Source organism: Sorghum bicolor, chromosome 7, assembly GCF_000003195.3.
Source record: "Sorghum bicolor cultivar BTx623 chromosome 7, Sorghum_bicolor_NCBIv3, whole genome shotgun sequence".
NCBI classification, from domain to species: Eukaryota; Viridiplantae; Streptophyta; class Magnoliopsida; order Poales; family Poaceae; genus Sorghum; species Sorghum bicolor.
The window spans coordinates 58,709,279-58,779,631 of NC_012876.2; the positions used below are offsets into that span (position 1 = coordinate 58,709,279).

The 70,353-nt window shown below is 46.1% G+C and overlaps 6 protein-coding genes and 2 long non-coding RNA genes across 12 annotated transcripts; 6 read left to right on the forward strand and 2 right to left on the reverse strand.

Annotated features, from left to right (window-relative positions):
- Positions 2,709–4,705, forward strand: LOC8083524 (aspartic proteinase nepenthesin-1). The gene has a single exon (XM_002444447.2). It carries the CDS (start codon positions 3,202–3,204, stop codon positions 4,525–4,527), a length of 1,326 nt encoding a protein of 441 aa, XP_002444492.1. The 5' UTR covers positions 2,709–3,201; the 3' UTR covers positions 4,528–4,705.
- Positions 8,348–9,334, forward strand: LOC110436741. The gene is made up of 3 exons (XR_002454563.1): positions 8,348–8,776; positions 8,873–8,952; positions 9,054–9,334. It is a non-coding gene; the product is annotated as an uncharacterized LOC110436741 (long non-coding RNA).
- On the forward strand, positions 18,946–20,536 carry LOC8083525 (aspartic proteinase nepenthesin-1). Its single transcript, XM_002444448.2, has one exon. It carries the CDS (start codon positions 19,010–19,012, stop codon positions 20,357–20,359), a length of 1,350 nt encoding a protein of 449 aa, XP_002444493.1. The 5' UTR covers positions 18,946–19,009; the 3' UTR covers positions 20,360–20,536.
- Positions 22,643–24,231, forward strand: LOC8083526 (aspartic proteinase nepenthesin-1). The gene has a single exon (XM_002444449.2). The coding sequence runs from the start codon at positions 22,727–22,729 to the stop codon at positions 24,062–24,064; it is 1,338 nt and encodes a 445-aa protein (XP_002444494.1). The 5' UTR covers positions 22,643–22,726; the 3' UTR covers positions 24,065–24,231.
- On the reverse strand, positions 28,149–32,159 carry LOC8083527. 5 transcript variants are annotated; one of them, XR_002454732.1, is made up of 4 exons: positions 31,107–32,158; positions 28,719–30,993; positions 28,349–28,479; positions 28,149–28,262 (listed from the first exon to the last, which is right to left on the reverse strand). It is a non-coding gene; the product is annotated as an uncharacterized LOC8083527 (long non-coding RNA). The 5 variants fall into 5 exon arrangements; XR_002454735.1 differs by having other exon boundaries at positions 28,157–28,479; positions 28,719–28,817; positions 29,155–30,993; positions 31,107–32,159; XR_002454734.1 differs by having other exon boundaries at positions 28,157–28,479; positions 28,719–29,275; positions 29,627–30,993.
- Positions 37,156–38,769, forward strand: LOC8080661 (transmembrane emp24 domain-containing protein p24delta3). The gene is made up of 4 exons (XM_002444450.2): positions 37,156–37,377; positions 37,622–37,831; positions 38,066–38,142; positions 38,221–38,769. The coding sequence occupies exons 1-4, from the start codon at positions 37,177–37,179 to the stop codon at positions 38,363–38,365; spliced, it is 633 nt and encodes a 210-aa protein (XP_002444495.1). The 5' UTR covers positions 37,156–37,176; the 3' UTR covers positions 38,366–38,769.
- LOC8083528 (F-box protein At1g10780) lies at positions 38,958–40,730 on the reverse strand. The gene is made up of 3 exons (XM_002445575.2): positions 39,865–40,730; positions 39,488–39,768; positions 38,958–39,382 (listed from the first exon to the last, which is right to left on the reverse strand). Exons 1-3 carry the CDS (start codon positions 40,610–40,612, stop codon positions 39,146–39,148), a joined length of 1,266 nt encoding a protein of 421 aa, XP_002445620.1. The 5' UTR covers positions 40,613–40,730; the 3' UTR covers positions 38,958–39,145.
- On the forward strand, positions 65,337–67,607 carry LOC110436749 (junctophilin-4-like). The gene is made up of 3 exons (XM_021464193.1): positions 65,337–66,436; positions 66,561–66,789; positions 66,886–67,607. The coding sequence occupies exons 1-3, from the start codon at positions 65,577–65,579 to the stop codon at positions 67,048–67,050; spliced, it is 1,254 nt and encodes a 417-aa protein (XP_021319868.1). The 5' UTR covers positions 65,337–65,576; the 3' UTR covers positions 67,051–67,607.

A 70,353-nucleotide genomic window follows, 5' to 3' on the forward strand; every position in this document is an offset into this window, starting at 1 on the left:
TCAGTGGTTTTAATTTGCTTGTTCCTCCAACCATGAGGTTTGGGGTTCTAATGATATAATCCCCTCCACTACACTTATAGCACTCTTTTTTAATGTTTTCTCCTCCCTCCCACCCACCCAAGACCACGTGTTCCCTCTCTCTCAACCGCTTCTGGTGCTAAGTCCGGTTTCTCAAGCGGTTTGATTTCTGGTTTTTAGTGGTTTTCCCGGTTCCTAGTTGAAAACTGGTTTCCGGTTCGATTGCACAACCGATCTTTTAACTGAACCAGACTGGCGGAGGCTCCGGTTCTGATTTTTTTTTGTTGGAATGCCGGTCCATCCGGTCCTAATAACTATGCTACAGACTCGTTAAGAAACTTTCTGAGTAAACAATATATGCTATTTATCGTCCAATGTTAGAACCATCCTACGAGCACACTCAGGCCAACGGAGGGTGTTTAGTTCCCCTACTATTCTAAAAAATTTTGGGTTTTGGTTTATCATTTTGTATAATAAAACTAAACATCATGTAATTTTTTTTAAAAAAGGTGGTTATTCTTTTTTTTAGATTTTGGCCTCAAGAGACAAAAAAAAACCAAAAGAGCCTTAAGAGGCCCTCATAAGGGCAATAAATTCTGCATTTTGAATGAAACTAAACATAACCTTAAAAATTTTGGTATTTTACATTTCATCATTCTAAAATAGTTGGCATTTTATATTTTTTTTAAACTAAACACCCCGTATAGTAGTAGTGTTTGTTTCTCCCGATGACAGTAACTTTTGTCTTTACACTTTGGATCCATTCAAACCTGCATGCTTTGGTACCTTGATATGCAAACAGCGTTCCTTGCATATCACTCAAGAGGTTCTCCTCCCAACGGGGTATTATTATAAGCAAATGGTACGGCAGTTCTACGCAACGAACAGAAGCTATAAACTGGTGTATAACTGTATAATTTCCCTATTATTATATATTATACTATAAGCATATGGTAATCAGGTGCGAAAATCTTCTGTACCACTTGAACTAAATGTTCGGAAGGCCTGAACTGCAAATTGGTTAAGTGGTACTAACTCCAAACTAAATAAAAAGGATATAATTCTGGGCTACCTAATCAAACTATTTTAAGTTAAAAATTGATGTATGCAATGATATTTAACCTTTTCACTTGGATTGAAGTTTTTGACTTGATGTGGGTACTCTAACAGTTTTGTAGCCTTAGTGGTAAGCGACCTATTCCTTGACAGTGAAGTGCCTATGATAAATTCATCAATTTCAAGAACTACAAACGCAAGAGCCCGCTCGACCAGTTGGTCCGACGTTGAGCCTTGCACCCTGTTGGTCACGGTTCAAATCCCCTCTGGGGCGAATTTGGTGGCCGGAGGTGGCATAGTTTATTTCCACATTGAAAAAAATCTCCTTGTCTGTTCCACGCCAAAGCACAGGTCTAAGGTCAACCCAGTCTCACGTCAGCTGCGGTTCTGTGTATGGGTTAAGGTCTTCTTCTTCTTAAGCACAATGCTTGGGGGCTGTCTCCCCCCGCCGGTTGAGTTTTTTTTTCAAGAACTACAAACTCAATCTTTAAGAGGTACTCACATAAATAGAGTGATACATACATGTGTTGGATAAGTGTATTTGTATGAGTGTGTGCCTGTATGGCGATTCAAAAAAAAAACATATATATATATATATATATATATATATATATATATATATATATACATACACATGATTCTAATAATACTTATTATAATATTGAAATAATTTTATATTAATTTAATTAAACTTTAAATCATTTTATTTATAACACATATATGTTGAAAAGACCGGCAATACCAATGAGACTCCTTTGGGAAAAAAAAATCTGTGAACAGTAAAGAGTGTGGTTATATATATATATATATATATATATATATATATATATATATATATATATATATACATGATTCTAATAATACTTATTATAATATTGAAATAATTTTATATTAATTTAATTAAACTTTAAATCATTTTATTTATAACACATATATGTTGAAAAGACCGGCAATACCAATGAGACTCCTTTGGGAAAAAAAAATCTGTGAACAGTAAAGAGTGTGGTTTTCTCTCTCAACACTGTTATGTTGATTTTGGCCGTAGGGCGCTGCAAATTTGTGGTTTTGTCTACACAGGACACTGTGCTTACCACATGTTTTCTCCATGCACAGATTACAAGTCTTCTTTTTTTTTCCCAAATGAAGCGTCTTAAAACCAGAGCCGGCGGTTTTTATTTCTCCCTCCGAAGTTTGCAAAATGAAGGTCGGGGCGGGCATAATGGTCCTACAACCAAAATAGAATAAAACGGCACGTTTCATGCATAGGGCTAATTGTTAGCTAGTGAATTTTTAGTTCTAGTTTATCCAAATACATTGTGTACTATTTTTAAATCGAGCCGTTGTTAGCCAATTAGCTGGTTAATCCTGATCATTTAGGCTAATTTTTAAACCTGACTAAAAACTACCCTCTTAATGAAGTACGGGCAAGATGCATCATTCACGAAAAAAACTGACTAAAAACTAATCCTAGCTGATCCATACCCAAAGCCACATTTGCTTGATCATTATATTTCTTCCTCTTATTTTTTTTGACAGGCAATGAATTCTGTAAAGCGTTTCTTCTATCCCACAAGAAACTTGTGCTATCAGTATGCTGCATACACGGACCAAGTTTGGGTCCCAACTCCCCTCTCCATTTGTTATTAGGGTATCGAATGTCTCGAATCACAGATCTCTAAACTTGACTTGACGAGCTTGCGTTGATCCGCCGGAGCTCCAAAACAAAATTTATCCTTACAATTTCTCAAAAAAAAAAAAAAAAACCTGAACACCCTGTCCTCCCTGCATCTGCGCAAGTTTCCACCTTGGCTCCGTGTCCAAAATTCACTTGTCTATGCTCGAGTAGTTTACGGCATTGTCCGCCATTACTTCCTTATTACACCTTATCCGAGACATCTACATGTACTAGTACATTCCAATTCCAATCTTCCTGCAGTACAGAGCTTAGTTATTCGAGCAGGATTTCTTTAGCACACTCTGCAAAACCCTGTAGATGCTGAGTCTCTGATGCCATGCTTCACACTGCACCTAGCATAGTATACATGCATGGAATCACCTTGCTCACAAGTCACACCTCCGCGAATCATGACTAGTTAGAGTGTGGCACTCGCTACTGCATGCTCCAAAATGGCAAGCCTTGTGCTCTTGCTCATCTTACTCGTGCCTACCATATCGTTGCCAGTTGCTCGTTGCAATGACAACGTCGGATTCCAGCTGAAACTGACCCACGTCGACGCGGGCACGTCCTACACCAAGCCGCAGCTCCTCAGCCGCGCCATTGCGCGGAGCAAGGCCCGCGTGGCCGCGCTGCAGTCCGCCGCCGTGTCGCCGGCGCCCGTGGCGGACCCGATCACGGCGGCGCGCGTCCTCGTGACGGCCAGCAGCGGCGAGTACCTGGTGGACCTGGCCATCGGCACGCCGCCGCTGTACTACACGGCCATCATGGACACCGGGAGCGACCTCATCTGGACGCAGTGCGCGCCCTGCCTGCTCTGCGCCGCCCAGCCCACGCCCTACTTCGACGTGAAGAGGTCCGCCACGTACCGCGCCCTCCCGTGCCGGTCGTCGCGGTGCGCCGCGCTCTCCAGCCCTTCCTGCTTCAAGAAGATGTGCGTGTACCAGTATTACTACGGCGACACCGCGTCCACCGCCGGCGTCCTCGCCAACGAGACGTTCACGTTCGGCGCGGCCAGCTCGACCAAGGTCAGGGCAGCGAACATCTCGTTCGGGTGTGGCAGTCTCAACGCCGGCGAACTCGCCAACAGCTCCGGCATGGTCGGCTTCGGCCGTGGCCCGCTGTCGCTGGTGAGCCAGCTCGGGCCGTCCAGGTTCTCCTACTGCCTGACGTCGTACCTCTCGCCGACGCCGAGCAGGCTCTACTTCGGCGTGTTCGCGAACCTCAACAGCACCAACACCAGCTCCGGGTCGCCGGTGCAGTCCACGCCGTTCGTCATCAACCCGGCGCTGCCCAACATGTACTTCCTGTCGGTCAAGGGCATCAGCCTGGGGACCAAGCGCCTGCCCATCGACCCACTGGTGTTCGCCATCAACGACGACGGCACGGGCGGCGTCATCATCGACTCAGGCACGTCCATCACGTGGCTGCAGCAGGACGCCTACGAGGCCGTGCGGCGCGGGCTGGCGTCGACCATCCCGCTGCCGGCGATGAACGACACGGACATAGGCCTGGACACGTGTTTCCAGTGGCCGCCGCCGCCGAACGTGACCGTGACGGTGCCCGACTTCGTGTTCCACTTCGACGGCGCCAACATGACGCTGCCGCCGGAGAACTACATGCTAATCGCGAGCACCACGGGGTACCTGTGCCTGGCGATGGCGCCGACCAGTGTCGGCACCATCATCGGGAATTACCAGCAGCAGAACCTGCACCTGCTCTACGACATCGCCAATAGCTTCCTGTCGTTCGTTCCAGCTCCGTGCGACATTATATAGCTTTCCTTGTCAGGTCTTGCTTCTTTAGCCTTCAATAAGTTCGCTGCTAGTTTGTTGTTGTAGCTGCATTAGCTTCACACGTAGAGTAGCCATTGCAATGCACTGAGATTGCAGTGTTATGTTATCCCCAATTCTGTAGCAGAACATTTAGTGTGCCACACGATAATCATCATGTTGGTAATAATCTCGATCTAGTAGTCACATATTCTCTGCATCTATCCTTTTCTTTTTGAAAAAAATAATAATAATTGCAACTTCTTATAAGTTATAGCAACTTTTATAAGTTTTCATATTTTCACTATCAAATTAAGTTATGCATTAACCGCTAAAAATGGCTTTTATAGATTCAAAACATTTTGTTTTGCCGAGGGGATATACAAAACCACAGAGGAAGGATGTTGGGGCACATATACCATGTGGTGAGGAGCTGGCTCTATAGCATCCGTTTTGTAAACGCCCTCGCCAATGAATAGAGAAAGAGCAAAGTTTTCACCTCGGGAGCTGATAGCGAGAGCTAGGCCATTCACATAGATCTATTTGTCCTTGTCCCACATGTGAGATGGCTCTTGCGTGCCAAAATCCAACCCCACCACCATATATGTCATTCAATTTTTCTTTGGCACACTTCCTTCCCCACATGCACCACAAATATTGAGCACGACGGTGCCGACAGAGCCCAACGGTGCCGACAGAGCCCAACGGTGCAGCACCAGCTAGGAAGAGCAAGGTTGCGGCTTCAGCTAGGGAGAGCCAAGGCATGGTGGCAATTAAGGATGAAACAAAAACGAAAATCCCCGACCGAATTGCTTCGTTTTCTATATTTTACCCGATCGTTTTCAGTTTTCTCGGAATAATTCGAATCCGGTACGAAATTCGAAAAATAATTCGAAAACGGAGCGGAATTCGGAATGAGCTTATTTCGACCGATTTCTACATTTCTACATTCTATTCGAAATACTCCGTATTCAAAATTCGGTAGTATCCGAATTTAGCCCAATAACCCCTAGTCCCACTCCAGACTTCTTTGTTTGCAGCTAAGGCCCAGCCCAATAACACAACCCTAACCTAACTCCCTCCACTCCCCACCCCAACCTCGCAGACCGCACTCCCGCACCCGACCTGAGCCTGGCGGCGGCGCGGCGCCCCTGGCTGCTATCCCTTTCGTGTTTCGTGACTTCGTCCACCACGGTTCGCTTCCGCCGAGGAAGCCGCTGGAGCCTGAGGAAGCCTGCAACTCGCAAGAAGCGACCGGAGCCTGAGGAAGCCTGCAAGGCTGCAACTCGCAAGAAGCTGCAAGCCTGCAACTCGCAAGAAGCTGCAACTCGCCTAAAAGAAGCCTGCCGGTCTGCCGCCTGCCGGTCTTCGCGACTCGCAAGCGCTGCAGCCTGCCGGTCTGCTGCGGCGAGTGCCAGGAAGGAGACGGCCGCCGAGGCCCTTGTACACGTCAGATCTCAGGTTCGTCATCACCCATTCACCCTACTGTCTTCTCTCCTGATTGTGTGGTCTGTGAATTTGGTCTCCTAATTAGTTCAGTGCGATTGGCTGTTGACCATTAAGCTGATGGAGTAGTGTCTAAAATGTGATTTTGACATGCCACTGCAACCGTACCAATCCATTTCTGTAAAGTATTAACTAAAAAGCATCCTGTTAAGTTGGCCTAATCTGATGTTTCTTTCATGGCTAAAACTTGGCATCATGATCTGATTTTAATTTGAAGCACAGATTAGCAAGTTCAGTTGACATGCTATTGCAATTGCAACCAATCTACTGCTAACTGAATTCATTATGCTAAGTTTGTTTGATCAGTTTTCTATACATGTTGTTTTCTCCTTTCGTATTCTATTGAATTTGTGCAGTATATGTCTTGCTGCACAATTGACAACAATATGCCCTTGGCATTGCAGATGGCGCCCACTAGAGAGCGTGCTTCCGCTCCTGGAACGAAGGGCAAGGGGAGCAAGCCCAAGACGAAGAGCGTGCGTGACCTTCTGGAGCCGCCGCCCGTACCAGCATCGACAACAAAGCCGTCTCAAACAGCAGGTTCACCTTCCATTCTTCCTATGCTATTTGGGATCTTTTTGCTTGATTAAGGATATGCTTGATTACTTGGCTATTTGAGAGTTTTTTCTGATTTAGCAATGTTTCACTTGGCTGTTGGTAGGATCAGAGAGTAGAAAGCCTTCATCTCAAAGTGTTGCATCCAGTGGAACTTGTGAAAGTCCAGCTACAGCAGCATCAGTGCTAGGATCAGTGGCAGCATCAGTGGCACCAACACCATCAGTTGATAGTGGTGCACCAGCAACGATATCTCCACCTACTCAAGTACCAATTGTTGAAGAGGATGATGATCCAGATCAGGCTCGCCTTTCTGGCAAGAGGTTTAAGAAATGCACATCATGGGTCTGGCAATATTACACCAAGAAAAAAGAGTATGTAGAGGTGGAAGGAAACCTAGTTGAGGAGATGTGGGGGCATTGCAATTTTGCTAGGTGTGACCAGAAATATAGAGCTGAGGGCAGCAATGGGACGACTTCATTCAAGCACCATTTGCTAACAAGACACAATATTGTGAAGGGACAACAACAGCTTAATGTTGGTAAGCACCCTGGTTCTGAAATTGCTCATGTTCAGCCTTACAAATATGACCAAGAAGCTAGCTTGAAGAAATTAAACTTGGCAATAACCATGCATGAATATCCCTTCAATATAGTTGAGCATGAGTATCTAGTTGATTTCATCAAATCTCTTCGTCCTAGTTTTCCAATAAAATCACGTGTCACTGTTAGGAAAGAAATAATGGGCACATATCTTGCTGAAAAGGAAACTTTGTATGCACACTTGAAAACTTTGAAGTGCCGCTTTAGTGCAACAATGGATATGTGGACCTCATGCCAGAACAAAGAATACATGTGTGTTACTATTCATTGGATAGATGATAATTGGCACATACAAAAAAGAATTATTGGTTTTTTCAATGTAAAAGGTAGGCATAGTGGTGCAAAGTTGTCTCAAACATTCACTGAAGTTATGGTTAAGTGGTACATTGAGAATAGACTGTTTGCTTTGACTTTGGATAATGCTAGTTCAAATGAAGTGGCTGTCAACGATATAATTTCAGATTTGAAGAACAATGGTAATGGTTCCCTAGTTTGTGATGGGATTTTTTTTCATGTTAGATGTGCCTGCCATATTCTGAATTTAGTTGCTAGAGATGGGTTGAAAGTCATTTCAGGAACACTCAACAAGATCAAATCACTTGTACTAGCTGTGAAAGGGTCTCCATTGCAGTGGGAAGAGCTTATGAAGTGTGCCACTGAAGCTGGGTTGGATACAAAGAGGGGTATTCAAATGGATGTTTCAACAAGGTGGAACTCTACCTATCTAATGCTGCGAGATGCCTTGTACTACAAGGATGCATTTATTAGGCTGAAGTCTTCAAATCGCCGTAAGTATGACAAGTTTTCTCCATCTGGTGATGAATGGGACAATGCATTGACACTTTATGGTTGCTTGAAGAAATTTTATGATCTCACTGAAATTCTCTCTGGCACTTCATACCCTACTGCAAATTTGTTTTATAGAGGTTTCTGTGAGATAAAGGTCTTGCTTGATGAGTGGTGCTATGATGAAAATGTTACAACTAGAGAAATGGCAATTTCTATGAATGCAAAATTTGAGAAATATTGGGAGCAGTCAAACATTGCACTAGCTGTAGCATATTTTCTTGACCCTAGGTATAAGAAAAGGGGCATTGAGTACTACATGAAGAAGTTCCATGGTGTCTATTATCAAGTTGAACTTGATGAGTTTATTAGTGTGGTAAAGAAATTATACAACTTTTATGCTACATCATCAAAGCAAACTAGTCAAGGGGCTGCACCTGCACCTAGATATAGTAACATAGATGTACTAATGGGAAATGTAGACCATGGCTTAGAAGAATTCTTATATCAAGCAAGTGAACCTGGAATGGTTGAGGCAAATGAGTTGGACATGTATATGGTAGAACCACTAGTGAAACTTTATGGTGAGTTTGACATTTTAGCATGGTGGAAAAACAAGAGAGAACAGTATCCTATTCTTTCACAAATTGTTCGGGATGTAATGGCCATGCAAGTGTCAACAGTTGCATCCGAGTCTGCTTTTAGTGCTGCTGGCCGTGTTGTTGATCCCTATCGTAGTCGTCTTGATTCTGAGATGGTACAGGCTTTAATTTGAACAAAGGATTCGGTTGCTGCAGCAAGTAAAGGTGCTGATTCTACTTGTTATTTTTACTTAGATACTTGTAGTTGAGACTTGCACTTGCAGCCAAATAATGCATTCAATTTTATCCTTATTTTTTCAGATTCTAAAAAGCTTGGATCAATTGTGAGTGATCTTGAGGTTGATGCTTTGACTAATGTTGTGGCTAAGCTGAAAATTGAGGTATGTTTATTGACTGCTTTCTATGAAATATACTAGCTGCACGCTTCTTATGAAATGTACTAGCTGCTACATCTCATTTAATTGACTTTGCATACCTGTAGGAAAATAACAAGGAGGGAGATAAGGACAATGAGGTGGACAATGAGGAAGCAAATGACATGGAAAGTGATCCCATGGATGATGCCGATGATCACTAGATGTTCATGTCCTATGATCCTATGTTTATTAATTAACTGCTTATTCTAAACTTATATGAGCGTGTCGGCGACTATATGTTTCTGAACTGTTCTGATACTTAAGACCCTAGGCCATGCACTTGTTATTTGTTAACTATCATGTGATCATGCACTTCTTAGTTTGGTCATGCACATTTTTTAAGTTATGGACCGTGGGTCGGTATTTCGTATTGAATTTTCGTATGCCGACCGTGTTCGACATAATTTCGATCGAATTGGTTCGTTTTCGAAACACTGAAAGTTCGTTTTCGATTTCGTTTCCGGCTATATCGTTTCCGTTTTCGTGTTCGTATTCAAATATAAATGTAGAAAACAATAGAGGAGTTTTTCGACCGTTTTCATCCTTAGTGGCGATAACGGCTTGGCAACAACATACATCCCCCATTGGTCACAACAATGACGCGATAGTGGTGGTTTCCTCCAAGGCTAGATCTCGCATGGAGACATGAGACCAGATGGTTGCTATGGTGTGGTTGTGAATCAATAGAGCAGGGTGGTTCCACCAGCTGCAACTGTGTCCTTCCCAAGGTGTTAGCATGTGTTGTTCCCCTATACCCTCACCTGCATCCAGGACCGACGATAGTCATCCCCTTCCCCTATGCCTCTTCCTCAATAGATAGGGAACATGCAAGTACCCCATCTTAGCTTACCTAAATCTAGATTGAGTTGGGATATGAATGGCCAAATTTATAAGCTCAGGCTCATAGTAGTAGTTCAACAAAGCTCATGACATGAGGCAAAGAGAATGCTCTAGTTTCTAGATGCGACAGAGAAGGGATCAGTGAATAATTTGCATGCGATGGCTAGAGTAGAGAGGGTGAAGTTTGCAAGTAATGCCAAGAGTAAAGAGGATAGAAGCTTCACAACTTCTAAAGGGATGTTAGTGTAATGTAGCATTTATACTATAGGGTACCTTGGTTTATGGCAATGCCCTATGGATGTGCGGTAGCCAGCACATGGTGACAACCGTGTTAGCCTACCTATAGTCCACCACATTCAGGACACTTCCTAAACTATTGGGCTCTTTGTGGCTTAACCCAAAGATGCTTCTCATGCCTTTCTACTAAAGGTCAACTACGCAATACCTTGATCCTGGTTGTATCCTCTAAGTTCTATGCTAGTATTGGTCCTTAGTAGTAGATAAGATCTTAAGAATCTTAGTACTCAGTCCTTGTCCTCCTAGATTTAATATGTTATCTTCTACCAGGTGCTCCTAATTGGTATGGCTGCTACGACCATAACCAGTAAGTACAAGTATACAAAGGCCTTGTTTAGTTCACCCTGAAAACCAAAAAGTTTTCAAGATTCTCCGTCACATCGAATCTTGTGGCACATGCATGAAACATTAAATATAGACGAAAACAAAAACTAATTACACAGTTTAGCTGTAAATCACGAGACGAATCTTTTGATCCTAGTTAGTCCATGATTGGATAATATTTGTCACAAACAAACGAAAGTGCTACAGTACTGAAAACTTTTCACTTTTCGGAACTAAACAAGGCCAAAGCCTCTGATTGGCGATTCTAAAAAGTAGCAACCAGAGAAGATGGTAGGCTAGACCCAATAAACTAAATCAGTATGTCTATTACGACCCCTAAGGCCATTCTCAATGGGAGTTTCAAGTGAGTTTCATTTGCATTAAATAGGTTGCCACATAGGCTTTTTTGATGACATGGCAGTGTATTTAAGAAGAGAGAGAAGAAATGAGTTTCACTTGGCACGATTACCAACTCTCTATGAGTCTTGGAATTAAATGCCTATGAAACTATGAAATGAAACTCTCCATTGAGAGTGGGTGTTTCATCCAAGTTTCATTTCATTTCACATGACATGGCAGTCTTGGAAACAACGCCATGAAACTCTCCACTGAGACTGGCCTAATCAATATGCATGTTGCTGCACTTTTTAATTGATATGAGTGCTACGACCACTAATCACTATGGATGGTGCAACCCCCAATTAATAACCCCTAATCACTATGGACGGTGTGACCCCAATTGGCATGCACGAATATACAAACCCATATTAGAGAATTGTAAGAGCATCTTCAACAAGCTACCTAAACAAACCCCCTATTCTTTATTTAAGTAGTGGAGCAAAAAACTACTGCCAATAGGCTAATTACTTGCCCCCAAGATTTATTGGCTCCCTAAATCCTCCACTGCTACCTATTCCCACAATTCAAGTAGGGGCCTCTAGTTTTCCGTTATGTCAGATTCCTACCTAACACACCTAATTTCGCGCCTCCACCCAATTGTTTGCACACTCGATTCCTCCTCACTAGATGCAACCTCGTCACTACCTGGTATTTCACCATGCCTGACACCACCTGCAAACCCGATATCACCTCCTCCCCTCTTGGTTCGTACTCAGCCAATGCCTCTCTCACATTGTGCCTGGTCGTCAGCTGAATCGGCTATCCCTCGTCACATGTGCGGTGCACTCTGTTTCTAGGAGAAAAAGAAATTTGGAGAAAGAAAAAGGAAGAAGAGATTCCATGTGAGGAAGTAGAAGAGGGAGACAAAGTTTTGGAACGGTTTAAGTGATTTATAAATAGTTTGGGTTGGGGTGAAAAATGATAGGAGCCCTTTTTAGGTAATTCTACTAGAGATAACAATAGAAAGAAGGCTACCTAAATAGGCAAGTAGGGTCCTACTTTTGGTACTACTACTAGAGATACTCTAAAATGGAGCAACCTAAGTAGATGGTAGAGCAAACTCCATAACCCCAATTACATTCCCTATTGACCCCTACCCTAAGCTATATATAGACCATGTCATAACTTATGGTATGATGACAACTTCTTGGAACATGTAACGAATTATGTGGATACTGTAGAATACATATAACAACATCCAGCAAAAATTGATTTTGTAGCAACTTACATATATTTTGTTGGAAGGTTTATTATGTATATGTTGCTATACACTTGATACATAATATAGCTAGTACACTTTCTAGGAATTTTTAAACAAATTAATGATGCTAGCAAAAAGAAACACAGGTGTTCATCTTCTTTCCTTTCTCGAACGATATCTCTTTAGTTTGGCAGTTATCGTCTTGTGTGCACTAGTGATAACTTCCATATTAGGAGGTAGAGTCCTAAGTTTTTGTCAAGGGTTTTTCTATAGGACACATTTTAAACCCTAGAAAGTGAAGGGAGTATTTTGAAATATATGGATCATAGGTCTTGTTTCATAGATTTTATTTATCGTAATGGACTTAGTATTGTAGGCATAACTGAAAACATGTGCAATAGTTGTCATATTTTAAATAAGAGAAGTAAATTAGTGTTTTTTTGGTATATAAGATAACAAAAACTTTATGGGCTAAGTTCACACATGTTTTTCCACATCAAACAGAAAATGACAAAGACATTAATAGCCGAATGGGCCACACCTAGACACCTATGCATCATGTTAGTCAGATAGCCCACCAACACGCTGATGGGCCAGAGGGCCGTGTCCTAGATTATGTATTTCTTTTAGGAAATAATTTACTTTTCCTCCCCCTAATTTTCACAATAGTTTGTTTTTTCTTTCCCAACTCTAAAATCGGGTAAACCACATCCCTCAAAGTGCATTTTACCTCCCTAGAACAGTTTTGAAGGCAGGTTTGCTACAGTGAATGGTGGTTTTGCTACCGTGATAGTTGTTTTGTCTTTTAATTTTTTTATTTATTTCGACTAAATATTTGAAAAATCATAGTAAATTACAGAAAAATAATAAATTATGGTATGCTTTAGTACAAAGTTTTTGCTATGAAGGTTTTGTCTTTGTAATTTTTATTTATTTTGGCTAAATCTTTGACAAATCATAGTAAATTACAGAAAAACAATAAAATGGAAAATCCTATTTTGTTAGACTCCAAATGAGCATATATACACAGTGAACATATAATATGATATGCTTTAGTACAAATTTTTTGTTGTAGCTTTAGATCTATGCTTTTCTGTAATTAATTGAAATATTTTAAAGTTGTACCTTCTATAATTATTTTTTTGACTAAAGCATATATATTATACATTCACTGTGTATTTCTACTCATTTGGAGTCTAACAAAATTGGATTTTTTATTTTATAATTTTTCAGAAATTCAGCCAAATAAATAAAAAAGAAAAAGGCAAAACCTACATAGCAAACATTTTGTACTAAAGTATACCATATGAAATGTTGACCGTGTATATCTAGTCATGTTGAGTCCAATAAAATTTCATTTTTTTATTTTATGATTTTTTTATGATTTACTATGATTTTTTTTTTAAAATCAGCCACAATAATTATAAAAAGAAAAACATTGTCGCTGTAGCTCTACAGAGGTAAAATGCACGGTTTGAAAAGTTGAGGGAAGTAGTTTACATGTTTTGAAGTTGGGGGAGAAAAAGCGGATTTTATGAAAGTTGAGGGAGAAAAGTAGACTTTTTTCTTTCTTTTAAGATAGGAAGACTCTGAATCCATGGCGAGGACCATCATAGGCCTGTGGGATGGGCGGATAGCTAGGAGATAAATGGACTTTGTTGGCAAAACCCTAACTGTAAAAGAGCACAAACATTTCCTTAATTAGCATCGAAAGAAATAGGCCAAATGCTGCACAAGGGCAAATCGTCTTACGGCTCACACTTCCTCCTTGGCTCACCTTACGGCTCACTTCCTCCTTGGCTCACCGTGAATTGAAGCGCTAACCAAACAACAAAATGCGATGACCGAAGCGAATGGCCATGTGGTCTAAATTGGTAGGGCGGTCTGGTGGAATCTTACCCACCACGGTTCAAACTCTGATGTCGTATAAAGCGGTGATGATGGATAGTATTTTTGATATCCGTAAAGGTTCAAAACCCTCTATCCATAGTCCCTGTCTAAATCCATATGAATACTCAAAATCAAATTTCTTATATCTAAATGGATAGAGAAAATAAGAGACAAAATACAGAATATGAGATAAAATACAATATTACTGAATATTCGTTTATATCCAATCTAGTTTGGTCCCTATCTCTGGTGGCTATTTTGGCCTTGTGAGGAAAGGGAGGCCATATATAGCTCTCTACCCATACCCAGCATGGTAGAATACGTTCTAGTTTGTCTAGGTTAAAGTTTCCTTGTGATGAAGTCGAGTCGGCGGTAATAACATCACAGTGAAATAATTCTTCTCAGGTATTTTCGGACTATTCCTTGATTTTCGGTAGGAGGAAAGAGGTGGTTTATCTTTTTCTCATTTTTTATTTTTTTATTTTGTTGGTGAAATAAAATGAGTTGATCTATCATTATCTTAGAGCACCTTCAACAGCTTGGTTATTCTTGTTATGAAGGCTATTTTAGAACTTGTATAGTTGAAAAATAGGTTTCAACAGATGTGCTATTTGGTTTTGTAAAATACAAAATTGGCTATCGCTTGATTTTTTGTGGCCATATATAGCCAATCATTGGCACTAGCTATCTGATTTTATAAGATAACAAAGCTATTTGGACCCCTTCTTTTTTTTAGAAATTATCTATTTTACAAAATAGCTAAACAATGGAATTTGGCTACTAATTTTAGTCAAGCTCTTGGAGCTGCTCTTATTCCTCACAAATTAATACTAATTAGTATATGCATAATGAATAGGTTGATTCATCAGAATTTATAGGACGAACTCATGATGCATCACCTTATAAAAAATGGAGGAGACTCTATATAAACTAATCACACCATTAATCTCCCACATCATGCGAAGGTTCGGAACTTGGTCAAGGGACGTTGGCGAGATGATGTTGTCTAAATTCTTCAGATCGATCACGTCGTCGTCTTTTTGTTGTCATGCTGTTAGTAGGTTTGTTTTTCTTCTTCCTAGTCGAGTCATTAAAAGGTGTGTTGATGTTGCTTCAGGTCAAGGACCAGCTAGCACGCCTGATGCTGCACATAGCCTAGCATGTAGCAAGAACATCCAAAGACAGTGGACCATCAGGACGACCACGTAGATTTATTGCTCGTTCTTCGCCTGAAAAGCTCACGAACCCCTATGGAAATGAAACATCAAGATAGGTATAACGAGAGAAACACCTAAAACACTAGTAAACCTCATCCAGAGATGTCTTGACTCTTGAATAATGGTGGTTGAAAGAGCTAAAGTTGGGATAAAGGAGCAGTAGGTTGGTCTTTTATCGATTATGTGTGGTTAACCGTAATTGATCTTTGATCCTCTCTGGCCTTGTTTAGATCCAAAAACCTTTTGGATTTTGACATTGTAGCACTTTCGTTTTTATTTGAGAAACATTATCCAATCATGGAGCAACTAGGCTTAAAAGATTCGTCTCGTGATTTACAGATAAACTGTGTAATTAGTTATTTTTTTATCTATATTTAATGTTCCATGCATGCGCCGCAAGATTCGATGTGATGGGAAATCTTGTAAAGTTTTGGGTTTTTGGGTGTATCTAAACAAGGCTAGAGTGAAGGACCAGAAACGGCGACTAGAGGGGAGGGTGAATGGGGCCCTCAAATTTCTTTCAAAATTATTAGTACTTGGCTCACAAACAACCCAAAACAAACACTCACTAAGGACGTAAGATATGCGTGCTAACTCGTAGCAAGATACCACACGTGAAGTCTTAGGCACACCCAAAAGTACTCAAGCACTGATGGAAACAAACTCTCAAAGAACCAGATCGAAACGCACAAAACTGGAGGTGGTAGACTGTCACTACAGTACCAGACTGTCCGCTACAGTACCTCGGACTGTCCAGTGCAGTACTGCGCAGTGTGGTACAGTGTCGCGTACTGTCAGCTATAGTACTGTGCAGTGTGGTATAGTACCACGGACTGTCCGCAGTTCAAAAATTAGAAACCCAAACTTGCTGGACCAGCTTTGAGTCTTGGTGAAAAAATGAATGGCGGACAGTTCGCAAATAATTTCCAGACTGTCCGCAGTTCAAACGCCCAGAAACACCCGAAACTACGCAGAACTGTCCCCAACACCTAAACTGTCCGCGAATCACAAATCAGCAAGAACAGAGAGCTCCGAAAATCACCTCCAACCAAAAATCCGACTATTGGGCTGTCAAATCAAAAACCAATTGCCACAAAATTTTAACGACATGGTCACAAGACAATAGGTGAGCTACTTCTAGGAGATCATCGTCCAATTTAAAGCCAATCAATGAGAAATCAAAAGGGAAGGGACAAATTGGTTTCTTGAAACCTAGCCATGAAATCGACCCGATCTATGAGCTCATGAGGAATTAGTTGATTTTCTTCGATGGAAAGGTTCAACTCAAGTCATAGCTCAAGCCAACGCAAAAAAGAACGAATGAAATCAGTCTCCAAACAGTGAATCGAGGCTAGAACGAGAAGGGGGAAAACAAGAACGTGAAGAACACGAACGCGATTCACAAAAGCATCTCACAAATCGAATCCCAGAGGACACGAGGAGGTTAAAACCTCCATTCTCGCAGCAAATCTCAGTACATACACAAATTCATGGATTTGTGGACCTCTCTCTCACATAGAAGACTAAGGAGATGGAGAAAACCTAGAAAGGATGACAGAAAATGAAAATGGAGGAGGTGAGGTGGGTTGGGGGCAGCCACCTCTTATTTATAAGCCTATTACACATTTTCCAAATGCCCCTAGATATTTTTGAGCGAACTAGCTAGTCACAGTGGCATTCTAGTCCAACTCGACATAACCTAGATCCGACAGCCACCGTGCCCTTCATGAGGTAGCTTAGCCTCGACGCTAACTCCTCGATGCCGCCACGTGTCGTCCGTTTCTTGGAATCTCCGCCCGGGTTTTGAGGCCCAAACCCGCGAAACCCGCCGCGAGTAGCGTACTCCATACGCTTCTCCACCACTCGACATGTCTCACCGCCGTCCTCGACCGGCCGGCCCGCCAAGTCCTCCTGAGCCTCGCTCGACTCGCACGTCCGTCATCTTGATTTGGTCAACACGATCACTCCCATGTACACTTGCACTTGTCGATGTCCTAGATATCAGTCACTGTGGCTGGTCACCCGGCCTCCTGGTCCGTCAGTCCTAGCCTCACGTCCGCCCTTCACTGCTCCAGGTCCATCGGCACGGCACGTCTCTACTTGACCTTCTCCTCACCGTCGACCACCACCTCTGAGCTCCACACCTGCACATCACAAGCCAAGAGACACGTCGCACGACCCAACTCACGCTAATAGTTAGTCACCAACTCAACCTAGGTCGTGGATTACGTTGACAATCACTCATCACAAATCAAACCACAAGGGCACATTTCAACCTTGTGTTCGTACAAAGACGGATGATCTTATCCTCATAAAAAACCTTCAAAGATGCAGCCTATAGATTGCTACAGGATTGGAGTTTGGATCAGATTTGAAAAGTTTTAGACTAAAGAGGTCAAATCGGTTGAGCCGGTTTTTATAGCATGTGGCACTAGGGCGAAGAAACAGACCTACGGCGACTTTCCCTTTTGCCAACCCATGAACCGTGCAGAAAACGGTCTGGGCATTTTCCATGGAGTTTGCAAACTTGGTCTAGATTTAATCAAATTTGATTATTTTTATTCTAATTACCTTCCAAGTCTAAATATAACCTCATCTGACCTTTCTTTGCTATCAACAATTAATGGATAATTTATAATCCTAAAACATTGAGTTTGTAGGGAATGAGGTTTGACAAACCAGCACCTCCTGGGGTAAAATTATAGTTGCGTATTGTGCAATAACCCAGTTGAAGAATCAATCATTCACCTTTTGCTGGAGTGTCCCTTTGCAACCCAATGCTGGAATTTGGTAAATATCCAGATTGATCAAGACATGAATCCTTTCTAGCTTCTCCACAGCTCTAGGGGGCAGCTAGCAGTCCATTTTTTCATGGAAATCATCATATTGGTATCATGACAATTTGGAAATCAAAGAATGACTTCATCTTCAGGGGAGTTAATATAACCCCACACTACAGGCAGCAAATTTAAACTTCAAAGAAGAATGGAGGCTCCTCCTGCTGAGGGCCAAGAAAAGCTACTCCCCCATTATTGATCAATGGTCCACAAACCTTGCTTAATTGGCCTTTGGGCAGTTGCCCTTTCTTCTCTTTTTTGTTTCCTAATTTTCCTCTGTCCCCCCCCCTTTTTAGTGTAAATCCTTTGTACTAAAACTTGTTTCGTAATAAATCAGATTTCATCAAAAAAAAGATCGGCGGTGTCCCATTGTGAGCTTTCAGACGTTCGTTGTAAGCGCAAGTCTACCATGGGTCCATGAGAGCAAGTATTATGGTAGGCTGTAAGCTAGCTAAATGCTGATGTGGAGGAGAGAAGGGAAGAGAGAGAGGAGAAGCAGGTTGTAAGCTTACAGCCAGCTTAGACACAAGAACCAAAAAACTTTGTGAGAGATAAGTGGGCCATGTATTAATAGTGAATAGCTAACTATTGTATGGGTGGGTTGAGAGAAGGCTGTAAGAAACCTTACAGTTAGCAAGTGGGCTGTATTATTAAACTTGCTCTGAGGGCGAACAACACTAATCCCTTGCTTGGCCATAGGAGTCTAGGACTAGCTAGTATACTTAGCTAGTGTGCCAAGATGCTGCTACGACCGGCTGCATTGTGCGGCTCTTCAGCCACCACTAATACAAAGCAGTACGTCGCTTTCCACGGCGAAAGCCGATCGAAAGGCACACCGTGCACCTACACTCAATGCAACGAATCGACAAAAATTTTTTTGCACCATCATGTTCATGCCAAGACGATGCCGACGACCCAACCACCGTGAGAATTATATAACCCCTCACTAAACCCAAAAGCTAAACCACTTACTCAAGTGCATATGCCCTGCGCCCGTCCTAGCTAGTTTCCAAGGCATGGCGCTGCATATCGTCCTCCCCGTTCTGTGCCTCACCGTCGCCGTCGCCCACGGCTTATCGATTGACTTCCGAGCTGACCTTAACCACCCCTACGCTGGCCGCAGCTCGCTCTCTACGGGCGACGTCATTATCCACGCCGCCCGCGCCAGCAAGGCCCGTGCGGCGCGGATCAATGCCAGGCTCGCACGCGTCCTCGGCAACCTCTCGGCAGCCGACGTGCCCGTCGCCCCGCTCAGCGACCAGGGCCACTCGCTGACCGTCGGCATCGGCACGCCGCCGCAGCCGCGCACTCTCATCGTCGACACCGGCAGCGACCTCATCTGGACGCAGTGCAGCATGCTGTCCCGCCGCACGCGCACGGCGGCGTCGGCGAGCCGGCAGCGCGAGCCGCTCTACGAGCCCCGCAGGTCCTCCTCCTTCGCCTACCTCCCCTGCAGCGACAGGCTGTGCCAGGAAGGCCAGTTCAGCTACAAGAACTGCGCCAGGAACAACAGGTGCATGTACGACGAGCTCTACGGCAGCGCCGAGGCCGGCGGCGTCCTCGCGTCCGAGACCTTCACCTTCGGCGTGAACGCCAAGGTCTCCCTCCCGCTCGGCTTCGGCTGCGGCGCGCTCTCAGCGGGGGACCTCGTCGGCGCCTCCGGCCTCATGGGCCTGAGTCCGGGGATCATGTCCCTCGTTTCGCAGCTGTCGGTGCCAAGGTTCTCCTACTGCCTCACTCCTTTCGCCGAGCGCAAGACCAGCCCGCTGCTGTTCGGTGCCATGGCGGACCTGCGCAGGTACAGGACGACGGGGACGGTCCAGACCACCTCCATATTGAGGAACCCGGCAATGGAGACGGCCTACTACTACGTGCCACTGGTGGGGCTGTCGCTTGGGACGAAGCGGCTGGACGTGCCGGCGACCAGCCTCGGGATGATAAAGCCGGACGGCAGCGGCGGCACGATCGTCGACTCCGGCAGCACGATGTCGTACCTCGAGGAGACGGCGTTCAGAGCCGTGAAGAAGGCGGTGGTGGAGGCAGTGAGGCTCCCGGTGGCGAACGGGACCGATGAGGACTATGATGACTATGAGCTGTGCTTCGCGTTGCCGACCGGCGTGGCGATGGAGGCGGTGAAGACGCCGCCGCTCGTGCTGCACTTCGACGGCGGCGCAGCGATGACGCTGCCGCGGGATAACTACTTCCAGGAGCCGAGAGCCGGGTTGATGTGCCTGGCTGTGGGCACGTCGCCGGATGGCTTCGGCGTGTCCATCATCGGCAACGTCCAGCAGCAGAACATGCACGTGCTGTTTGATGTGCGCAACCAGAAGTTCTCCTTCGCGCCAACAAAATGTGACGACATCTGAGCCATGCAAATGCAAGTGCAAGTGCAGTTGCAGCATGTTTAGCCATCTAATAATTCCTTTTCAAATCCTGAGTGGAGGAAAAAATGTGCAACAATCATTTTTTTTCAAAGTACAAATAGGTGTTTCGTGGCATCACAAAAAAGATAATGTATTAATAGATGGTTCCCGTGCGCCTTACACTTTCGTGGCATCTAAAATGTAGAAGAAATTTGTATAGTAGCACAAAAGAAATGATAACGTCCGCCAAGAGAAAAAGTGAACAAATGAAAGCTAAGAGAATATAGATACATACTTTTATATAAAATGTGCTTATAATATATTGTTACTTAGTAGCAGGCACCAAGCATCTTCTGAAGGGCTACCTAAACAGGCCACCGCGAGTCATATTTCGGTGGTGGAGCCAAAAAAACAAAAAAAACCTCCAGCAACCAACCTGCTTGTTTGGTTTGAGATATCACTCCATTCTAGATGAGATGATGCATCATTCTTTAAATTTGGTAGAGTGACTCCATTTATTATACCAGTATTAATTATCAATTTGTGAGAAATGAGGTGACAATAGACTATTTTTTTGTGACAGAGATGTGATAATAGACTAACTCACTCCTCAAACCAAACACCGTATCGGCTACTCAAAAGTAAAGGCCCCGAATCCCTCTTACTACCTTCTCCCATAGGTCAAGTAGGGGGCAACTCCACTAAGGCCAGTCTCAATGCAATTTCATCAGAGTTTCATGGGCACTAGATATGTTAATGTGGCACCGTACTAATGAAATGAGAGATGATGAAAGTTTTATGGGAGCAGAGAAAGTTTCATCCCTATGAAACTCTTCTACACTGTTTCCAAAATAAGATGTGTTGAAAATTGAGACATTAAACTTCTTATTGAGTCTGGCCAAATTTGGTCGTAGCAATGCTCGCCATTTCAGCCCCTCCTTCCTAGCCACTTAGTGCCACTGTCACACACTTTGTTTGTGATTTAGCCATCTCCTCACTAACACCCACACCCCCTCCCTCCTCTCCTCTCTCTCTCTCTCTCTCTGTGGTAGGCCCCCTCCTCACTGGCCGGCCCAAGCAATATATTGAATCGATTTTTAGAATGACATATAATATATATGAAATTGATTTTATAATTTCATAATATGAAAAAAAATCTAGTTTTTCCTTTGCGGATGATGATGTTGAAAATGCCATTGAACTAGACCTGAGCATTCTTCGTCTGCCTAGCCCGCAACAATTAGTGGATAGGGTCTATATAGTGAGTTGCAAGCCCAAAATAAACTTCTCTACCTGAGCTCGACCTCGACCTGATTTATTTAGTTGAATTATTTTCATACTAAAAACAGTGAGTAGCTCGCTATGTAACTCCCTAGTGTTAAGCAAGTGCATTTCATATGCATCTTATGCTCATAAGAATCCCTCACTCTTATTTGTGCATTTCATGATGTTTTGATCAAAGTGCCCACATGAAGTGATATTGATGAAGTTTTCACAAGTTTTGTCCATAAATTAGCAATCAAACTGATTAATGGTTTTGACCCTGGTTCATGCTCAATCTGATAACTTGGCAAAGCAGTTTTTGGAGATCATTATCCCCGAAGCCTTTGATCAATTCACTAATGCACCAATAAAAAATTGTACTCCTTCCGTCCACGAAAAAATCAATTCCTAGAATATATGCCAGTCAAACTTTTTAAAATTTTACTAACTTTATAAAAAAAGAAAAAAACATCTATGACAAAAATATGCATCATATGAAAATATATTTTATGATGAATCTAATGATACTAATTTGATATCATAAATCTTAGTATTTTTTCTAGAAATTTGATCAAAGTTTAAAAAGTTTGACTTAGGATAACTCTAGAAATTGATTCTTTCGTGGACGAAGGGAGTAGATCAAACCTCTATCTTAGTTTTGATGGATTTGCATTTGTTTTCAGAATGTTGATCATCATCTTTGCAAATACAGGTAAATATTTTATTATTTTTGGATTAAGTTGTGCCTAAATTTGTCTAAATATCTAACAATATGCAGCTACACAAGCCCCCGGCCGGTTTGCTAATATGATGCATATAGAACACTGCAGTGGTGACCACGGCAGGTCATTTCAGTCTCTGCTGGTTATCCACTAACAAACCAACACTGACACTAATGGAGTAGGGTTGATGGCCTAGTGAAGTAGTAGCACATCTATAAAGTAAAGCAATATGTGAGGCTTCAGCACCAGCGACGCCTATAAAATGCCACGCACTCCACCACTACGAGCACCACTCAAGCGGTCAAGCCAACACAATGCTTTTGTGCGCACAGGCATATATAGAAGCACAGCAATCCACACGATTTACAACTATATAATCCAAGACATGGCGCCGTCGTCTACTTTCATCTTGCTCCTCGCAACCTTCCTGGTCTCTTTGGCGGCTCCATCGGATGCCTCCACATTTGATCTCCGCGCCAAGCTCAACCATCCCTACGCTGGCAGCTTGCTCTCGAACCACGACATGCTCCGTGACGCCGCCAGGGCGAGCAAGGCCCGGCGTGCGTGGAACGCGGCGAGTAGGGTGGCTAGAGCGAGCAACTACGGCACCATTGTGCCGATGCCGATCAGGCCGTTCGGCAGGTTGCACCATACACTGACCGTCAGCATCGGCACTCCACCACAGCCACGCACACTCATCCTCGACACAGGCAGCGACCTCATCTGGACACAGTGCAAGCTCTTCGATACTAGACAACACCGCGAAAAACCTCTCTATGACCCTGCCAAGTCCTCCTCCTTTGCCGCCGCCCCTTGCGACGGCAGGCTGTGTGAGACGGGCAGCTTCAACACCAAGAACTGCTCGAGAAACAAGTGCATCTACACCTACAACTACGGCAGCGCCACGACCAAAGGCGAGCTGGCGTCCGAGACCTTCACCTTCGGCGAGCACCGCAGGGTCTCGGTCTCCCTCGACTTCGGGTGCGGAAAGCTCACCTCCGGTAGCCTCCCCGGAGCCTCCGGCATCCTAGGGATCAGCCCGGACAGGTTGTCTTTGGTCTCGCAGCTGCAGATACCGAGGTTCTCCTACTGCCTCACTCCTTTCCTCGATCGCAATACGACTAGCCATATTTTCTTCGGGGCAATGGCCGACCTGTCCAAGTACAGGACCACAGGGCCAATCCAGACGACCTCACTTGTGACCAACCCAGATGGCAGCAACTACTACTACTACGTGCCCTTGATCGGCATCTCTGTTGGGACGAAGAGGCTCAACGTGCCCGTGTCGAGCTTCGCCATTGGACGCGATGGCAGTGGTGGCACCTTCGTCGATTCAGGAGACACGACAGGCATGCTCCCGTCAGTGGTGATGGAGGCCCTTAAGGAGGCTATGGTGGAGGCCGTGAAGCTACCGGTTGTGAACGCCACGGACCATGGCTACGAGTACGAGCTTTGCTTCCAGCTGCCGAGGAACGGCGGCGGAGCTGTGGAGACGGCGGTGCAAGTGCCGCCGCTGGTGTACCACTTCGACGGTGGTGCCGCGATGTTGCTTCGGCGAGACAGCTACATGGTCGAGGTGAGTGCAGGAAGAATGTGCCTAGTGATCAGCTCGGGTGCCCGAGGGGCTATCATCGGCAACTATCAGCAACAGAATATGCACGTGCTCTTCGACGTGGAGAACCACGAGTTCTCCTTCGCGCCCACACAGTGCAATCAGATTTGAGGTGTGAAATGAGCCTCCACTTTGGAGTGGAGTAGCCGCCTAGTGCAGAAGTAATGATAGTTTCCAAGGAAATTGTCCATCATGCTTTAATTTCCTACTAGTGGATGCTGTCAGAATAATAAGTGGCATCTTTTGCAAATCACGTAAGTATATACTTGTCAGCTTTCAACTTTAGTGATGCAAGTGATCAAGAAACTATCAGATTATTATTTATTAAACGACAATGTTTTCTGAAAAAAATATTAAATTTTCAAAAGCATTACATCGAATTTATACAAATTCTTGAAAATAATACTTACGATATCTGCCTTGAAAGAAACACAAGCCCCTTCAAGCGGAAGCTGTCAGTCCCTTTCTACATGGAGCAAAGCTTCTGTTGATGCTGACATTTAGGCTTTTACTGATGTTGATGCTGATACTGATTTGTTGTGAGAGAAAAATATTGTCTAGAACTGAAAAGTAGTGTTGATTAATTCAAACGAACTGCAAATATGCAACCATTTATTACTAAATGTAATAGGTTTTTTTAGTCAAGCAGTTGTGCATTGGTACATGGAGCAAAAAGAGCATTATCTCTCTCTTTTCGAACAATGACTAGTAGGGCTTCTTATAATAACCTCTGGTTGTACTCTCTTTTCTTAATATTTTTTAATTTAGTAGAGGCAGCCCTTCATATTCCATAAAAAATAAGAGACATATAGCCACCAAAAGAAAAAACCACATACACTTTACTGACTAACAATTCGAAAACTAAAATATGTCATGTATCTAAAAAAATAAGATAACATTTTCCACCTGTGCCAAGTATGTGAAGGCCTGAAGCCATAGAAACCAAATCATATATATCCAACTTTTGAAGAATAGCCCAAATTATGAGCTTGTCAATAACCAAGAAGTTAACCTACAAAGAATAAAATTATTTCTCTCGTGCACTTGCTATCATATGAGGAGCGCATAAAGAAGTGCTCAAAATTTCTTATATGCATGTGTCTGTGACTTTAGGTCGCTTTTATCTTCATATGAGCACAAGTACAAATAGCTTCAAGCCATTTAGGGTGATTTGGCATGTGAGCACAATGGTACAAATAGTTTCAAGCCATTTAGAGTGGTTTGTTTGGTGGGATGGGCCAGAATGGGATGGAGCGGCTCCGTCTTAAGTGTTGTTTTGGTTGAGGAGCTGGAGCCTGGAGGGATGGAATGACTTCTAAACAATAATATTCCTTTAAATTCTAGGATGAGCTTGCTCTAAAAAATATCAACAAAACGCACTTAGCACTCACGTTATCTTCCTCTGTGTGTGCTGCCTAAGCGAGCGAGGGCTAGGACTAGTAGCCGCGAATGGCTGGGCGTAGGCAGCGGCGACAGTGGAGCAAGCCGAGGTCCACGACGGCGGTGCAGGCTAGGGGTGCAGGGGTATGCCGGGGGCACGAGGAGGACTATGGCCGACAACATGGATGCGTCAAGGTCAACGGCTGACGGCTCTAGGAGAAGAACGAAGAGAGAAAAGAGAAGAAGTTATGTTTCTATGACAGGTAGACCCCATAGTTTTTTTGAAAAAATTGGAGGGGTTTTTAAACCCCTGCAGTAAATTATTTATTGAAAAGGATAAAAAATAAGAACCAGTTCAGGTACAAAAACAACAGAGATAAAAAAAAGAGAGAAAAACGGTAGACCCCATAGTTGATAGGGTTAACGGATCTGTTACCTTATTCATCTCATCCCTCCAACAAAGCACTAAAAAAACATAACAGCAACATCCTTCCAACCAAACACTAGAATAACCATTCTATCCCTAAAATAGGAATGGAACAGTTCCATTCTACCTCAGCTCTTCAACCGGGCCTTGTTTAGTTTCTAAAAAAAATTACAAATTTTTTTCAAATTTTCCGTTGCATCGAATCTTTAGACGTATGTATGGAGTATTAAATATAGACAAAAATAAAAACTAATTGCACAGTTTGGTCGGAATTGACGAGACGAATCTTTTGAGACTAGTTAGTCCATGATTAGACAATATTTGTCAAATATAAACGAAAATGCTACAGTGTCGATTTCCCAAATTTTGTTGGAACTAAACAAGGCCCAAATGCACCCTTAGAGCTTATTTGGTATGGCTCTCGAAAGGACTCCGCTCTGAACTAGGCCTTGTTTAGTCACATCGAATCTTGCGGCACATACATAGAGCATTAAATATATATATGAAAACAAAAACTAATTGTACAGTTTACCTGTAAATTGTGAGACGAATCTTTTAAGTCTATTTACTCCATAATTAGACAATATTTGTCAAATAAAAATAAAAGTGCTACAATTTTTTTAGAACTAAACAAGGCCTAAGTGATATTGAACATCACTGTCAAAAATGGCTTCACCGAAGGAGAACTTGGGGAGCTAGAGGCACTTTTGCAAAACAAAAGGCCAAAAGCTGCTTGGACTATGGTTTGTAAGTCAAAGAAAGAAGGTGGATTGGGGGTGCTGGACCTTAAAACACAAAATGAAGCCTTGCTTCTCAAACACTTGATGAAATTTTTCAATAGAGAAGATATACCATGGGTCGCTCTTGTCTGGGAAAGCTACTATGAGGCTGGAAGTTTACCATCTTCGTCATCTAAGAAAGGCTCATTTTGGTGGAGGGACATTCTGAAATTAACAGACAAATTCAAGGGTTTGGCTGCGGTTAATATTAATAATGCAAGATCTTGCTATCTTTGGACAGACTTATGGAACAGCAAAGTTCCAATGCAGGCATATCTAGAGCTTTTCTCTTTTGTCAAATCAAGTTCAACAATACTAGCTGAGGCAATTTCAAGGGAAAACATTCTGGATTTCTTTAACCTGCCACTGTCACAGCAGGCTTTTCTCCAACTAAATCAGCTGCAACAGGATTTCCATCAGTTGGCTCTAAACGAACAATCTGATTCCTGGACTTGTATTTGGAATTCTGGAAAGTTTTCAGTGGCAAGAGCATACAAACAATTAAGTGGTCATAGGACAATTCACAAAAGCTTCAAATGGGTTTGGAACAGTTCATGTCAAAATAAACACAAAGTTTTTGCCTGGCTGTTTCTTAAGGACAGATTAAGCACCAGAGAGCTCTTAAAGAGGAAAAATATGGAACTGCAAGATTACAGTTGTGTACTCTGTAGTTCCTTGACTGAGGAATCTCTACTTCATTTAATGGTTCAATGCCCCTTTGCCTCAACCTGCTGGAATTAGATTGGTTTGCAAGTTTCTGACCAGCAAGACCTATTTCAGAATCTGGAGAGTTTCAGAAGACAGCTGCAAGTTCCCTTCTACATGGAAATCATTATACTCATGTGTTGGGCCATCTGGCATGTAAGGAATGGCCTCATCTTCAATAACAGATTGCCTACGATCAATGAAGCCAAAAGACTCTTCAAGTCTGAAATGGTGCTACTTTTGGTGCGTGCAAGAAGAAGTTACTTTCCCTGGATTGAATTATGGATAAACAATCTAGTGTAATTTTCTTAGTTTGGTTGATTTTCTTCATTTATTTTTTTGTTTCCTGATTTGTCTCCCCCCTCCCCTCCTCTTAGCTCTGTAAAAACGCTTCTTTTTTTGTCTTTTTAATTCACCAGTAGAGGTGCGCCCCTCCTGTTCATTCAAAAAAAAGGAGAAACCAAATTGTGGCTTCTTACGGATTCGCCTGAGATGTTGTATCCCTCCTCTGCGTGCTCCTTGCTCGGCTACGAGGCGACGGCGGCGCGGTGCTTCACCATCAGAGCAAGGCATGCGAACGGCAGCGCAAGCACCTGTGCTATGCGGGTGACTGGCGTCGTGGGCAGGCGTGCGGCAGCGTAGGAGAAGGCAAGCGCGGCGCAGGCGAGGGCGATGGCGAGCTGCGCCATGTGCAAGCAGAGGAGCGGTGGCGTGAGGTGTTCTTGGAAGGGAGTAGAGGGAGGGTGTCAGGCCATATGGGCCTTGGGTTCTTGGCCCAAAATGGTGTCTGGTTTAGCCTTATTTTTATCTTAAAGAATAACTAGGTAGCATGCCCGTGCGTTGCTACGGGATAGCTAATATTTTATATTAAAAGCACATAGATCACATGATAAGATAACAATACTGTAAAAATTAAATACCAACATTAAAATAACATTTAATTCAAAAAATAAAGTTCATGAAATTAACACAATAGCGGAAAATAACATTTAACAGCTCGAATAAATATCTTGTTCACCTGAAAAAAATTGAAGTGAGATGCTACCAATTCACAGTGTATCCAAGGTGTTGTAGCAAAATTTCAACAATTCTAAAAGTTCAAACCTGACGAAGAACTTCCAAAGCATTGCCTTGTGTAACATCACCTAGGATAGTACAACAAGACCAGGACCAGGAAATGGGTGCCACTTCAATAATGAATCTGGGACATTCAAAATACTCCCCAACTTCCACACCTACAGACATTAAAAAAATTACAAAAATAATAAAAATACTTCATCATAACACACCTGATCATGCATTAAACTAAGAAAAATTATAAACTATATGAAACAATAATCATTAATCTGTAGCTGTAGCACCCAACAAATTCAGATCTGGTAAGATCATTGGCTTGTATTGCTTATTTTCATTAGTTAAAATATTGTAAAAAGGAAATGAAAGGAAATTGTCGGTTGGTTGGGAATGGCACAACCTTAGTGGCCTGCAGGCCTAAGTTTCTCTTCTTCTCCTCTCCTATCACTTGTTACATCAAGTAGGACTTCTTGCCAGTTGAATGGTATGTGATCTGACTCTTTGAGCATGACCAAAATAATCATCGAACATTAGTTCTCGTGTGTAAACTATTTGACAGCAATGCAGTCGCCAGCACATATTGTCAACAAGCATTCTAAAAATACACATGGCTACAATTTGTATTGTTTGATTGCTTAAAATTTATTTATGCAAGACCACACTTTCAGTGGTATGGAAAGGTTTCACTATTGTCACTTTGTTAGGTTGAGTAAATCACCCTCTCTATCCCACAAACAAACATAAAGGTTAGAATGAACAGATTGAGCAGCGTGTGAATTTTACATGATCTCCAGGAATAGGAACATGACTTTGGTTTCTTTAGAAAGTAAATGAACCTGCATGAAGATCAAGATATGGGGAGCTTGATACGAGATGCATCGAGCCTGCTACTGCACAGCTCTCATCGATGCGTCAAGCCTGCTATTGTAGTTCAAGTCAACTTGGAATAGAGATCACCTGCAGGAATTTTAGCAAAGAGATCAAAGAAACAGACAAAGAAAAATAGAACAATCTTTATATTTTTGAAAGGTTGATAATTTCAAGTGCTATCAATAGATTTTTTGAAACAGACACACATTAAAGCACACAGTCCAACTTGTAAGATTGATATCTCAATTATAATAATTCCAATTCATTGCTTGTTTGTCATAAAATAATCTTAAATCAAATCTCATCTATCCATACCAGTTCTATAATGTTCTGGGCTCATTTGAATATACCAAAATACACCCAGTCTGTGAGCATCGTAAGGCATCATACCAAAATACACCCAGAGGCCAGAGCAGGAAGCATTGCAAGGCATCATACCTTTGGATGGAATGCATTTTGGTATAGTAGAATTCTGGTCAACTTTCTTCTCTAGTGTTTTGAATAAAGCTTTGCATCTATTTCCCTGCCTCTGAAGCATTTGCATCACTTTTTTTCCAAAAAAAAGAAGAAAAAAACATCATAGGATGTCTAGATCCTCTGCCGATAGAATACATAATCCACTATACCCATGAATTATACCCATGGGTTTAAATTTGATATTTGGTGGATACTAAGGCAACATAACCTAGATAGCAGTGAAGCAGCAGGAAAATATGAGTCCCAAAGGTTTAAGTGTTGGGACCACCGTTGCAAGATCCTACAGCGTGAACCACATGTTATGGTCAAAAATAGTAATCACTACAATGTTCAATTACCCTCATACACAAGCAAAAAGAAGATCCCAAACTTATCTGTAACAGATCAAACACTTTGAAAGTTTTCATCCACACCCACAACTCAAATCTCATTCCACTAAATGCAATAATAAAAAGAACTTGTTTTTTACTTACCACGGGTGACACTTTGAAAATTTGATTTGTTATCAGGTAATGAAGCAACACCTGGTCAAATTCCTTCATTTGGAGTGCCCCAAATTCTGCAAACAAACAACTTTCATAGAACTATCTGAGTTATATCAATGCAACCAACTGTGTCAAATCCTCTAGGGAGTTTGTACTGTAAAGAGACCACACTGCCAACTAAACAGTGGGCTTTGTGGAAAAGATTTAGTAGGCAAAATTTTGTTCACATCACACCATTAGTAATCTCATTATTACTTAGCGAAACCATCAAAGTTACTGAAAACTCTACTTCAGTAATCTCAGATAGGACCACTCATATCTGTGCAGCTAGTACACATCAGTCAGAGAATACGTGAAGTTTCAGGTTTAGTACAGGCAGGTTAAGTCCTCTAGCCTTTTTCCATCTACTTATTCTATCTGTAGTTTGTGTTCTCTTCCTAGAAAGTAAAAGTCAGAGAAAGAAATGCACCCTGGATGGGATTTTAGGGAGCAAATGGCAAGAAGATGTATGTGCTGAACTCCCCTAATACTGATCACATATTTGGTAAGGAAATATGTGCGGAATAGACTCCAGATGAATGGCAAATCCATACCATGGAGTCCTTTGTCATAGAAGTTAACTGTAAACAAGATGTTCTACTTCTAACCACAGGGAGTCTAGGACATCAATCCACTATCTACTAATCAGTATAACCTCCAAAAGGTACATTTTAGGTTGCTACCATCCTAGAGTTCAGCATTGCCTTGTGTAACATGACTTAGCACACATACAACAAGACCAGGAAATGGGTGTCACTTAAAAAATGAATCTAGGACATTCAAAATACTACCCAACTTCCGCACCTGCAGATATTAAAAAAAATTGTCATGGTTCCTTCCATCATAACACACCTGATCAATGTACTAAACTAAGAAAAATTACAAATTATATTACACGAATTAATTTAAATTGGTACCTCATCTTTGAATAGGAGCTTGAGTGGTTCGATGAGTTTTAACTTCATACTTTTTGGAAGGCCACCAGTATTGTGATGGCTTTTGATGGTGTGGGAATTTGTCCTTCCACTCCCAGGAGGTGGGCATGATTCAATTACATCAGTGTACAATGACCTTTGAACTAAATGTTAAGGCCTTTTTCCTATCTTCTGTTCTAGCTTGTGAGCAAAGTCATCAAAGACAACGATGGATTCCCTGCCAAGAATCTTTATTTTCTGCTCTGGGCCTTCGATATCAGCTCCTTTTTCTCTCGAACATGTTCCAAGCCTGAACAAACCTATTCCACAGAGCGTTCTCCCATTTTCTTTCATAGATTGGAAGCAACGCTGAATTATTGCACAAACTTTGTGACAAGAACAAAATAGATGAGACGTACAAATTTGAGAGCTTTGCCACAAGTCGCATCCAATCAGATTGAGACAGAAATAATTGAGGAGATTAGAAGAATTTGAGGGAAGAGGAATCAAGGCGGGTGAAGGTAGCTAGGAGCCCAGAAGGCAGAACTCACCTTGGCTGGAGCCTTCGTAGGTGCCGCAGTCTTGTCCTCCGCTATCGCTGCAACGGCGGCGTCCTTAAATCTCGCCAGTGATGTGTCCTCAGCAGGGGCGGCGAGATCCCCGCAATCACAGGCGGCGGCAGGTACCCTTCCACGACTTCCTTGGCTGCGACATACTCCTCCCCTACGATCTCATCCTCTGTGCAAGTGGTGCCCTCGCAACCGGCGTCATCCATCGTGGTGCCTAGATCCGGAGGCCGCACCTCCCGCAACCGTTGTGGGCACGTCGCAGCCATCCAACCTCCAGCAGCACCGGCGTGCGTGAACAGTAGGTGTGTAGAGCCGGGTAGGGTGGGGTAGGGCGGGACGGAGCGGGGCATTGGCTCGGCGGGGGAGAGGCAGTGTGGCGACATGGATGGGCAGGACGGATGGCGGCGTGCGTGATGGAGCAGGAGGGCAGGTGCCCGTGATTGACGGGGTAGTATGGGGAGGGAGGGAGCGCGGATCGCAGGGAACGGACGGACCGACGGACGGACTCAGAATGTCGCAGCAAGAGGAGGTCTTACTTTTATTTTTTTAGTTGTAGAAGATTTAAATATGATTGACCTTGTTTTTCAGAAAAAAAAAAGATTGACTTTAATTATGACCAATATTATGACTACAACTAAAGCAAATAATAATAATAAACGGGGGTGCAATGAACGTTCATCCGTTCTAGAAAAATAGAATAAGCGCTAAATATCATTTAGAGAAGCCACCACTAGTTATTTTGAAGGCGCCGGAGCCTTCTCAAATAGGCTGGCAGCGGCAAGCGTTGCACGGATGAGGGCGAGCGACGGCAACAGAGCCAGGTGCGAATTAAACACTGGCGGCGGCAACATGTGTGAGAGGAGAAGTGGTGGCATGCGATGTTCTCGGGAGGGAGTAGAGGGAGGGTGTCAGGGTTACAAACATTTGGCATCATTTATCCGTTCTTAAAAATAGAATAAGTCCTTTTGCCACGTCGCCTTATTTAGAGAAGTCACTTTTAAAAAAGTGATAGAGCCAAAGTTGTTTTTAAAGGAAACAGAGCCCCGCTCGATAAGCTATTAATATTCCTATGGTGCATCATGGCATCTCAATCTTTTGTTAATCTAGTACCACCTAAAATATAGCAACCACTTTCGTCCAACAAAATTCATGCACACATCTCCTAATCTTTCACAGAGTTGGATACGACAAGAAGGGACGGAGCTTAACGGGATGAGAGATGGCTCCTCCATATAGGTTTATCGACCCAAAAGACCGTGGTGGCCAACCTCCAATCACCACGTACTTCCTCCGTACTAGATATACTTGATGTCCTGGGCTCTTATTATGATTTTATAAAGAATGACGCTCTGACCTCTGAAGGGGGTCCGATGGACTAGAATGTCCTTGTGGTTCGGCCTTCCGCCTCGATCGACTGAAGTTGCATGCGCATCTCGGTCCCCGCCCCCAACTGCGCGCTTGGTGGCCTCGTTCCACGCCTGCATTCAATCGACGTTGTCGCATGCTTCGTATCCCGCATTCACTTTCCATGCAAAATCACGTCCAAGTAAAAAAAGGCGCAGGCCACGAGAATCCCCCCCCCCCCGCCGCCGCCGTCCTCGCCCACGAGCGCCTCGAAACCAGCTCCGATAACCAGTAGAGCAGACAATCTTTCATGTCCAGGATATACCTGCGCCTCTATTTGATATGGGCAAAACCAAAAGATTATTCCCTAATTAATGACTCCTTGGTAAGCACAATCATATCCTAAACATCATGTATTTCTAGTATGGAGGAGTATGCAGACTTGCGGAGACGTGTTTAGCAGACAAGGCTAGCTCCAGGCCAGCCCCCCAATTGTGTCGTGTTGTCGCTACCGTGGCGGCCGACCCGTAGCTCCTGGCGGCCACGGTCAAGGTGATGATTGCCTCCTGGTGCCCCACAGCTCAGCTGACCAGCACCTCGTCAACCTCTACTCTAAGCTCGACCTCCCAATCGCCGCCACCGCAACGTTGGTTGCGGACCCCCCCCCCCTCTTGGTGTCCAACACGGCCTTCATCTCCGAGTCAACAAGAATCCAACACAACAAGAACGCAAAGGACTATTTGACTATTGTTGCTTGCGGTCTTGCCGACTCAATACCCTTAGGATGTTGTTAAAATTAGAACATAATTGCTCTTATTAGTTCTAGCCATGCAGAAAATTAAATTTGTAATATTGATGTTCCCAACATCATGTTTGAAGATAGATTTCTTTTTTTAACATGTTCAGAATAGCATTATCATGGTATTATTTATTCCGTACAACACACCCGCATTTATCTAGTCATTACTAGTTTATTGCTTGGAGCTTGCACTACATCTATAATTGGCCAAAGTTGCCCGACCTGACACAACAAGGGCCCGAAAAAGGCACGACCCACTATAGATGGGTCGGGCATGACACGTTGGGCCACTAGGGCCATGCCAAATAGGACCACATGCTTGGTCATTGTCCCAAGCATGACGCTGGGGATGATCCAAAATGCTCGGTACACCCAGCCCATAGCTCGGCAATCAGAGCAGAGACGGTGGGAAGGCAATGACCAATAGCGTGGAGGAGACGGATCATCGTTGTCGGAACAAGGACGAGAGGAAGCAATGGCTGCAGGGTAGAGGAGCTGTGGATGGGATCGGCATCGTGCTTTGTGCTCGCTCAACACGAAATCGTCGATGGGAGGAGTCGCGTGCTCACGCCACGATCGACATGAAATTGTCGATCGGAGGAGGCGCAAATAGGATCGGTGGGATCACGCCTCACACGGATGAAAGGAGGCGACGCAAATGGAGGAGAGGGTATGGTTGAGTGAGTCAAAGGCAATGTTTAGGGTTGGGGTTCGATGTTGGGTTGCGTAGAGATATTGGCCTCCTATGTTGTTAGTGGGCCTAATACTAGGTCGATGCCACTTGGCGGGTCATGTCGTGCCACTCGCCGTGTCTAGGAAGTGGCTCAGCTCAAGATGGCAACGGGGAATTTCCCGTCGGGTTTTGCCTCCCCATCCCCGTCCTCGTAAAGGCTCGCGGGGAACGTTTTCTCCCCATCCCCATCCCTGAGCAGGGATTACATACCCAACGGGGATCCCGTCCCCTCTACAGGATTGAAGGACTTCTCTAATCAATAATCTAAAAGCATAAAAATATCAACAAAAAAATACATCTTGCAAGAGAACTAAGGACCACACAAGTTACGGATCACAACTCCTTTTACAGCCAAAAGAACAAAGTAGATCTCATGGATCAATAATGAGGATAACACCTAGATGTTGCTTGCAGATTGAATGTCGAGAGCAGAATCCTACAGATAAAGCACAGAGAGAGAGAGAGACAAGGATCTAGGAAGATCCACAGCAAGCCAGCAGGATGCCATCCTCCTAGTGTCAACAGCAAGCCAGCAGCCTGTCATCCTGCTCGCGTCAGCTTTGCTCTGCTAGAGGAGACGCGCAGCAGGGGATGGAGGAGCTCCTGTTGGCCTTGCTTTGCTTGACGAGGAAGGAGATGAGGGGAAGAGCTCGCGACTCGTGACGACGCCTGTGTGTTGCGGCTCCAGGAGAGAGTGAGCAAGTGGACAGGGTAGGATTTAGGGTTACTCGAGCCATATATACTTAGTTTGGCAGTGGGCTTTTGTGGGCTTCTAACAGGCCTTAAGGCCAGACGTATGCATAAAGGAAAACGGGTCGGGGATGCGGGGAACGGGGACGGGGGACGCACAGCCATCCCCGTACCCGCTTGACCCGACGGGGATCAGATTTCCCCCATTTTCTTCCTCGTGGGGGGCTAATTCTCCCCATCCCCGTCCCCTAATAGGGGAATTCCCCACGGGGAATCAGGGATCGGGTCCCTGTTGCCATCTTTAGGCTCAGCCATGGCCCTATGCGTCGGGTCAGGGTAGTTTGGGCTCGCTACTCACCAGGCCATGTCATGCTCGTGCCGAGCCAAAATACTGGGCCTTGGGCTGGGCCAATGGACTGCAGGCTGTATAGCCATCTCACCATATGTAACTGTAACTCTAGCAAAGCCACCGGCAACAACGTTCCTATGATTTCCTTTATACAGTGTCGCTACTTGCAGGGGCTTGAGTATCAGCCACCACGGCACGTTACTCAATTGTCTACTCTTTTCATAGTGCTCGTGACTTGCGACCGGGTAAAAGGAAAATAGAGCGCCATTTGTTGGCGAGGTGCTCTTGATATGTACAGAACCTCAGGTTCATAAACCAACGTCATTCGAGCCATGGGAGTGCGCAACACTTCACGGACGGCACATATGTAAGAGCAAGGTCAACAATAGAGCCAAGTATTTGGCTATAAGTTAAGTGATTAAAATTAAGTTATACAATAAGTTGTCTCATACTTGTCTCTAAAATATTTTCTCTTTCCTATTCCTTCTCACAACACTTGTTATTTGGATCCACTACTACGTATGCATCCGTGCTTAGCTTGATGCTTATATTTAGAGCCAAGCTATCATCTCTCTCCTCTTTTCTCTTCTCCATATCAGTCTTAGTTTGACTATAAACTTATTATTGTACTTGCTCTAAGGGGGCATGCTCAAGTCTGCACTCTGCAGGCCATGAGACTGCAGATTTCAAGCTGCCGCTTGGTGTTTCAGCGTTGCAACATTTTCGGGTCGAGAGCTCATATGTTCGATTTGCATGGTACACAGGTGCAGGTTCTGCTTGGATTTATCGCTTGTTACTGTGTAACCTTGGTAAAGCAAGGGTGTAGTGAAGCTGCTCGTTGGATTCCTTACTAGGATGTCTCGAGACCTGTGCGAGCAAAGACTTTCTTGCCAGCAAAAGAGAAGTGGCTCTCCTGGCCGGGCAAGGCTAGCGAGGTGAGACAAGGCTGGAAAATGATTGGCCGGCATGATTGGCTCCCTCGTGATTTCAGCTCAGCGTAGTACACATGGCATTGGCACGGAACACAGAGCCAAGAAACTCACCGCCGGCGACGACCAGCTAAACTAGCATGAGTCTCGTGATTTACAGCTAAACTATGTAATTAGTTTTTGTTTTCGTTTATATTTAATATTTCACGCATGTGCCACAAGATTTAATGTGACGGGGAATCTTGAAAATTTTTTGGTTTTCTGGGTGATCTAAACAAGGCCTGCCTACCTGGCAATGGCAGGCCGTATATGCAGACAACATTAGTTCATCGTTCTTTGTACCTCGGCTACTTTTATCTGTAATCTGTCCCCAACGCTTGGACGGCAATGGTGATAGAGTCGCCTTCGTGTTACAGGGCGTTGCCCAAACTCCGAATGAAGAGGACGTTGGTATTCCGTATTCAATGATTGTCCATATTGGGCAGTGTCGATAAAACGAGAGGTGCCAACACTGCATGGTGCTTTATACCTGACTAATTTCTGACTTCCTCGGCACTCGGCAGACTCCAGATCCGAAACCCGCGCGCGTCTCGGGGAAGAACCATGTCTGACCACCCAAATACCATTTGACGAGGCGGTGGTGGTACGCAGCTAGCGACAATGGGGCAATGCCGGGCAGGCGCGGCGGTGGCAGCGGTAACGCTGTGGTGGCTTACCGGGTGCGCCGGGGCGGTGTGGCTGGAGCTGGCGACCACGGCGATCAAGTGCATCTCCGAGGACATCCAGTCCAACGTCGTCGTCATGGCCGACTACTCCATCCTCTTCGAGGAGCACCCCATCCGCCCCAAGGTCTCCGCCAAGGTACACCCAAACGATGCGACATGGATTGGAAAAGATCACCGATGCCAATTCCAGCACGAATAGGATGCGTACCTGGTACCATCTCGCTTTGTTTGTCACAGCTCCTGTTTATTGGACTGAACAGACATCAAGAACAGATGGATTGACTATCACTGGAGAGGAGAGGAGAAAAAAAAACGTAATGATGTGGTCGTCAGTCGTCACTGCAGTTTTTTTTTTTTCTGGATTGTTTTTGTTCCTGCAGGTGACATCGCCTTTGGGAGACGTCCTGCATCACGCCGACAAGGTTAGCCATGGCCAGTTTGCCTTTACCACGGTGGAATCTGGCAGTTACCTTGCCTGCTTCTGGACGGAGACTCTGGAGAAGGGAATGGTGGTGAACCTTAACCTTGATTGGAGAACGGGGATCGCAGCAAAGGACTGGGACTCCATTGCTAAGAAAGAGAAGCTTGATGTGAGCACCGTGCCCGCGATAACTTTTTTTTAAGCATAGCAATTCAGGCCCTGTTTGTTTCAGCCTGTGGAATGTGGATTGTGAAATGGACAAGCATCTTAACAAATTAGCAGCCAGCTTGTTTGTTTCAGCTTGAGACAGTTTAGGCTAAAACAAACAGGGCCAGTCGCTTTCCCCACCAGCCAGAATTCCATATTCCTTGGTGATTCTTAGCCATCCACATTTTTTTTACAGGGTGTGGCACTAGAGCTTGTCAAGCTAGAAGTAGCTGCAAAAGCCATCCATGAAAACTTGCTCTACCTTAAATTAAAGTAAGTTAAATTTTGATGTTTTGATGTTTTTATACAACACCGATGACTGCTTAAATGACAAATTGGTTATGGTTGCAGAGAAGCAGACTTGCGAGACCTGAGTGAGTGGACACAAGTGAAGATCACATGGCTGAGCGTTATATGCCTCGCTATCTGTATTGGAGTCTCCATTTTGCAATTGTGGCGTCTCAAACAGTTCTTCCGAAAGAATAAACTCATCTAGATAATACTTCTACTGTATAGTCTGAGGAAACAAGTTACAAGTACAGGCTTGAGATGATCTGGGATTTTTGTTAGTGTCTGAAGCAAGTTTTGGGATTACATTTCATAACATTTCTGGCCTAACGCTTTAGCTACTGCTTGTGGATTTTAGTAGAAGCAGATAATGAGTTACATGCTCATTCATCCCACTGTTTGTGTGCAGCCCTTCTCCTTTGATAAGGACTGCTTTTCCTTTGATGTATATTGGAAACATGATCAACCACATACTATCACAGAATAGACCATTTGAAGGCTCACTTCATTCAGAAGGAATATCAAAATGCAGATCAATAGGTTTGCTTGACTTGGTTTGTTCATCAGTTGTACCACTGCTATGAATATCTAGAATCTTTCATTGATGTGATACATTATCATCGTGCAATTTCTGCTGGACGTTGTATGGATTTGTGGCAATGTCATTAAATAACGATTCTGTCAATAAAGCAAACCAGACACTGAATAATGTGCAACCAAATGGCTACAATCAACAAAATATTTTCAAATCAAAACTAGATTGTACCAATTGGAAAAAAAATGTTTAGATCAAAGAACAGTAACAAAACAAGACTGCTTATTACATTCTGGAATCAAAGAACAGTGCAGTTAACAGGCACAAAAGTTGGTGAACAATAAAACAAACAATAAATTATTCAATTAAATTGTCCTGAGAAAACAAATTGGGTAAAAGCTGCCTTGGTTTAGTGCTAACTCACTTCAAGAATTGCAAAATGCAGCAACTCCTCTACTCTATGCACACTCTCCCACTGTTCATGTATGTGAACTTGCAAATCTCCTCAAAGAAATCGTCAGCCGCATCATGGCAATTCTTCATCTGTGAGATCCTAATGACCATCCTTCTTAACCTCACGCTGTACCTGACAATGGACTCGAGGGTGTTCAGCTTCTGCTCAGCATTCAGAGGTGACCGCACGGTGACCAGGACATGCTCCAAGAAAGGTATCACGAACCTTGAATCCAACTGCATTGATAGAGCAGAGTTAGCTAGGCCATACACCAACCAGAAGTCCATATCCAGAAGTGAAACATTGCAAACATAAGCGGTAGCCAGTATGGCATGGCTTACCTTCTTCAGGCTGTTCTTCTGACACAGCGCCGCGAACATGGCGCCGTGGATCTCGAACTTGCGAAGCTTCGGGTGGTTGTTGAAGAATTCGACAAGGTCGATCTCCGGGAATGGCTGCAGCGTGTCATAATCGCCGCAGAACTCAACCTTCATCACCAGGTGCTTCACCTCGCCAGCGCACTGCAGCACCGAGCTGATTGCGCCCCAGCTCCACTGGACGCCGCGCAGCGAGAGGTGGTCCAACTCCGGGAGCTTCCCCATCTCGACATGATACACAGTACCTAAAACACCCCAGTTTTGAATAGTAACCATCAGGCAATTTGAAACGGGACCAAATCTGTATCGCAAGGGAACGCAAAGAGGCGTCCGGAGCGCACCAGTGTTCTTGGAGATTGTGAGATGTTTGAGACGGTGGCCGCCTTGCAGAGAGATTAAGCAGAAGCCCTGGATCTCTAGGAACTCGACGCGGGGCGCGGCGAACCGGAGAGAGCAGTTGCCAGAGCCGACGAAGTCGAGCCGGCACCGCTCGAGCAGGGGTAGCGAGACGACCGCCTCCCCAGCGCACTCGCACCCGAGCAGCGCGAGGTCGGTGAGGTTGGGGCAGGCGGCGACGGCGCCGTTGACCGCGGCGTCTTCCAGCACGGCGCCGACGACCTCCAGCACGCGGAGCCGCTCCATGGGGCCCCACGCGGGGGCGCGCGTCATCGTGAGCCCCCACAGCCTGAGCTCCTCGAGGCCCGCGGCCACCCCGATGGAGTCGACGTGGCCCGACTTGTCAGCGGCGGCGGCGGCGGCGGAGTCCACCCGCAGCTCGAGCACGCGCAGCGTGGCGGCGCGCGCCGCGAGCCAGCGCGGGAGCAGCGACGCGGAGAAGGGGCAGTACACGACGAGCTCCTCGAGGCGCGCGGCGGCGTCGACCATCCGGCCGATGGCGTCGTCGGCCGCGGCCACCGCCGGCTCGCCGCTGCCGACGGCCTCGAAGGCGCCCCGCGGGAAGTAGAGCGACGGGAGGAAGGGCATGCAGTCGCGCCAGCAGCGGGCGACGGCGGTGCAGGAGGCCACGTCGCGGGCGTTGCTGAGCTGCGAGAGGATGTGCTGCACCACGCCTTCCGGGAGCGCGTCCATGCCGCCGCCGTCGGGGGGGTTGTTGCCGGAGCGGCGAGAGTGGCGGCCACCCCGAGATGGAGATTGGGAGGAGGTTGGTGGTGTTGCGCGGATTGGATGGGGGAGGGAGCGTGCGCGATTCGTGTGAGGATGGAATGGAGGTGGGTGGGGTTCGAAATTTAAAAGGAGTGGGGGGAGCAGGAGGAGGAGCCGCTGGCCGCGCGGCGTGGGAGGATTTGGATTTTGAAATTGCGGCGACCGTTCCGAAGGGATTCCAAATTCGAAATCGAAACCTTGGGATGGTGGGACGTTTGGGGCTTGCTTTTTCGAGTTGGCGCCTGCCGCACTGCCGTTTGGCGGCGCGGGGTGGGGTGGGGTGGGGAGGGTCCGCGCGCGTGCGCGGCTGCCATTCGGATTTCGCCCGCCGAGCGCCGACTGGCGAGAGAGGCGGGAGCGCTAGCTTTTCCTGACATCCAGTGTTTTTATTCGTGGGCCGATAGTGACACATTCGGCACTACCTGTACGCCTGACTTGGGCTGGGCTGTGTCTATGCGGGCTTACTTATATATTTAATTTTATCAAGAAAAAATCATTCTCTTCCCCTCAAACAATAAAGAAAAATTCATTCTCTCTTTTAGTTGTCGTCGTAGTCTAATTTTGTTATTTCATGAATGCCAAAACCAAATATCTTACACCTAAACTTTCAAAACCGTTTAAATTATCACCACACCTTAATTTAGAGTAGTTTCAGTTTTGTCTAGTTAAAAAATGTGTAAACACTTTATATAAGATTTTTAAACCATACAAAATGGCTTTAAGTATTTAAAGTTTCCCAAAACAAATTAAGAGTTAGATTAGTATATGGAAAATTGAAATAAAATATTTAGAGCTCATGAAAACATCTTTAGCACCTTCAGACAAAAATTGGTTTTACTCTACAAAAATAGAAAATAGCCATGAAGATCTAGAAAATTCTCATAACATTATAATTGATATAGACATATTTTAGAAACATTGTAGGTACAAATACGAGATGCAACTAGCAGGAATACAACATACATTGATGTTGAATGTATTCATGATATCATTCGTGCTGGTAGCATATTGATTTTTGTGAAAAGTTGTAAAAACACATTTACATATCAATTAATATGATTGTAGATTTTCTATATTTTTTTTACATTTTTTACATTTTACTAGAGCTCAATATAGTTTTAAGTGTCTAGATTTATTTTTATGAGCTCTCAATATTTTATTTAGATTTTTGCCTAATTTATCTCGATATTTTCTTTTAGAAATTCTAAGCGCTTAGAGACATTTTTACGTGATTTTAAAACCTTGTCAAGTATTTACAAAAAAAAAACTTATACTAAAAAGGGCAAATCCACCTTCAAAAACACTTAAAGCCGGGGTAGAGAGGTAATTTGAATAGTTTAAAGTGTTCAGAGGGTATGATGTCTAGTTTTAAAGTCTAAAAAGGAAATCCTGACTACAGTGATAGTTCAAGTTGGCAGAATAGACTTTTCACTTTAATCAACTTTGACATTCATGGCTAGTTTTAATTTTATGCATATGCCCATAAATAATCCTACAAAAGATGCAAAGCTTATGGCACTCACAATAGTTTTGTTAGGTGATGGAGGGTTTTATGCTTCACACATCTTTCTTAACGAAGATTGATTAGACCATAATTACTACATAGTGATAGCAACATGTCAATAATGAAACACTGAGCCAAGAATGGTGTACGACAAAGTGATTGCACTAATGTGGTACGACAAGCCAACTGGTAGGGATGATAGCTACCTCCTCCTGGTATAGGTCTCGGTGCCAAATTGCACCCACGAGGCTTGGTATTTTTAGTGTTTGAGACAAATATGAGCCAAGTGCTTACCGAGCTTGAATATAACTATCAACCTATGTAATCAGGCTTCCTACCTTGTCTCCTAACATAGGTGTTAGAAGTTAGATTGGTTGATTTTGAAAACTTGTATAATTGGTTGCTAGCTATGTGTTAGAACTTAGAAGACACTAGATGGTGGATATGAAAACAAGAAAATAGAGCTTGAGTAGTAGTATATAACACAACGTAGAGGGTTCTAGGCATCCGCATCATGGAGCTCTAAATACTTGTTCATATCAATGATGATATTATTATTTACGCTATTTATAACACGACGTGGGTGCCTAGACCCTCTACGTGGGTGTAAAATTCCAGCGAGTATTTGGGGGGATAGTGTGGTAAAGTATGGTGTTATCGTGACCTTTTTTTTTTGCTCCACTCCCACATCGTCGACCCCTTGCCATTCACCCATTCGTGAATGAATGGGCGGTGTTGGAGCATGGACTAATGAGGTAGTGACCCAAAATATACAAACTCATATCCTGATTAGAGCACTAATAATCTCATTCTAATAACTAAAAAATGAATGGAAATTTCCTCCACAAGCATGTCCATTCCTCCGGAGTCCAGACCCCCCGTTCACTCCATCGAGAACCAACTACGATTTGCAACTGCTACTCGTGCGTGGACAACGTGCAGCGCGCGCGGTTGCACAGTTGAGCCTACCTGTAGGTCCGACCCACACAAAAGTTGCTGAAACCCGCTGAAGCCGGTCACAAAGCCCATGAGTTGCAACTGAAAAGAACGAACTGCCTACAAAGCAGAATCTCACTGCCGGAGATGATCGGCAGAGAGGAAGGAAGAGAGATGAAGATAATAAAGCGCATGGAGAAAAAGGGCCTCCCGGTATTTTTACAGCAGTAGCCAGTAGGCTGTAGGCTTACACCTACTACTAATGCAGCTAGGAGTAATGTTCTGTTGGCATCATCTTAGGCCCCGTTTGGTGTACATAGGTGTGTTTGGTTTGTTGGTTCATTATAGCCTGGCCAGGAATCTTAGTCTGGCCACCACAAGCCTGTTTTCAGGGAGCCACTCAGGTTTGTTTGGTTGATTGCAGCTGCTAAACCTGGCTAGGATGAGCACGTGTTTGGTTCGTTGTGCAAAGGGTATAGAGTCACCTCTTCCTTCAATGGGTAAGTCTACCTCCTCTCAATCATTTCATCAAACACATGGACCTCGTTCATTTGCCATGGCTAACACCTGGAGCTCATCCGTCCGGTGGCACCTGTAGCACATCTGCCATGGCTATTTATAGGAGCTAGCCATGGCGGACTACGAAGGGAGCCACGAACCTATTGTTGGCCAAGCGAGGAGGGGCAGAGGGAGGAGGGGGCATGGAGGACTGCGAAGGGAGCCAAAACCCTGCCATGGCCGACACCTGAATGCAGAGTCCAATGCCTCTCGGTTCAAAAAAATTTAGAACCACTTCAGCAATAAGAAAGTCAAACAACCCCTACGAGTTTGTTCGCCAATTGAGACTCACAAACAACAACTATCCATTCTCTTCTTATAGCGTACATGGAAAGCAAGAACCAGCCGAACTAGAGGATGTCGAATTGGATGAAACTTTGGCACCTGTTGTGATGGTCGGGAGCGGGAATTCATTGGGGATGGCATCCCGTAGGTCAGGATGAGCAGGGAATCATCGAATTTATCCGCCTCTCCAAGCTCCCACCGACCGCCGCACGTCAACCTAGCGCAACGGACTGGAACCTCCGCGGCCACGACAAGGGCACCCTCCAGGCTGCGCTATCCAGATCTTGACGAATGCGGTCACACCCGTGGTCGGGGATGAAAGCCCTAGTTTGGTTTTGGATAATTGATGAAACCCTAGTACTAACCTCTATACTAAGTGTGTGTAGACTTAATGAGGTTGGTACATGTCAAGTGATGGAGCAAGTGATGATCATGGTGATGAAGGTGATGACCACAAGATGATCAAGTGCTCAACCTTGAAAAGAAGAAAGAGAAAAACAAAACCCTATGGAGATCAAGGCAAAGGTATTGCTTAGGGTTTTGGTTTTGGTGATCAAGACACCATAGAGGGTGTGATCACATTTAGGATAGATAGCCGTACTATAAAGAGGGGAATTCTTTGGCTAAGCGGTTATCAAGTGCCACTAGGTGTCTTTATTCATGTGCATGCATTTAGAACCTAGTGAGCTAACTTAACTCCTTCGAAGAAAAAGATTGTGAAAATGCTAACACACGTGCACTTGTTTGTTTACACGTTGTGGTGTTGGCACACTTTGAGAAGGGAGTTGAAGTTTGAAGGGTAGAGAGAGGATGGGTTCCTCTCTCAAGCTCGGCGGGATTCGGCGCTTTTCGAGAAAATGAAGTGCATATTTTCTATTGCGCCGGAGGGAAATTTGGAGAAGTCACGGGAGTGTTTCTCGCTGAGAAAACACTCACCGGACGCTGGCTTCTGGAGCACCGGACGCTGCGTCTGAGCGTCCGGTGCAGACAGTGCCTGGCCCAGCTAGGGTAAGGCACCGGAACGATAGGCACCGGACGCTGGCTTGAGCGTCCGGTGGTGTGCGTCCGGTGTGCGGACGTTTTGCGACCCTCTCTGCGCATGGGTCCGGTGAGCACCGGACGCTAAGGGTGCGTCCGGTGGCTTGCGTCCGGTGACCCTGCGAGTTTGCGGAGCTCTCTGCGCATGAGTCCGGTGTGCACCGGACGCGTCCGGTGCCAACCTGTTCAGCGTCCGGTGCTCTGCAGGTTACCGTTAGACTCTGACACGCGGCTGACGTTGGAGCACCGGACGCAGGTGTTGAGCGTCCGGTGCCCCTTTAAGAGCGTCCGGTGACCCCGTGTTTTGCCCAGTGAAAGAGCCAACGGCTCTATTTGCTTGAGGGGCTATAAATACGTGTTTGGCCGGCTTGGGGCTAATACTCTTGGCATTCTAACATACTAGACATCCTTGTGAGCCTAAGCAAACACTTCCCACTCATCTCCTTCATAGATTATACATCTTTGTGAGATTGGGAGTGATTCCAAGTGCATTTGCTTGAGTGATTGCATCTAGTGGCACTTGGGGATCGATTGGCTGCGGTTTTCTTGTTACTCTTGGTGGTTGCCGCCACCTAGACGGCTTGCAGCAGCGGAGGTGCTTTGGCACGAGTTGGTGATTGTTTGTGGCCATCTCCCAGTGATTGTGAGGGGATTTGTACCTTCCCCGGTGGAGAGCCGAAAGGTAACTCTAGTGGATTGCTCGTGTCATTGAGTTACCTCACTTGTGGGTAGGTTCTTGTGGTGTCCTAGTGAGGACGAGGTTCGTGCTACACCTCTTAGCCACCGAACCACCAAGTGTTGGTCGACACAACGGGGACGTAGCGTGCCGGCAAGCACGTGAACCTCGGGAGAAAAATTCGTGTCTCAATTGTGTTTGATTGGCATTCTCCCGGTGCTTGATTGTTTATATTGGTGATTGGTTCATCCCCTACTTGGTGGTATAATTATCTCATCCTCTCTTTTACTTCCCACAAACTAGAGTAGCTTTCTTGCTTGTGTAGAGACTTTAGGTAGCTCTCTAGTGTAAGTAGAGACATAGCTCTTGTGTGCCTAGTGATCATATCAACTAGAACTGTTGGATAGGTGGCTTGCAAAACCCCCTTTTAGAGCTAGAGCAAAAAGCTTCGCTGTGTTATTTACTAACCTCTTGCTCTAGTGATTTTGTAGAATTTTTAAATAGGCTATTCACCCCCCCTCTAGCCATATTAGGACCTTTCAGGGGACCTCATCCCGACGGGCGCGTCACCCTAGACGCAGGCACGTCCTTCGATTTCCACACCACCAAATCGAGCTCGTGAGCACGACAACAGCGACACACCAGCCACAGGACCCCCGCCCTGCCACCACGGGAGCTCGCCGTCGAAGTGGAGCTCGCCGGCGAAGGTAGAAAGCGGCCTTTCCCAATACTCGTCAGAGCATGGCCACCTCGCGAGCTCGCCATCGAGCGTCGTGGGATACTCCGCGTTGGTAGCCGGAGTACGCTGGCGTCATCGTCCTCCTCGGGTCGAGCCTCCATCGTCCGCTCCCACACCTCTGCATCGGTGACCGGGAGGTGACGCGACGGGAGCAAGGGCGCTGGCCAAGCCAGGCTCCACAAAAACGGATACCCACCTCGTTCTCCTAGAGCCAGGCTAGCACCTCCAAAATGGCTTAGCTGGACCTGGCTTCAGACTATTTACAGGCAACCAAACAACTGAAAGTTGGCTTCCTAGAGCCTGGTTAGGACTTAGCCACCCAACCAAACAGACCCATAGTTTTTTGAGTAAACTAGAGGGGCCGTGGCCCCTGCAAAAAATATTTTAAACTTGATGAAAAGAAACCAAAGTAGTCAAAGGAGATACAAGTAGGGGAGAAGAAAAAGCGGAAATTAAGAGACAAAAACAGAAACAAAAAAAATCTAATGTAATGATCAATTACAAGCTTTGGATCTATTGAACAAAGGCTTCTGATAGGTTATCCTTCACCCTTAGGAACACTAGCGCCTTGTTTAGATCCGAAAAATTTTCGGATTTTGACACTGTAACACTTTTGTTTTTATTTGACAAATATTGTCCAATCATGGAGTAACTAGGCTTAAAATATCCGTCTCGCGATTTACAGGCAAACTGTGTAATTAGTTTTTGTTTTCATCTATATTTAATGCTCGATGCATGTGCCGCAAAATTTGATGTGACATAAAATCTTGAAAAGTTTATAGTTTTTTGTAACACCTCCGTGTTAAGCCTGCATAATGCATATACTTAATTAACCTCAAACCTTCATTAAGCATGGCATAAGCATTATCAAGCATTAACCCTAAATGCATCATCTTTTTTGTGTGTTGCATTTTGTTTCAATTTAATTAATTGCTTGAGTATTGCTTTGTTAACTAATTGTCCTGCAAACAATTAATCAAGTTGGATCCATGTGCCTAGTCTTCAAATGAATTAACAAAGTTCTTTGCAAAAGATTTGAGGCATTTTGGAGCAAAAGAAATTACTTTGAAAATAAATTCCTTTTTGCCCTAGGTTCAAAATAAATTTATAGTTCATAAATTATTTAGAATTTTGAGTTGAGACCTAAATGAAAGTTGCTCAGTTTAAAATTCTCTACAACTTTTATTTTGGGCACTTTTCATGAAAAAGCTTTTAAATTTGCCAAATGGTGGCATTTGAGTCAGATTCAAATTTTCAAAAAAAAAAGAGAAAACCAGCGCGAACCGGCAGGCCGGATTTGGCCCACACCAGCCCACCGGCCCGCGCCCGCGTCCGCGTCCGCACCCGCGCGCCGCGCGCGTCGTGGCCGACCGGCCACAGGCTGGGAGCGCCACGCGCTCGCCGTCGCCTGGCTGCCGCGCCGCGTGGCCGGCGATGCCTGGCGAGCGGGCCCCGCCACGGCCGCCTACCCGAAATGGGTCGCGCCTCGTCCCATTTCGCTCGCGCATTCGCCCGGCCGCGCCTGCCCGCTCCCTCTCTCGCTCTCGCCGCGTCCGCAGCTGCAGCGCGCACGCTCGCCGCGACGCTCGCCGTCGCCGGCGTGCTCGGCCTCGCCCGCGCCCGCTCAAGTCTCGCCTGTGCGCGCTCGAGCTCCGCCACCACCCGCGCCACCCGTCCGTTCGTGTTTCCGCCGCTGCCATCGTCGGTGAGGAGGCCGATTCGGCCGTTTTCTTCCGCACCGCCGTGGGCGGGACTCCGCAAACTCGCGCCGCCGCGTCTCCGCCTCCCTGCTCCCTCCTTTTTCCTTCTTGCGCACGCACCAGGGCCGCTAGACCTCGAATCGAGGGTTCCCGCACTCAATCGTAGCAATGCGCGCGCGTCGGCCACCGCGCAGTGCTCGTCGGAGCTCTTCTCCGCCGCCGTGCTGCCATGCACGCGGCCGGGAACCTCCAGCGCCCTACGCGCACACCGAGCCGCAGGGTTAGGTCCGCCTCGCGCTCGCACACGTGGTGCGCTCCTCGTCGGAGCCAACCGGCGCCGGAGACGGCCGCCGAGCCTCCGTGCCAACCGCCGGAGCGCCGGCCACCGCCTCGGCCTGGTCAGGGGAGAGGGCGAGGGTTTTGGGCCGAGAGGCTCAGCCTGGCCGCGGCAATGGCCTGCTGGGCCGGCCCATGCGCCAGGGTTTCGGCCCTTTTTTTTATTTGTTTTGCAGGAAATGTTTCAAATGAAATTGAATTTTTAGCAAGGGCAAATGAGATCCAAATTTGAAGAAATTTGTTTTGTTAGACTTCTACTGAGTAGATCTGTCTTTGAAAAATATGAGATGTATTTTTTGGTGAATATTTTATGTGGGGATCTATTTAATTGCTTAAATAGCTTAAATCTGAGAAAAAGCATAGTAAATAGGTTATTGCTCTGAAAAATGTGATTCTTGTTTTGCTAGACTCTATGTGTGGTGTAGTTGATGGAAAAATTAAATGGAATGCTGTTGCTGTGCAAAAATATTGGAATATGATTTAATTCCATAATTGGGCTAATTCTTGCATGATTTTTAATAAATAAAGTATGTGGAATTATGCCTTGTTAATTTTTACTAACTTCTCTTGTGCTAAGTAGTGTTAGATAAAAATATGAAATCTGTTGTTTGACACTTTTCACTGTACAAAGTTATTAAATGTGCTTTTCTGACCAGTAGCTTCATCTTTTTGTGTAGGCTGCTGTACTTAGCAAAAAGTGGTGAAAAAAATTTATCATAACTCTGTTATAGCATAGAGTAGCTCCTGTAATTTTGTGGAATTTTCTGAGCTATCTAGACAGAGGTCACAGTTCAAGCCTGTTTATTCCCATGAAATGATAAGTAATAGGATTAAAACGATTTTATGGTTTCATAGCCATTCTTGTGCATTTTCGATTATGTGATGCTTGCTGGTTCTTTGTTTTCGCATCCTAGCTGAAATGTGGTGTTGGTAATGAATAGTAGTTCCTTTCTCGTAATTTCGCATTGTGTGTGTGCGCCTAGCCACATCACTCTTCTTGGTGCACTTCTCTAAGTATTTAGAGAAGAAGTATGCACTTACTCCGTAAATGAGTTAGGTTGTTAGTAGAAAGGAGATATGCACCTACTCTGTCAAAGATTTATTACTCATCTTCATTCATGATCATCATACCTCGTGCATTCATGATACTTATGCACGTGCATCGCATCATACAGGTTCGCAAGAGGACCTCCCGTATTCGGAGATAGAGGAGGACCCGCAGGACGAGCCCCAGCCGGAGGTCTTCCCAGAGGAAGGCCAAGAGGAGTTGCCGGAGTGCCCAGACCACCGCGCGTCTGACTTTGTGCAAGGCAAGCACCGGAGCATTTACTTACCTATGCTTTCTAACAGTCCAATTGTGCTTTATGATTGTTGCATTAAGTATAGGAGTTGTGTGACACCGTTGCTGCATTATATCCTTGCTTTACCATTGATTATCCTACCTTGATATACCCTGCTAGTCTAGGTCGAGTTTATGCTTAGCCTGCTTAGACGGTAGAAGTCGGGTGATTTCCTGTCATCCGCGAGATAGGTGGTTACTCATGATTGATGGAAGAGCTTAGGTTGGATATCATCTAGTTAATGGCTATGGTGGATAAGTGGAGACTGGACGGAGTCTTGTGGGGTTGTTGGACCATAGTGATTCCGTCTGTGTCGATTAAGGACCGTACCGTTGCTGTACCCCAAGTCATGTTGAACGCATGCCTTATGTTTAGCTGGCCGGATAAGTCGTTCCGACCGCGAAGCCCAACACTATCCGGGCCGGTTTCTCGATCCGTTCGCACCGTATTGGAGATGGATGGGGGACTACGGGGGCGCGAAGAGTAAGTCCGAGGCCAGCGTGGCTGGCTAAGGCAGTCGGGCGGTTCCCGGGTACGGTGGTTCTATGCGAGTCCGCGTGCTTGTCTTTCTGGATATGTGCCATGGTGACCTGTAGCTCACTTTAGCGGGTGAGCGTGGTTTGCATAAGGAATACCCCTGAGCTCAGTAGTAATCGATTCGAATCGCCATCGTTCCTGGACAGTGAACACTTGACTTGAGCTGCACCATCGTAGTAATGATTATGGAATGTGATTAACGATGATGATGAGATAAGTTGATGAATATGATTATAATATTACTTGCTTGCTTAATCAGGAATTAATACTATAATGATGCATAGTACAGGTGCTCACCTAGCATAAATAGGAAGGAATAAGCGGAGTTATTAATTAAATATTGCTTTTGCTTTCCGCAAAGGCGTCGAGCCATCCCCCGATAAAGCCAGTCATGCTCCTTGGAGTCTTTTCTTTTGAGTTAGTCGGGTAATTCTAGCTGAGTACCTTCTCGTACTCAGGGTATTTTTTCCCGCTTGTTGTTTGTGCAGACGGGCATACCTACCACGGGTACTGCGAGACCTGTCTTTTCCCAGTGGACTAGAAGACCTTGGGCAAGGTTAATCTTAGTACTCTTCCTCAACTGCTTTTGATGGATGGACTCTGGACTGGCACTGTATAAGTTTTAAAGGTGTGAGTTGGGTTGAGCTTTCAAAAATTATCTTGTTTTTTCCGCTATTTGGACTTGAGGAACTCGGTTTGTAATAACTTTATTTTCCGCACTCTGATGTTGTTGAACTATTTGTGAAATGTTGTAACATGCGAATGGTGACGCTAAACTTGTACGATCTTGGTTGATGATGATTGGTTTGAAATCCTTCGAGATTTCCGGACTACCGGGTTTATAACGGCTTAAGTGCGACAAACACTCGCTTAGCGAGTGGTGTTTCACTTATGCTTTTATAAATTGGTCGGTTCTGTTACAGCTGGCATCAGAGCAAGGTTTGGCGGTTACTGTTCACAAGTCTATTTTTTAAAAAAATATATATATATAATATATATATATATATATATATATGTTTACAAAATTAAGAGTGTGCCAGAGGTCATATCCTTTATGCCCAAATAAGGACTTTAGGTGGCTATTTGAGTACTGACATGGGGGTTTTTGCATCATATTTCTATTTCGTTGCTCATACGACATGCAATAGTATGGGTGCCATTCGCTTGAATGGTAATGTATGGTTCCATTTGCCTCTACGCTTCGGTAAGTGGGAGTTGTGAGAGCATGGTTGTCCAACCAGCAATCTAGGGGAGTGCTAGCATGATACCGGAAGTACTTGCATGTCAAAACCATGTACTTACCAAGGTATTTAATTGTGGGTTGTGCCGTCTGTTGAGACGATGCCGTCATTGGACGAGGAGCGGGTAGATGTACTACATGTGCGTGTATTGGGGATGCACGTGCGTGTGAGTGCTTAATCCTTATTTTCTGCAATGCATTGTTCATACTGCTGGGATGGGCTGAAGTGGATTTTCTGCAGGTACATAACAGCGATTCGTGTAGAACGACTAGTTATACGCTATGAGAGAACGTTGTATGCCACTGTATACCCGCTAGAATTATTCTTGCTAAGTTTGTGAGGAAGTAAGACGCGAGCATACATCATGTTTGTTCATTCCATGTCATTACATTTACCTTCCCTTATAAATTGATTCTTCTAGTAATTAAAATGGGGTTAAATTAATAACTTGACTCATCCGGGATAATTTCTGACAGATGGCCCGCACAAAGCAGACGGCTCGCAAGTCCACTGGGGGACGTGCGCCACGTGGACCGCTCGCACCTCGCACCACGTTCCGGGAGGGGCACTTCTTGGAGGAGTTTGGGATGCCCACGCTCCTTTGGCGTGTGCTGGCCCATGTGGGGTATACAGAGGAGCAGCGACCTGTGTACTCCTGGGTGACTGAGGAGCCGAGCGACAGAGACCGCTTGGTCGCTGTGGAGGTTACCGTCCCACCACTCCACGAGGACTCCGAGTGGGAGGGGTGGCGCATTCGTGCCTATGGAGTCACGCCAGGAGAGGGGGCTAGCAGGGTTGCCTTCTGTGTCCTACGCATCATCATGGAGCGTTTTCCACTGAGCCTGGCACAGGCTATGGCGGGAGTGTTTCCTCGAGGTGATCCTACTGACACCTTTTGGGAGCAGTCTCCCAACATGGCACGCTGGCCTGGAATTCATGAGATTGAAGACAGTGACAACGCAGCGATGAGTGCCATGTTTGCTATGATGCAGACCTTGGACGCTACCCAGTCTTGCATGAACAAAATCAATGGCTGGAACAAGACCTTGATGGAGAGGCAAGAGAAGAAGAAGAAGAGGCACTCGGATCGTGTCAGAGATCTGAGGCTTCAGATAGACCTTATCACTGCCACCAGGGATGACGCTGAGGCCCGTGAGAGAGCTGCCAACAAGGAGATCGCTACCTTGCGTGCACGTGTGGCACGCTATGAGCAGTACGAGCGTAATGCCGACAGGATGATGGCCTAGTTGGTCGCTGAGAGGAATGAAGCCCGGAACGATGCTCACCAGCTGGGGCACTGGCTTTTTGACCGGGAGCAGTACATCACTCAGCTGCATGAGGACTACCACGTGCTGTACAACCAGCTACACCACGTTCCCGCACCTGGAGCTGCTGAGATGGAGCCTGGGGTTATTGACCCCGATGGAGGCGAGGAGGACGCTGACCTTCCACCTGCACCTGCGCCTGCACCCGACGACGACGTGGTTCTTGCTGCCGAGTCCGACGTTGGTAGCGAGCACGAGTAGGCTAGTAGTTCCCTAGCTAGTCACAGCGGCGCTTTTGTCTCTTTCGTTGTTGGCATGTAACCTTTATGAGTATGACTCCTATGTGTTGGATCGTCTTATGTTGTGGTGCTGCCTGAACGCCTCAAGTCCAGTGTGTGTATGCTGGCAATTTTGGATGATGTATGCCTCAGATGATGTCTTTTATTAAGTAATATAATTAGTGATGTTATGGATTGTGAAAATGAATCTTTGTGCCTACGTATTGTTGAATGAATTCATTTTCTTCCAATAATGCACCGGCATGATTATTACATTCGCTTACAATGTTGTAACATCACCTAATGATTACTTGATGCTGAAATATGCAGATGGTTGACACTCGCCGTACCGCTAGTGGCTCTCTAGTGGGAGATGGCTCCGGCCAGGGCAATGGAGGCAATGTAAATGGTGGAAATGGTAATGGAGGCAATGGGGGTAATGGGGCCAACCCCGGGACCGAACCGCCACCTCCACCTCCCGACCCTTTGACAGCTGAGCAGCTTTTACAGCAGTTCCTCGGCAGTCAGCGCAACATGGAGGCCACGTTGCGTGACATTGCAGCAAACACCCGTCACGGAGGCCACCGTGACCGCCCAGTGAACCAGTACAGCACTTTCAAGGATTTTCTGGACACAGATCCGCCAAAGTTCCTGCAAGCTAAGGAACCGCTCGAGGCTCTCGAGTGGATCAATACCATGGAGGACAAGTTTCGCCTACTCCGCATGACTGAGTCGCTGAAGGTGGAGTATGGTGCCCATCAACTGCAGGGGCCGGCTGGAATTTGGTGGTCCCACCAACGCACCACTTTTCCGCCGGATACTCCTATCACCTGGGCGCAGTTCACCCAGATTTTCCGCAGCACCTATGTCCCACCAGGCCTGATGGCCATGAAAGTGTCTGAGTTCATGAGGCTCACTCAAGGCAATAAAAGTATGAATGAATACCTGCAAGAGTTCAATAATCTGTCCCGTTATGCTCCATCACATGTGGACACTGAAGAGAAGAAAATAGAAAGTTTCAAAAGAGGCCTTAATACGAAGATGGCTAAAACCATGGGTATCAGTTCGAGGACTACATTCAATGCGTTCATCAGCGACTGCTTGACTCAGGAGAATAATAACAATCTGCATGCTGCTTCCAAGAATCGCAAGAGAAGCTTCGAGGGAGGATATTCCCAGTTCCGACCTCCAATGCCTAACCGTCACCAGTATCGCCCTCCAGTTCAGAACCCAAGGTTCTGTGCACCTGCTCCCAAGAGGAATGCTCCGCCCCCTCCGAAGAATCAGAGGGGCTATCGCCCACCTGCACCCCAGGCTCAAGCCAAGACTGGGGGTTCCACGGCAGTTTCTTCCACCGTGAGAGGCCCGTGCTTCAACTGCAACCAACCAGGTCACTTCGCCAAGTATTGCCCCTACCCGAAGAAGCAGACAACCTATCAAGCCCGTGCTCATCACACTTCTGTGAATGAGATTCCTGATGGCGAACCAGTCACTGCGGGTACGTTTCTTGTCAACCAACATCCTGCGGTTGTTTTATTTGATTCTGGATCATCGCATTCTTTTATGAGTCAAGCATATGCACGGTCACATGAGTTAAAACTTAAGCAATTGGATTATGGGTACCACATCAGTTCTGCTGGTGCTGACGTTCTATCTAATCAAATGCTTGAGCATGCAACTTTTGAAATTGGAGATAAAGCATATAGAGTTAATTTGGTAGTGTTGCCTGGGTTGGCTATGGATGTGATCTTGGGAATGGATTGGATGAAGGATAAGCAAGTGGTGATTGATACTGGGAATAGGACCGTTACCCTCACGGATCCTCAGGGTAAGGACACTTTTCAAGTGGTATTACCTCGAGTTGCAGACATGACCAAGTTAACCTATGCTATTCGAGCTTCCTCGCTTGCCGAGATTCCAGTAGTCTGTGAATTCCCTGATGTTTTTCCTGAAGACTTGCCCGGGTTGCCTCCTAAAAGAGACATTGAATTTGCAATTGATCTAGTGCCTGGTACAGCTCCGATCTGCAAGAGACCGTATCGTATGCCTCCCAATGAGTTAGCAGAGTTGAAGAAACAGTTGTATGAGCTGAAGAAGCTGGGTTTCATCAGGCCAAGTACTTCTGAATGGGGTTGTCCAGCTTTGTTTGTGAAAAAGAAGGATCAATCCTTGAGGCTATGTGTTGATTATCGGCCACTCAATGCTGTGACAATTAAGAACAAGTATCCTCTGCCGAGAATTGATATTTTGTTTGATCAGTTGTCTAAAGCTAAAGTGTTTTCCAAGATTGACTTGAGATCAGGGTATCACCAGATCAGGATTCGTCCCGAGGATATACATAAGACTGCTTTCGTTACAAGATATGGGTTGTACGAGTATCTTGTTATGTCTTTCGGCCTAACAAATGCTCCTGCATACTTTATGTATCTTATGAATTCAGTCTTTATGCCCGAATTGGATAAGTTTGTAATTGTATTCTTGGATGACATTCTGATCTACTCCGCAAATGAAGAAGAGCACGCCCAGCATCTGCGGGTTGCACTTACTAGGCTAAGAGAGCATAAGTTATATGCCAAGTTCAGTAAATGTGAGTTTTGGTTAAAAGAAGTTGCCTTCCTTGGCCATATCATTTCTGAAAATGGCATATCAGTCAACCCATCGAAGGTACAAGAGGTCATGGATTGGCAACCGCCCACATCTGTGCATGAAGTTCGGAGTTTTCTTGGAATGGCAGGGTATTATCGCCGTTTCATTCCAGATTTCTCTAAGATCGCCAAACCTATGACAAGTCTTCTGCAGAAGGAACATAAATTTGTCTGGACGGAAGAGTGCGAGGCAGCTTTCCGCACCCTGCGGGAGTTGCTAACCACTGCTCCTGTCTTGGCACAGCCTAATATCGAGAAGCCTTTTGATGTGTACTGCGATGCATCGAAGACCGGGTTGGGGTGCGTGCTGATGCAAGAAGGCCGAGTAATCGCTTATGCTTCCCGTCAGTTGAGAAAGCATGAAGTCAACTATCCTACGCACGATCTCGAACTAGCTGCAGTTGTGCATGCCTTGAAGATATGGAGGCACTATCTGTTGGGAAATGTATGCAATATCTACACAGATCACAAAAGTCTCAAATACATTTTTACCCAACCTGAGCTTAACATGAGACAAAGAAGATGGTTAGAGCTAATCAAGGACTATGACTTGACAGTGCACTATCACCCTGGCAAGGCAAACGTAGTTGCGGATGCTTTGAGCCGCAAGTCACATCATCATGCTGTAAAGCCGATGGCTAGAGAGAGGTTCAATCTGATGCATCCTGCAGTCCTGCATAATATCCAAGTTCGATGTTCTCTTGACCAACAGATCATTGAAAGCCAAAAGACTGATCCTGGCATATATCACCTCAAAGAAAGAATGAAGGAGTCAATCCCGCATTTCAGAATCGATGACAGTGGTGTACTTTGGTTCGATACTCGTCTTGTCGTACCAAAGGACCGAGAACTCAAGAACAAGATAATGGATGAGGCTCACCTTTCCAAGTTATCCATCCACCCTAGAAGCAACAAGATGTATCATGACCTAAGACCCCGATATTGGTGGACCAAGATGAAGAAAGAGATAGCAGCCTATGTGGCTCGATGCGATACTTGTTGTCGTGTCAAGGCCATCCACATGAAGCCGACACGTTTGTTAAAGCCGCTGCCAGTTCCTGCTTGGAAGTGGGACGACATAAGTATGGATTTCATCACGGGCCTGCCAACTACGCAAAAGGGGAATGACTCGATCTGGGTAGTCATTGATCGACTAACCAAGTCAGCTCACTTCTTACCTGTCCAAACGACCTACAGACCACCTCAATATGCTGACCTCTACCTTAAAGAGATTGTACGTTTACATGGGGTACCCAAGACCATAGTGTCTGATAGAGGATCGCAGTTCACGGCTCACTTTTGGACCCGTTTACATGAAGGTATGGGTACTAAGTTGTTGCACAGCACCGCTTATCATCCTCAGACTTCGGGTCAGACTGAAAGACTTAACCAAATTCTTGAAGATATGTTGAGAGCTTGTGTGCTATCTGCCAAGGGTTCGTGGGAATCTTGGCTACCGTTGGCTGAGTTTTCCTACAACAACAGCTATCAAGAGAGTATCAAGATGGCGCTGTTTGAAGCGTTATATGGCAGAAAGTGTAGAACTCCGTTGAACTGGGTAGAAGCGGGAGAGAGGAGATACTACGGTATTGACTTTGTTCCCGAAGCTGAAAAGAAGGTTCGAACCATCCAAGAGCACATGAAAGCTGCACAGTCCCGACAAAAGAGTTATGCTGATAACAGAAGGAGACCCTTGAAATTCGAAGTCGGTGACTACGTTTACCTCAAGGTGTCCCCGATAAAGGGTGCGCAAAGGTTTGGAGCCAAGAGGAAGCTTGCGCCAAGATATGTGGGTCCATACAGGATTCTTGAAAGAAAGGGTGAAGTTGCTTACAAGTTGCGATTGCCCGAGTCGATGAGTTCCATCTTTCCGATCTTTCACGTCTCTCAGCTGAAGAAGTGTCTGCGAGTACCCGAAGAAAGGGTCGATGAGCGAGATTTGAAGCTAGCAGCTGACCTGGCCTATAAAGAGGAGCCCGTAAGAATTGTGGATAACAAAGAAAGAATTACTCGGAATCGCACGGTGCGCACTTACAAGGTTGTGTGGAGCTACCATGATGATAGAGATGCATCATGGGAGACTGAGGATTACCTGAAAGAAGTTTATCCTGAGTTTCATAAAACCTGGTTAGTTAACCCAAATCTCGGGACGAGATTTTCTTAAGGGGGTAGGACTGTAACACCTCCGTGTTAAGCCTGCATAATGCATATACTTAATTAACCTCAAACCTTCATTAAGCATGGCATAAGCATTATCAAGCATTAACCCTAAATGCATCATCTTTTTTGTGTGTTGCATTTTGTTTCAATTTAATTAATTGCTTGAGTATTGCTTTGTTAACTAATTGTCCTGCAAACAATTAATCAAGTTGGATCCATGTGCCTAGTCTTCAAATGAATTAACAAAGTTCTTTGCAAAAGATTTGAGGCATTTTGGAGCAAAAGAAATTACTTTGAAAATAAATTCCTTTTTGCCCTAGGTTCAAAATAAATTTATAGTTCATAAATTATTTAGAATTTTGAGTTGAGCCCTAAATGAAAGTTGCTCAGTTTAAAATTCTCTACAACTTTTATTTTGGGCACTTTTCATGAAAAAGCTTTTAAATTTGCCAAATGGTGGCATTTGAGTCAGATTCAAATTTTCAAAAAAAAAAGAGAAAACCAGCGCGAACCGGCAGGCCGGATTTGGCCCACACCAGCCCACCGGCCCGCGCCCGCGTCCGCGTCCGCACCCGCGCGCCGCGCGCGTCGTGGCCGACCGGCCACAGGCTGGGAGCGCCACGCGCTCGCCGTCGCCTGGCCGCCGCGCCGCGTGGCCGGCGATGCCTGGCGAGCGGGCCCCGCCACGGCCGCCTACCCGAAATGGGACGCGCCTCGTCCCATTTCGCTCGCGCATTCGCCCGGCCGCGCCTGCCCGCTCCCTCTCTCGCTCTCGCCGCGTCCGCAGCTGCAGCGCACACGCTCGCCGCGACGCTCGCCGTCGCCGGCGTGCTCGGCCTCGCCCGCGCCCGCTCAAGTCTCGCCTGTGCGCGCTCGAGCTCCGCCACCACCCGCGCCACCCGTCCGTTCGTGTTTCCGCCGCTGCCATCGTCGGTGAGGAGGCCGATTCGGCCGTTTTCTTCCGCACCACCGTGGGCGGGACTCCGCAAGCTCGCGCCGCCGCGTCTCCGCCTCCCTGCTCCCTCCTTTTCCCTTCTTGCGCACGCACCAGGGCCGCTAGACCTCGAATCGAGGGTTCCCGCACTCAATCGTAGCAATGCGCGCGCGTCGGCCACCGCGCAGTGCTCGTCAGAGCTCTTCTCCGCCGCCGTGCTGCCATGCACGCGGCCGGGAACCTCCAGCGCCCTACGCGCACACCGAGCCGCAGGGTTAGGTCCGCCTCGCGCTCGCACACGTGGTGCGCTCCTCGTCGGAGCCAACCGGCGCCGGAGACGGCCGCCGAGCCTCCGTGCCAACCGCCGGAGCGCCGGCCACCGCCTCGGCCTGGTCAGGGGAGAGGGCGAGGGTTTTGGGCCGAGAGGCTCAGCCTGGCCGCGGCAATGGCCTGCTGGGCCGGCCCATGCGCCAGGGTTTCGGCCCTTTTTTTTTATTTGTTTTGCAGGAAATGTTTCAAATGAAATTGAATTTTTAGCAAGGGCAAATGAGATCCAAATTTGAAGAAATTTGTTTTGTTAGGCTTCTACTGAGTAGATCTGTCTTTGAAAAATATGAGATGTATTTTTTGGTGAATATTTTCTGTGGGGATCTATTTAATTGCTTAAATAGCTTAAATCTGAGAAAAAGCATAGTAAATAGGTTATTGCTCTGAAAAATGTGATTCTTGTTTTGCTAGACTCTATGTGTGGTGTAGTTGCTGGAAAAATTAAATGGAATGCTGTTGCTGTGCAAAAATATTGGAATATGATTTAATTCCATAATTGGGCTAATTCTTGCATGATTTTTAATAAATAAAGTATGTGGAATTATGCCTTGTTAATTTTTACTAACTTCTCTTGTGCTAAGTAGTGTTAGATAAAAATATGAAATCTGTTTTTTGATACTTTTCACAGTACAAAGTTATTAAATGTGCTTTTCTGACCAGTAGCTTCATCTTTTTGTGTAGGCTGCTGTACTTAGCAAAAAGTGGTGAAAAAAATTTATCATAACTCTGTTATAGCATAGAGTAGCTCCTGTAATTTTGTGGAATTTTCTGAGCTATCTAGACAGAGGTCACAGTTCAAGCCTGTTTATTCCCATGAAATGATAAGTAATAGGATTAAAACGATTTTATGGTTTCATAGCCATTCTTGTGCATTTTCGATTATGTGATGCTTGCTGGTTCTTTGTTTTCGCATCCTAGCTGAAATGTGGTGTTGGTAATGAATAGTAGTTCCTTTCTCGTAATTTCGCATTGTGTGTGTGCGCCTAGCCACATCACTCTTCTTGGTGCACTTCTCTAAGTATTTAGAGAAGAAGTATGCACTTACTCCGTAAATGAGTTAGGTTGTTAGTAGAAAGGAGATATGCACCTACTCTGTCAAAGATTTATTACTCATCTTCATTCATGATCATCATACCTCGTGCATTCATGATACTTATGCACGTGCATCGCATCATACAGGTTCGCAAGAGGACCTCCCGTATTCGGAGATAGAGGAGGACCCGCAGGACGAGCCCCAGCCGGAGGTCTTCCCAGAGGAAGGCCAAGAGGAGTTGCCGGAGTGTCCAGACCACCGCGCGTCTGACTTTGTGCAAGGCAAGCACCGGAGCATTTACTTACCTATGCTTTCTAACAGTCCAATTGTGCTTTATGATTGTTGCATTAAGTATAGGAGTTGTGTGACACCGTTGCTGCATTATATCCTTGCTTTACCATTGATTATCCTACCTTGATATACCCTGCTAGTCTAGGTCGAGTTTATGCTTAGCCTGCTTAGACGGTAGAAGTCGGGTGATTTCCTGTCATCCGCGAGATAGGTGGTTACTCATGATTGATGGAAGAGCTTAGGTTGGATATCATCTAGTTAATGGCTATGGTGGATAAGTGGAGACTGGACGGAGTCTTGTGGGGTTGTTGGACCATAGTGATTCCGTCTGTGTCGATTAAGGACCGTACCGTTGCTGTACCCCAAGTCATGTTGAACGCATGCCTTATGTTTAGCTGGCCGGATAAGTCGTTCCGACCGCGAAGCCCAACACTATCCGGGCCGGTTTCTCGATCCGTTCGCACCGTATTGGAGATGGATGGGGGACTACGGGGGCGCGAAGAGTAAGTCCGAGGCCAGCGTGGCTGGCTAAGGCAGTCGGGCGGTTCCCGGGTACGGTGGTTCTATGCGAGTCCGCGTGCTTGTCTTTCTGGATATGTGCCATGGTGACCTGTAGCTCACTTTAGCGGGTGAGCGTGGTTTGCATAAGGAATACCCCTGAGCTCAGTAGTAATCGATTCGAATCGCCATCGTTCCTGGACAGTGAACACTTGACTTGAGCTGCACCATCGTAGTAATGATTATGGAATGTGATTAACGATGATGATGAGATAAGTTGATGAATATGATTATAATATTACTTGCTTGCTTAATCAGGAATTAATACTATAATGATGCATAGTACAGGTGCTCACCTAGCATAAATAGGAAGGAATAAGCGGAGTTATTAATTAAATATTACTTTTGCTTTCCGCAAAGGCGTCGAGCCATCCCCCGATAAAGCCAGTCATGCTCCTTGGAGTCTTTTCTTTTGAGTTAGTCGGGTAAGTCTAGCTGAGTACCTTCTCGTACTCAGGGTATTTTTTCCCGCTTGTTGTTTGTGCAGACGGGCATACCTACCACGGGTACTGCGAGACCTGTCTTTTCCCAGTGGACTAGAAGACCTTGAGCAAGGTTAATCTTAGTACTCTTCCTCAACTGCTTTTGATGGATGGACTCTGGACTGGCACTGTATAAGTTTTAAAGGTGTGAGTTGGGTTGAGCTTTCAAAAATTATCTTGTTTTTTCCGCTATTTGGACTTGAGGAACTCGGTTTGTAATAACTTTATTTTCCGCACTCTGATGTTGTTGAACTATTTGTGAAATGTTGTAACATGCGAATGGTGACGCTAAACTTGTACGATCTTGGTTGATGATGATTGGTTTGAAATCCTTCGAGATTTCCGGACTACCGGGTTTATAACGGCTTAAGTGCGACAAACACTCGCTTAGCGAGTGGTGTTTCACTTATGCTTTTATAAATTGGTCGGTTCTGTTACATTTTTGGGGTGAACTAAACAAGGCCTAAATTAATCTCTTGAAAAAGAATCGTCTGATTCTTGAATACCGATCTGGTTGTTCTTGAAAATGAGTTTGTTTCTTGCCCTCCTAACAGTCCAACACATAAGGATAACGACAATCATGAAGAATTGACTGTTTATTTGGTCTTTGATGGCTAGGACGTTTTTAGAGGTTCATCCTGTCTGAATTTGGTTTACATAGTTAAACTTTAACTTCCATCACATTGAATATTCGGCCACATGTATAGAGTCCTAAATCTCTACTCCTAAAAAGAGTCGCCAGGACCCGTGTAGCGTACGATTTTTTTAGCGCTGACATGTGGCCCCTCACGCTCCCCTCCCTCCCTGCCAAGGAACCCACCACCCACAGCTGCCGAATGCCCCCGACACTGCCGCTGGACGCCGGACATCGAGCCTCCGGAACCCTAGGTCCCGCTCTAGGGGTGGATGGCGAGGAGCGGCCGCATCCCGAAGTGAAGCACGAACCGGAGCAGGGAGGGTATACCGGCCGGCCGGCACGCGGCGCCGTAGCTCCCCTGCTCGGTTTCTCCCCACGCGAAAGCACGGCGAGGCCACCGACAGATCGGCGCGCGGCGGCGTGGCTCCCTTGCTCCCCACGCGAAAGCGCGGTGAGCCCACCAACCCCCTCCACGTGGCCGCGCGGCGAGGTCACTAACCGGTCGGCAAGTGCTGCCTCTTCTTCTCCACTGAACGCGCTCCCCCGCCCACCGGATCCCAGCGCGGCGTCCAGTCCCTTGCAACAGCCGTCAATGCCTCGCCTTCTCGTGCTCACCTTCTCGTTTTTGCTGGTAAGGATCTCCAAAACGTTGCATGTTGTTGAGTTCCTTGTTCGACTTGGAGCTTATGCGGTTTCCAAATTCTTTGCCGGAGTAGGTGATCTGACCCATCGACTCCAGATCGTTTATTTATTGTTGATCTATTTAATTCAGTATAGATTCTTGTGTTCCGAATATATGGATGTGCAGTCACAACTCAAAGTAAAATTTTGGCAATACAATTGTACTTCCACTCATCTCATTATATCGACGAAAAATAACACTTGTAGACCTGTGCTAACACCCATATAAAAATCACACAAGCATTATCTGGAAATAAACAACACAAATTCTCATACGTATTGCTTGGTGTCATATATGAAGTGAGTTCATGCAGTAAAAAATTGATATCCAAATGTGAATAGAACTGCCAGAAAGGAAAATCTAACTGATAGTAAGCGAAATCAATTGACTACACTATGGGTGAATGGAGATCGTAAGCGAATCAATTGACTATGAACGGTAATAAAACATGCCATGGCCTATGTGAAGGTTTCGTGCCTTCCCTCCTCTATTTCGTCTTCTGGTAGCTTTATACAAGACAAGTACAAGCTGTAAAAGGTTGGATCTAACTATGGGCCTATTTTGTAGGCTGGTTATCTTCAAATCAGATTTGTTGAGGCTCAAATGGGTCTGTTTGGTTGCCCGTTTTCTTCCCTAAGCCAGGCCACTGTACATGAGATAGTCTCGCTCCCACAAAACAAAGGGAGTGTCTGTTTTCGTGGGGCCTGGCTTGGGTCATCCTCTCTTCTCGTTCGTGTCACCTCTGAGCATGCTCCTCACCTCCTCGCTCGCGCACTGTAGCTCCTCCTGGGCACCGCCGTCGCTCCTCCTCGCTCGCGGGCACTCCTTTGTGCCTCGTCGACCTCGCTCGCATCTGGGCAGCACCAGTGGCCCTGTCCCCCATAGACGCTCGCATTCGATACTCCTTTTCCTCCGCCCGTTCGTGGTCCTCCTCCCACTGGTTCTCCTCCTCCCCATGGGCACTCCTCCGCCCACCGGTGGTCCTTCCCTCGGGTTCCAGGAGCTTGCGGATTTGGAGGCTGGGTCGCTGAGGAGCTCGCCAATGGAGCCCAACGAAGGAAGTGCGGCCACCCCATCGTCATGCCAGTATCGCCACCCAAGTCAGGCACACGGACTCCTGCCAAGCGGAAATGAGCAGGAACGAGTGGCTCTGTTCGTGCTCATTTTCTAAGACAGTTCAGCGATTTGTAATGTTGCTACACAAGTTTCTGTTGGCGATTTGTGTATTTGTCAAATCAGGATCCAATCGAATTAGAATGAGCAAGTCATAATTGATAAGTCATGATGCCATTACTGTGATGCCCACCACTTGTTTGGCGAAATTCCTCAAAAAGGGTAATATTACCAATTTAGAGAAGAGGTGACTGTACAAATAAATCAGACAACCAAACACGTTTTTGGGCTAGTCAGGCTTACACAGTATAAATAACCAAACAAACATAGGTTGGCTTAGTGGGAGCAGGCTAAAGATGCCCAAGCCAAGATTCTAGCCAGGCTAGAAATTAGCCCAGAAACCAAACACATGCTATGTTCATTGTTTGTTTGGCACAACTTGTCCTTTAAATACTACTTCGAAGAATTTGAAAGAGGAACTACAAATTATATCTCTCCTTCTATAAAAAAACTGCTATGGCTGTAGTGCAGCTTCTCCAACTTCTTTGTTGAAGTTGAAGCCATGCAAAATAGTACAATAATAATGTTAACATGAACATGAAGCGTTTGGAGCTTCGGCTCAAGTTATGTTCTTGTAACTTTTTAAACCCGCTTTTTTTCTTCTTTTTTCTCTCGTCTAATAAAATGCGCATAAATTTATTGTCGCCTTCATAAAAAATAAAAACTTGAAGCGTTTGGTGGGCTGCTTTATATGAGCGTCGACCAAGGACGTGCCTAGGATCTCACCAGAAATGGCGTCAACGTCAAGCCGGCAAGCAGTAGGCGTCGTGTGCCAGTCTGAGCAGAGTGGTGAAGCGTGGAACCGTGCACGCGAGCAGAGTTCTTGGAGCACCCGACACGGGCTGCCCGTCTGCACAAGGCACAGCCGCCACCTTGCACGTCGTGACGTCGCCCATCGGACCGGAGGTCCGGAGCCGGACCCGTGCGCGGGCGGGCGGCGGCACGCTCGGCAACGCCAGCCGCCAGGCATCTCCGCGACGTGCGAAATGTTCTCCTTCGCGCGGCGCCCCCCACCACCAGCCACCACGAGTCCACGAGGGGAAAAAACCATTGGTTCATTGGTTGGCCAACCCAAGGATCCGGGCCCACACCGACCGCCGCGCTACCACAATGATGGGCCCACGAGTAAGTGAGAGCGATGGTGTGGTCCCCTCCCCTCCCGCGCCTATCGGGTCGGGATCGGGAGGCGGCGCGGGGATCACATCCGATCCGATTGCTCTCGCCGCGGCGGTTCGCGCTGCCAGCTCAGATAGGCGCCTCAGCCCGCGCCCCGCAAAGGGAAGGGAAGGAAGCTGCCCACCGCCGTCCCCCGTCCGGTGGTTATAAGAGACGCCTCTCCGGCCCATTTCCCCTCTTCTTCTTTTCTCTTCCACTTCCCAACCACTCCCTCCGCGTCGATCGATCCGGCAGCTCGACGAGACAGAGACAGAGAGAGAGCCAAGCCAAGGAAGGGACGGTTCGCGGGGGGAAGCAGTCGCAGAGCAGGAGCGGAGCTGACGCGGCGGCGGGGGCGGAGGCGAGACGGCGGGGAGGCATGGACGGGCACGGCGGCGGGGGCGGTAAGCTGACGCGGACGCCGTCGTCGCTGCTCCGGTCTCCCACCGTCCGCGCGGGCCCCGGCGGCGCCGCGTCCTTCCACGCGCTGGACGATCCGGAGCCCGACGACAAGAAGGCGCAAGCGCCGCTGCTGGGCAGCAAGCCCCGGGCGCTGCTCCGCCAGGCCCACCACCGGCTCCGCCCCGGCCCGGCGCAGTCCGCGCTGCTCCTCCTCCTCCTCCTGGTCCTCGCGCTCGCCGCGCTGCTCCTGCGCGGCGGGGGCCACCACCTCGCTCTCCTGGCGGCCGCGGCGGGGCTCGCGCTCGCCGCCGCGGCTGCCGTCGCGCGGCGGACCCGCAGCGCCCGGGGTCCGCGCGCGCGCCCGGCGGCGCTCGCGGCATCCGTGCAGTGGTTCATCGGCGAGGGCGACGGCGAGGAGGTGCAGCAGCAGCAGCGGGAAAAGAAGGGGGGCAGGCGCGGCGTGGAGGTGTGGGAGGGCGTCGAGTTCTACAGCAACGGGGACCGCTACGAGGGGGAGTTCCACGGGGGCCGCTGCAGCGGCAGCGGCGTGTACAGCTTCTTCGGCAAGGGCAAGTACGAGGGCGACTGGGTGGACGGCAAGTACGACGGCCACGGCGTCGAGAGCTGGGCGCGCGGCAGCCGGTACCGCGGCCAGTACCGCCAGGGCCTCCGCCACGGCCACGGCGTCTACCGGTTCTACAGCGGCGACTGCTACGCCGGCGAGTGGGCTGGTGGCCAGAGCCACGGCATCGGCGCCCAGACCTGCTCTGACGGCAGCACGTACGCCGGTGAGTTCAAGGGCGGCGTCAAGCACGGCCTCGGCTGCTACCATTTCAGGTAAAAACACCGTAACATTGCCTGCAGATATCCCCTCTTTCGGTGCCCAATCAAATCGATGCCGTTACATTGTTGCGAAGTGTTCCATTGCTAACTCTTGTTCTGTCGACAAAATCCTCTGCAGGAATGGCGATCGGTATGCAGGGGAGTACTTCGCAGACAAGATCCACGGTTTCGGCGTGTATAGCTTCGCCAATGGACATAGCTACGAGGGCTCTTGGCACGAAGGAAAGAAACAGGGGTTTGGGATGTACGCGTTTCGGAATGGGGATGAACGAGCCGGGGAGTGGGATTCTGGAATTCTGAAGAACTCCTTGCCTCTGTCAGACCCAGCTGTTCAGCGTGCTCTACAGGTATTAAACAATTCCCCATGTGTACAAGTACACATTGATAATCCATACGCCTCCTTGCTTCAGGAACTCAAATTGTTCGTTTCATTGTTCAACTAGGCTGCTCGAAGGGCTGCAGACTGCGCCTTCCACCTCCCAAGAGTAGAAGAGCAGGTGAACAAGGCCGTCATGGCTGCAAACAGAGCGGCCACAGCTGCCCGTGTCGCCGCGATCAAGGCAGTGCAGAATAGGATAGATGGCAAGCTATGTTTCATCAACGTGTGAAGTGAGTTCCAAGAACTGCGCCCTTCTTCACTTGTAAACTGTATATTAGAGTAGCCACCAAGAGTGGCAATAACTAGTTGCTGAGGTTCGCGACCGGAGCAGCACAACCGCATGCTCCGTGTTGGAGTGATAAATCAGTATGGTTGGGCGGCAGCCACCAAAGGGTTGAGCTGCTGCTGTTTTCATCAAGAGGTTGTTCACGTCGTGCTGGAATGGATCGCTGAGAGCAAGGTCACCCTGTTCTGTTCCTCTTCCTCCTTGTGCAAACTGTAAGTTGTAGATAGCTCCATGCCTCCACTCATCCATGTGTATCAATGGTGGTCGGTGGAGATGATCTATCTACCAGTGCCTTTCTACTTTTTTTTGCTGCGCCCCGTACTGGATGTGCATTGTACATGTACTTTGTTCTCTTGCTCGGATCAGATGTTTCAATGGCAAATCTTGCCGGTTTGAACTTGTGGCGCCATGTGCAGGGATTCTCCATTTGTTAATCGTACTTGAGGATGCACATGGGTGATTATAATCTCATATCATGCAGCCTCTGATCTGCTGATCCATCCTCTGCATCTGGGCTACCTGCATCTTTTTGGACATTTTCTTTGGGTCCACTTGGCCTTGCTGCTCCAAGTTCTTGTACTAGAGGCATGAATAAATGAAAGCTGCAAATGCTTTGAGGCAACAAATGCGTTGCTGTACACTGGGTCCAGTCACAGTTTCAATTTCATTTGCAGTGGTGAAAAATGTTGTGGCGTCAGTATAAATTCAAAGACAACCGTTCTATTCCAGAGGTTCCAGTTCCACTACTGGGAAATCTTCCTTTTGCCGTGCACTGATAGTGATAGGACAGAAGGCCCAACAATTTCGGTCTGGACGCTTGTTCTTGTCGAGGTTCTTGTTGTGGTGACATGGCAAATTGGGCACCAAATGCTTTTGGCATGTGAACATGTTCAGTTTCATAGGCGAAGCTCGTGCCTTCATGCATGGCCCAGATGTTTTCTAGGTAGAATTTTGCCTTAAGTAGATATAAGAAAGTTCAGTGATGGACTTAAGGATCGTGCCACAAAATGAAAATCAGGTTCACCCAGTACAACAGTTGACGTCGTAATCGACACGGCGGAGTTGAAGTAGACACTACAAGTACCTGCTTGTACTCCTGAAACATTTTTTTTGTGACATGAGGTTCTTTGGGGGGGGGGGGGGGGGGGGGGGTGGATTCATCTGTCAATGCCTTTTGCTCTTTCGACACTGATGATGAAATTGTCTGTTTCTGTTGAACTTGAATGCTGCGAGATCTTGCATTATGGAAACGAACTTCTCATGCTGTGTGCTCTGACCTTATCGCAATTCACACACACACACAAAAAAAAACCCGCCTTGCCACGCCATCATATATTATTGTAGGAATTTATCTGTTGAATCTTTCAGCCATTCAGCAGCGTTTTCTTCTCATAACAAATCAGCGAACGTTTCTATTTCTGCTCTTTTCGTATCATCGACTTATCTATCGAATTTGTCAGCCATTCAATAGCATTTTCTCATGCATTCCTGCTGGCTCCTCCAAAGCAAAAAGAGGTGCGCACCGAGATGGTGCGGACGTTGCGTCCAATCCCAATCGCCATATACTGCATGGAAACGGAAAGAACTACACACGCTTGGCGAGTCCAGTATCACAGAAGTTAGTCTACACAGTACTATGTATCACAAAAATGGTTGTGTGCAGGCTGCACACGAGGCACTGGCGCACTGCGTGCCAAAACTGGGCGTGACGCCGCATGGCTTTGTCGAGCTATTAGGGCCTTGTTTAGTTCCGAAAAGTGAAAATTTTTCGGTACTGTAGCACTTTCGTTTGTTTGTGACAAATATTATTTAATTATGGACAAACTAGGATCAAAAGATTCGTCTTGTGATTTACAGTTAAACTGTGTAATTAGTTTTTGTTTTTGTCTATATTTAATGTTTCATGTATGTGTCACAAGATTCGATGTGACGGAGAATCTTGAAAAATTTTTAGTTTTTAGGGTGAACTAAACAAGGCCTAGGAAAAAAAAAGTCTCGTACTTTGACGTGTCCAGCCGGCGTGCTGCATTTTTTTTCCCCAAATTAAACTTGCAGCGATAAGAAGAGGCCCATGCCCATCACGGTGACATGGCGATTGCAGGATAAAGCAAGCCCTGGGAAGGCGACGTCTCAAGAGCTGAGGTGGGGATAAGCACCGGCCCATCACTCGTGGCAGCGCCAGCCGGCTTCCGTTGCGTTGATACGTCGCGTCCCTGAGCCGAATCCTTCCACTTCATTTTTGGTTTCATATCATTGCTCTCCCTCTCTTGCGTGAGAAGCTAATAAGTGCCCATCATTAGACACGTTCCCCCTGATTGCTTATTTCAACGCCGTTGCTGTGTTGGACCAGGTTGCTGCCTCTGCACATGGTGACCAATGTTGTTAACACTTTTTTTTCCGGGATCAGAGGATATAGCCCCTTTTTTCATTAAAAAAAGTGAATTACAAGTCAGCTATAAGAGAACCTTCATAGCTCAGATTACAAACCACAAAGATAGTAATGAGTAACCTAGAATAAACATAGAAACAAAAAAAAATACATAAGGGAGAGCGACTACCCTCAACATCAAGGACCTACAAATATGCTTGCAAGAGAACATCACAATGGTCGTCAACATAGAAGACCGTCCAACAACAATGACGACAAAAGCATCCGCCAACGAACCATACAGCGGCAAAGCATCCACCAACGAACCAACGGGCGGCCAAGCATCCGCCAAGGTAGAAGCGAAGATACCCACTACGGCGAAGCATCCATAGTGGTGAAAGAGCCAGATCACTCTGGACAGCAAAGACTACCCAAGAAGAGGCATACGACACAACAGTAAAGCATCCGCCAATGAACCAAACAGCGGCAAAGCATCCACCGGAAAAGAGTAGTAGTGGCCAAGCGTCCACTACGATAACCAATGACGACCAAGCGGACAAGGTCAAGGGCTGTAGGACAGACCAATGTGAGTGAAAATGAAGCACAAGAGACACAATGATAGAGGGACTCCCCGAGGAGCGACGACAGGAAGGCCAATTCTTCAGTGATACCTTCAGGAAGGGGAGAACGCCCATAGAAGCGACTATCACTACTACAAAAAAATCTTTTGCGAGGCGTTTTAAAATGGGCCTCGGAGGCGGGCAGAAATATGAACCGCCTCGGTTAATGCCTGTGATTAACCGAGGCGGTTGCTTTTTATTAACCACGACGGTCACAATGAACTGCCTTGCAAAATCAATTTACGAAGGCGGTTACAA

Coding starts and splice junctions, on each gene's coding strand:
- LOC8083524 (XM_002444447.2), top strand. CDS start 3,202: ATGGCAAGCCTTGTGCTCTTGCTCATCTTACTCGTGCCTACCATATCG.
- LOC8083525 (XM_002444448.2), top strand. CDS start 19,010: ATGGCGCTGCATATCGTCCTCCCCGTTCTGTGCCTCACCGTCGCCGTC.
- LOC8083526 (XM_002444449.2), top strand. CDS start 22,727: ATGGCGCCGTCGTCTACTTTCATCTTGCTCCTCGCAACCTTCCTGGTC.
- LOC8080661 (XM_002444450.2), top strand. CDS start 37,177: ATGGGGCAATGCCGGGCAGGCGCGGCGGTGGCAGCGGTAACGCTGTGG. Junction 37,378..37,621: donor GCCCCAAGGTCTCCGCCAAG/GTACACCCAAAC, acceptor TTGTTCCTGCAG/GTGACATCGCCTTTGGGAGA. Junction 37,832..38,065: donor CTAAGAAAGAGAAGCTTGAT/GTGAGCACCGTG, acceptor TTTTTTTTACAG/GGTGTGGCACTAGAGCTTGT.
- LOC8083528 (XM_002445575.2), bottom strand. CDS start 40,612: ATGGACGCGCTCCCGGAAGGCGTGGTGCAGCACATCCTCTCGCAGCTC. Junction 39,769..39,864: donor CACAATCTCCAAGAACACTG/GTGCGCTCCGGA, acceptor GGGGTGTTTTAG/GTACTGTGTATCATGTCGAG. Junction 39,383..39,487: donor AGAAGAACAGCCTGAAGAAG/GTAAGCCATGCC, acceptor CTATCAATGCAG/TTGGATTCAAGGTTCGTGAT.
- LOC110436749 (XM_021464193.1), top strand. CDS start 65,577: ATGGACGGGCACGGCGGCGGGGGCGGTAAGCTGACGCGGACGCCGTCG. Junction 66,437..66,560: donor CTCGGCTGCTACCATTTCAG/GTAAAAACACCG, acceptor AATCCTCTGCAG/GAATGGCGATCGGTATGCAG. Junction 66,790..66,885: donor CTGTTCAGCGTGCTCTACAG/GTATTAAACAAT, acceptor TTGTTCAACTAG/GCTGCTCGAAGGGCTGCAGA.